The 72,089-nt window shown below is 41.6% G+C and overlaps 4 protein-coding genes and 1 long non-coding RNA gene across 5 annotated transcripts in view; 1 reads left to right on the top strand and 4 right to left on the bottom strand.

Moving 5' to 3' along the window:
• Positions 1 to 20,822: 20,822 nt before the first annotated feature.
• LOC145005344 (plant UBX domain-containing protein 4-like) lies at positions 20,823 to 23,712 on the bottom strand. Its single transcript, XM_078964419.1, has 4 exons — positions 23,477 to 23,712; positions 21,673 to 21,964; positions 21,506 to 21,601; positions 20,823 to 21,415 (listed from the first exon to the last, which is right to left on the bottom strand). The coding sequence occupies exons 1-4, from the start codon at positions 23,623 to 23,625 to the stop codon at positions 21,023 to 21,025; spliced, it is 930 nt and encodes a 309-aa protein (XP_078820545.1). The 5' UTR covers positions 23,626 to 23,712; the 3' UTR covers positions 20,823 to 21,022.
• A 33,391-nt stretch (positions 23,713 to 57,103) lies between these two features.
• Positions 57,104 to 64,023, bottom strand: LOC145005266 (uncharacterized). The gene is made up of 3 exons (XR_013662538.1): positions 63,913 to 64,023; positions 61,192 to 62,923; positions 57,104 to 57,743 (listed from the first exon to the last, which is right to left on the bottom strand). It is a non-coding gene; the product is annotated as an uncharacterized LOC145005266 (long non-coding RNA).
• Positions 63,653 to 64,910, top strand: LOC145005265 (uncharacterized protein At4g22160). Its single transcript, XM_078964335.1, has 2 exons — positions 63,653 to 64,286; positions 64,694 to 64,910. The coding sequence occupies exons 1-2, from the start codon at positions 63,889 to 63,891 to the stop codon at positions 64,740 to 64,742; spliced, it is 447 nt and encodes a 148-aa protein (XP_078820461.1). The 5' UTR covers positions 63,653 to 63,888; the 3' UTR covers positions 64,743 to 64,910.
• Positions 64,911 to 65,364: 454 nt separating this feature from the next.
• LOC145005264 (P-loop containing nucleoside triphosphate hydrolases superfamily protein) lies at positions 65,365 to 69,161 on the bottom strand. The gene is made up of 14 exons (XM_078964334.1): positions 68,900 to 69,161; positions 68,340 to 68,482; positions 68,058 to 68,213; positions 67,840 to 67,970; positions 67,627 to 67,747; positions 67,104 to 67,366; positions 66,881 to 67,005; positions 66,733 to 66,776; positions 66,524 to 66,655; positions 66,336 to 66,413; positions 66,165 to 66,247; positions 65,955 to 66,077; positions 65,816 to 65,876; positions 65,365 to 65,675 (listed from the first exon to the last, which is right to left on the bottom strand). The coding sequence occupies exons 1-14, from the start codon at positions 69,003 to 69,005 to the stop codon at positions 65,508 to 65,510; spliced, it is 1,734 nt and encodes a 577-aa protein (XP_078820460.1). The 5' UTR covers positions 69,006 to 69,161; the 3' UTR covers positions 65,365 to 65,507.
• A 2,540-nt stretch (positions 69,162 to 71,701) lies between these two features.
• Positions 71,702 to 72,089, bottom strand: part of LOC145006676 (uncharacterized) — a 927-nt gene continuing 539 nt past the window's right edge. The window contains exon 1 of the mRNA XM_078965749.1: positions 71,702 to 72,089. This exon is cut by the window's right edge and continues 539 nt beyond it. Within this exon, the coding sequence (XP_078821875.1) occupies positions 71,702 to 72,089 (388 nt within the window).

The raw sequence follows: 72,089 nt of genomic DNA, 5'->3' as shown, positions 1-72,089 counted from the left end.
GGTATAAGTAAATAACCATACTAAAAAATGTATTGTTTGTTCCCAGAAAATGCAATATTTCCTTGAAAATGAGTTGTAGTCTTAAAGACCCTAAGACCAAAAATGTATAAGAATTTCTATACTTCAAATAGTATTACATAGTTTTATTCTTATATAAAACCATTTGAACGTATGTTACCTCGTAAACTAAATGTATCGTTGATTTCCTATGTGAGTTATTACAACCATGCTAAAACCAAAGTTGGCCTGTTGTGACGTTCTTCAGGCATCAGAATGTTAGAAATTTGCCACCCTAGACCTACCGGTCTAGCTGTAGCTAGTAGCTTAGGTGCGGGTTGTCAGTCCCGTATATATATATATATATATATATATATATATATATATATATATATATATATATATATATATATAAGTATCACACTCTCTTTGTAACACCCATAAAATTCAAGCCAGTTTAAAACTTTTTAGAACATTTAAAACAATTAAGTTATTACAATTTGTTTTCAAAATAGTTTAAGCATCAGAGTATCCCCATAATCAATCATGAAAATATGAGGAGGTGCACGATCACGCCTTCGCCTTCCGCGATCATCAGAAACACCTGAAATAAAATCATCAACTGTAAGCCCAAAGTTTAGTGATTTTCCCCAAAATACCAACGCCATACAAATATAACCATATCATATAACAAATACAGAACAACATGCATAATGAGCGTTCAACCTGAATGGACCACCTCGCATTCAACCTGACTGGACCACCTCGCAGGGCCAACAACCCATCTGGACTGCTCCCGAGCCTTCAGCCTGACTGGACCGCCTCGTAGGGCCTACCGCCTATCCGGACCGCTCACCGGGTATGTTGGCCTACAACACATAGCAGGACCGCCTCAACCTAACCCGCAATCAAACAAACATGTGCACATAAATATCATACGCTAGCATATATCATATAACAGTCAAACCGATCTAACAAATCACTAATCATTGCAACATCCTAATAACCGGGATACAGACCTAACCGGTCACTAACATAACATCATCCTATAACCAGGACAATCATGTGCACATAGATATCATATAACACTAGCATGTATACATATAACAGTCAAACCGATCTAACAGATCACAAATCATAGCAACAATCCATAACCAGGATATCGACCTAACATGTCACTACCATAACATCATCCTATATACCAGGATGTCGACCCAACCGGATCACTAAAGCATAGCATATCACCATCCTAACTACTAGGATGTAAATCAGTAAGCATAACATGCAATAATCCGAATACAATCCATAAAGGGTCGACATTGGTGCCTTAGACACTATTGATATAGTGAGGATAACTTACCTGGCACTGCTGAAGTCCCGTGGATAAAACTCCAACTGCTGGTTGACAGCTTCCTGAACTGTCAACATCAAACAACACCCAATTAATAATTGGGTTCCAAGCCCAAGGTCCAACTCACACACCAAAAGCCCAAAATTCAAGTAATGGGCCAAAGCCCAACATGTAGCCCAATTTTCTAAATTAGGCCCAAACCTCTAAATGGTCTTTCCTTAAGGCCCAATATCACATAATCAAAAAGGCCCAATTATGGCCCATCTATGGCCTAATTTTCCAAATTGGGCCCAAGTCTCTCACATGGGCCTTATCCTAAAACCCATTAATTATTCTAGTTCATTTGCTTGATCTTGATGGCCCATTAATAATCTAATCATCAAGACCCAAAAGAAGGCCCAATAATAAAACCAAGTAAAAATTAGGGTTTCTCATAAAATGACGATTAAGGTTAAGTGTTTCTCACTTAACCCATTAAGGACTTAATCTATTAAGGACTTAATTCATTAAGGACTTCATTCATTAAGTCCATTATTGACTTAGGTTAATTTTCCAATGCTTATAATTTAATGTTTTACGTTTAATAACTAATTCACGTGTGGGTCCCGAATAATTCTCAAAAATTAGGGTTGTAATCCATTAGGGTTTTGTAAACCCTAATTAAGGTTTCCTACCCAATATTAGCCCATTAATCAATTGGTTGGGCTTAAGGTCACTTTGGGCTTCATTGGGCCCGCTAGGGTTTCATTGGGCCCATCATGTCCAATCATCCCAAACGAGGTCCAAAAGCAATCAAAGTACACCGCCACTCGACACGACCGTCGGTGGCGACAGCCACTACCTCACGGTGGTGGGTTTTTGAGTTTTTATTTTTATTTCGTCACTGATTACGGTTTACAACACCAAAACCAACACACACTAAGCTACACAGATAGCCACCCTTATGGTGGCTGGTGGTGGTAGATGGTGGCAGCGACCATGGCTGGCGGCCATGGTGGTCCCTTACACTTCCGGCCAATAATAACGATCTAAAAAAACAAATAGCAACAACAACCCTCGATGAAATACACCAAATGAACGTAGCCACCCACCTGGTGACGTTAGGCAACAACACAAGAAAACTGGCAGCAGCGGCAACCATGGTGGTAAATGGCGTTCAACGAAACACGGGCAATAGCATTAGTTAACAGCGGCCATGGGTAGCCCCTCCTCACACTCGAAATCCTACCGTCAATTTTCCTCTTCCGCCGCAACAGAAACAGCGACGACAAATTGCAGTGGAGACTGGGACATTTCCTCAACGTCTCCTCGTCAGTAGTTTGGAGCAGCAACATCGTTGGAAGCTCCAGTGCTTCTCGGCTTCTCTACTCATCGGAAATGATGTCAATGATAGCAGCAAGGCGGAACGATGGTTGTCGGACTCGGCGATGCCAACAACGGCTGAGGAGGCTTTAATGGTGGAGGCGGCTACCGAGAATGAAGAAGGAAATGGTGGCTGATGTTTAAAGGTTTAGGGTTAGGGTTACCGGTTGGTGAGGTTATATACCCGCCTCATGAAAAGGTTGGATCATAATGACACAAATGGTCCCTCATTCTCCTTTTTTCTTCTAAATTAAGTCCTTAATTTACAATCTAAATCCTCCATTTTGAAAATCATTACCTATCAAGTCCGAATACTTACATATGGCCCCTCCATGACTAATTATTTTCAATTTAGGCACATAATTTACCCTTTTTTCCTCAGCCATCCAAGATCCTTTTATTTTAAGTCCAAATGATACCAAACACCCCTTGACTAATGAAAATATTTACAAAATAAATCCTAAAATTTCACTTTAACCCTCGGAGATTTAATTTTTGTCATTTGGCTTCTCGAAACCGACACCCCACTAATTATTCGATTTTGGGCTATAATAATATATAATAATAATAAGATTACTTCTCGAGATCCCGGGTTTATTATTTTAATTATTCTATTTAAAACAAGATGTTACACTCTTAACGAGATTTTGGTTATAATTCAGGACTTTAGTGTACTCTAGTAGGTATGGTGAAGACTTCGTCTCACATAATTCTTTCAAAAAGTTTATGTTTTGGTGTAATCAAAACCGTTGTATGTGTAAATATCACTTTTCCATAGTATTAATATATTGTATAATAGTATTACCCAGTAGATAATGGTTTTATCCAAGGGATAATGGTTTTATCCAATGTGTAAACAAAAAGTTTTGATATTTTAAAAACTAGACTTTTGGTAAGAATGTTAGTTTTTGTTTACCCAATGTGTAATAATATTGTCCAATTGATAAATGTACTATCCATCATACAATAAATCTAATATTAAAAACTTGTGCATATAAGGGAACGATATTTGTGTACTTACTTTAAAAATAATTATATATTTATATATTTTCATAAATAGAACATAAACATTCATGATATAAAATTACCCAAAGGTTAAAGTTTCATCCAACATATATTAGATCTAGGACCTTTGTGTAAATTTATTGTCCAAAATGTATTTTGTTTGCATGGCATGTAACCTCCCCGAAAGTGTAAAATGAGCGAAGACTAGTAGAAAATAGAGTTTGAACTCACCTTTTGTGCTTTCCCTAGAAGATAGCAAGAAATGGTGGGAAGATGAGGTAAGAATCGAGTGACACCTTCTTGAAACTCCAAGATCTTGCCTATGGTTTTTGTTTCAAGATTATCAGTAAAAATAACCAAAAGATGATGATCGATGGTGGTAATTCTTGAAAATTAGGAGGAACACTTAACAAAAGAATTTCAAAAACACTTGTCAAAAAGCCTTGAATTAACTAGGTTGTTCTTGGAGAGTTTAGAGAGAATGAGAGAGTTTGAAGATGAAGTGAGGGAGGGGAATGTCCATTTGGACATAGAAAGAGAGAATGATGGAGGAAGAGTGGAGTCTTCCATGGGGAAGGGATAAGGTAAGGCCTTTTGAATATTAAATATAAGGTTAAGGCTTTTGGAATATTAAAATCAAAGTATGGTTTACTTTATATTATAATATATAAAGTATGGTCTCTTAGGATTATAATATATAAAGATGATATGATTATGTTGGGATAAGATAGATATGTTGGGAAAAAGGGGGCACCATTTGTGTTATGCTAGGTTTTATAAACATCTAGCCCTTTTTATAAAAGTTTGGTAGTTTTATAAAAGTGTAGTGAAAATGTTGTGTAAATTGAGTAATTTGTATGGTTTAATAACTAATAAAAAATATTGTTATTTAATATTGTTAACAATAATATTAAAAACCTTACGATTTAATTGTTTTTCCCAATTCGTTGTATAAAGTATTAGCGATAAACGCGATAACTTCCGTTTTCTTAATGTATGACATTTTTCTGGAAATTAACTGGAGTATCAAACTAAATACTAGGTCATACGATTTTTGAAACATGTTTTATGTATTTGTGAACATGTAAACCTCGTGTTATAAATATTAACCATTTCCCGACAATATTTTGTGTTTTATCGAATCACTACATTACTGTAGTTTATTGATTGCAATAAAAGCGTTTATTCGATAATTAATTCAAAATAGCTTACGTAGAATTATAATATTCAATAATACATTAGGGATGTTGCGAGAATCACATTTCGCCTTTTTGACCTAATATATGCACAATTGAGTTTTGTTGACCCTTATTGACTTTTGTTGACCAAAATTTGACGGATGTCACATCATCTCCCTGTTGAAAGGAATTCCGTCCATAAATTAGTCTTAGATAGCGGGTTCCTAGGGATTTGGGAAAAGTTGGGGATAATTCGGTTTCATTTGATCCACGCTTAGTGTTCCAGCGGACCTTTACTATTGGAATGCAACTTTGTTTCGTTTGTTTGACCTCCCTATCTATGATTTCGAACAGTTCTTCGATGAAATTTAAGCTTTCATTAACCTCGATCTCATCCAGTGGAATGACAATGGTTTCATCGGATAAGCATCTCTTAAGGTTTGATACGTGAAAGGTGGGATGTACATTGTTGAGCTCGTGTGGTAGTCGGAGTTTGTAGGATACAGGACCTATCCTTGTAAGGATTTCGAAAGGTCCTACATAGCATGGATTAAGTTTACCATATTTTCCAAAATGTATCATTCCATGATGATACTTTTAAGAATAGTTGTTTGCCAACCTGAAACTCCAAAGGCTTGCGCCTCCTATCTGCGTAGCTCTTTTGTCCATCTCGGGATGATTTCAGTCATTCTTGTATTTGAAAGGTCTACTCTGTTGTTTCCCGTATGATGTCTGGGCTGGTGAAGGTGCTATTGGTCGTTTTACCGTTAGCCAGTTGGGTGTCTCCAACTTCAGCCCAACATAATGGCGATTTGCACTTACGACTATATAATGCCTCAAATGTTGTAGCTTTAATGTTGGCGTGGTAGTTATTGTTATATGTGAAGCCAATCAGTGGTAGGTGAGCGTCCCACACTTTTCCAAAATCCATCACACAGGCATGAAGCATATCTTCCAATGATTGAATTGTTCGCTTTCTCTGACCATCTGTTTGTGGGTAATGGGTTGTACTCATATCAAGTTGGGTCCCCGAGGATATTTTCAGTGATTTCCAAAAACATGTAGTGAACCGACTGTCCCTATCTATGATTATGGACAATGCCACACCATGCATCCCTACGATGTCTTTGAGATACTTTCTTGTAAGTTTTTCCATCTTATTTGTCTCTTTGATTGGTAAAAGTACATGGATTTGGTTAGTCTACCTATGATCACCCAACTGGTATCATATCCACTAGTCTTGGGCAAATTTGTTATGATGTCTATGGTAATCCGCTCCCACTTCCACTCAAGTATTTCTGGTTGCTTGCAACAATCCCGAGGGTTCTGGTATTCCATTTTAATCTTAGCACCGGTTAGGCATTTTCCCACGTAAGTGCCAATCTCAGTTCTCATGTTTGGCCACCAATATAACCTTTCGGTCCTGGTACATATTGTCCGAGCTAGCATGAATGGAATATTTGGTCTTATGTGCCTCATTCATAATCAATTCCCTAAGGCCACTAAAATTTTGCATCCAGATTCAATTCATGATATACTGAATTCCATCATCTTTGAGTTCAAAGTTCTTATGCATTCCCCAAAGCACTTTATTCGAAGCGTTTTCCGTTTTTAGAGCCTCAAGCTGAGCATTCTTGATTTGTGAGGGTAGATGTGAATCTATGGTCATCAGTAACGATTTTACTCGATGTCCAGAGTATTCTTTCCGGCTTAAGGAATCTGCTACGATGTTTTCCATGCTCGGGTGGTAAAGAATATCACATTCATAATCATTTAACAATTCGACCCATCTTCGTTGCCTCATATTAAGCTCTTTCTTGTTGTGGATGTGTTGAAGGCTCTTGTGGTCGGTAAATACCGTACACTTAGTGCTGTACAGGTAGTGTCTCCAAATCTTCATGATGAATATTATGACTCCAAGCTTAAGGTCGTGGGTAGTGTAGTTAACTTTGTGTGTTTTGAGTTGCCTAGAAGCACAAGTGATGACCTTTCCTCTTTGCATGAGTATGGATCCCAACTCCTAATTTGAGGCATCGCAATACACGGCGAAATCCTTTGTGCCTTTTGGAAGGGATATGATTGGTGCGCTACACAACGCTTGCTTTAATGTCTGAAAGGCATCCTCTTGTTTGTCTCTCCAGTCGAAACTCACCCTTTTATGGGTTAATGTTGTAAGGGGTTTAGCTATCTTGGAGAAGTTCTTGATGAATCTCCGATAGTAACCTACAAGACCCAAGAAATGGCGTATCTCGGTCGGCGTCCTTGGTGCTTTCCAGTTCTCTACTCCCCTTATCTTGGATGGGTCCACATGTATTCCTTCTTTGCTGACTAAATGTCCTAGGAAGTCTACTTTCTGTAACCAGAACTCGCACTTTGAGAGCTTTGCGTAAAGTTTTTCTTTTGGTAGTAATTCTAGTATTGATAGCAAGTGTTGCCTATGATCCTCCTTACTTCATGAGTATATCAATATATCATCGAGGAATATGATCACATATTTTTCTTGGTATGGTCTGCATGTGCGATTCATGAGGTCCATGAATACTGCTGGAGCATTGGTCAATCCGAATGGCAATACTACAAACTCGTAGTGGCCATATCGTGTTTTGAATGCCGTTTCAGGACATCTTCATCCTGAACTCTAAGTTGGTGGTACTGCAATCTCATATCGATCATTGAGAAGTAGCTAGATCCATGTAATTAACCAAATAGATCATCGATCCTGGGAAGCGGGGTACCCGTTCTAGACGATAAGCTTGTTCAGTTCCCGATAGTCAATACACATTCTAAAGGATTCATCTTTCTTCTTTACAAAAAGAACCGATGCTCCCTATGGTGAGAAGCTTGGTCTAATGAATCCTTTATCTAATAATTCGTGTAACTAACTAGGGAATTCTTGCATTTCTATCGGGGCCAATTTATACAGAGACTTTGCCACTGGGGCTACTTCTAGGATTAACTCGATTCTAAACTCGACTTGTTGTACAGGTGGTAACCCAGGAGGTCTTCTCGAAACACATTAGGAAAGTCACAAACTTCTGGTATGTCCATCAATTCCTTCACCTCTTTCTTCTGTTCATTATGTGTGTTAGAAATGCATAATACTTCTTGTGCAAGTACTTCTACACCTTGATGCATGAGAGGATTCGGAGTCCCTTTCTTTGTTTGTCACCGTATACCATGAGGGTTATGTTGTTTGGTAGGTTGAGTCGGATGACTTTCTCGTAACACATGATTTCGGTGCGCTTAGTGGTTAGCCAATCCATGACGACTATTACAACGAAGCTCCAAATAGTTATATGCATGAGATTGATTTGTAAGGTGTGGTTGTTTAGTGTTAGGGTGCATTTTAGGTAAATGTATGTAGTGTTTTCGGTTCACCCGTTCGCCGTCTCTACTATATAAATATCCTTAAGTGTTTGTGGGTTCTGATTTAGTAGTTGTTTGAACTTATGACTAACAAAGCTTTTCTCGACACCGCTATCAAGAAGTACGTAAGCATAAGAGTTATTGACAGGGAACATACCAGTTACAGTGGTAGGCTCCTGCATTGCTTCTCCTGTTCCCATGGTCAACACCCTGCCTTGTCCTCCTCTGTTGGGATTCTTTGTTTTTAGGCCAATCCTTCTTGAAGTTTCCTGCCTCTCCACATCCATAACAAGAGTGGGTTGCTCTTGAGTTGGAAGTTTGGTTGGCCACTTGGGTTGGGGTCTTACAACATTTGGCAGTATGCCCCTTTTGTTTGCAGTTGAAGCAGTACATCTCCCTACTTTCACCAACGTGGTGATAAGTCCACTTTTCGCACTTCAGAATATTTCCGACATATTGCTTTGGTTGGTTGGTGGCTACAGGGGCGGTACTGGCGAGGACTGCCACCGTTCCATGTTTCTTCTGGGGGCCTTGTTGGGGTCTTTCTTTCTTTTCATTCCAGGATTTCCTCTTTTTGCTCCTTTCCTTAGGTTGGTCGGCTTTCTGAACAATGTTCCTCTAACAGATGCCACGTTCAGTAAGTTGATGAGCAATATGCTTCGCACCGTCGAAGGTGGTTAGTTGGGAAGAAATAACTATCACTTGAATCTGTGGGGCTGAGCACCAGATGTACCTCTCTATCTTCTTGTAATCATGAGTAACCATTCCTGGGCACAAGACAGCCAGGTCATTAGAGTGATTGGTGTAAGTTGCTATCTCAAAGTCTTTCATGATAAGATTCCAAAATTCTTGTTCCAGGCCATGCATTTCGCTCCTCGGCAGTATTCCTCCGTCATCATAACCTTTAACTCCTCCCAATTCAAGGAATTTGTAGTAGTGAGGCTCATAGTATTTCAATGACCTTTCCACCATGACAGAGCAGAATCCATGAAGGTGCTTGCAGAAAAATTTAACTTGCACTCGTTTTCACAGGAGCTTATCTCGAATACTAATTTAGTCTTTTCAATCCAATGTGTTAGTTCGATTACTCCTCTATCACCATAGATGTTCTTGGGTTTGCAGTTGGAAATGTCTTTGTAGGAGCCAATTTGGGGAATTCCCCTGCTGTCTTTATGGGAAATGTTATTTACGTGTTTGGACCCCTCGTGTCTATCGGCGTGGTAGTTGACTGTTGTGGTTGCTACCCTTTATGAAATCATTTCTTCGATTATGAATGCCTCCATGAATTTCGATGTTGGGTTTGGTGTTGTTGTTGGTCCCGTATAGATTCTTGAGCTTTATCGAAGTGACATGACCTCAACAGACTAACATATCTATAAGATGCCAAAATAGCGTACAAGGTGTCCAACCATCTCGCTCATCTCATGAGTAGCTTCTTTTGTCATTTGCTCTGCGGCCGCTACCCTAGTCTCAGATGCTAGGGCTTGTCGCTCCAAGGTGGCCATCTTTTCCTCTAAGGAGTTAATATGGGTCGTAGTATCCACCTGCTCACCTTATAGAGATATTTTTCCCTAAGGCAGTCTTGCTCTTCGTAGAAGCGTCGAACTCATACCGTCGTGATTTTGGCCTTGCCTCCAATCTCTATCACCTCATTGTTGAGGGTCTATATTTGGGTGCCTATGGGGGACACCCATGGTACCATAATGGGTAGTGCTTGGTGTGCGGGGGTGCTTGGACCCGAGGAATGGTGCGATGGATGCATGCCAAATATGAGTCGTAGACCATCCTCTCTCACCCATAAGTGTATCTATGCCACCCATCGTGGAGGTTTATCCTGAAAAGAGGGAGGTGGAAGGGGATCATATGTGCCCTTGATGGGGGTAAGGCTCATCAATGATCTCCCTGATGTCTATCTTCTCATCTGACTTCTCTTCAAAATTCTCTTTTGGATCCTCCTCAGGGTCTTCATCGTGAATCTGCTCTGATTCTTCCTCGATCCATCCATTAGCTGCCATAGGAAGATAAGAGGGGTCTCCATGGTGGAATCCCGCCATCTCCAAGAACGATAAGGCATATAAGTGTGTGCACAATGTGATTCTTAGTAACTAATTAGTGAAACTAAGTTTTTAGTCTCGATATTTGACGAGGTTGTGAAGTATTGACATGTAGATTACTTAAGTTTACCCGGTTGTCTAATATGCCCAGGCCCAGATACATGTTGGTCAAACCTTGGTCAAGTGTAGTTTATCAGGCTACACTCCCCCTTGATTTGACGTGTACTAGGTCTAGCCATAGTGTTCAACCTAAATTTTGATGTTCTTATTTTGTTTTATTGCTATACTACCTTTATTTGTATGAGTATACTTTTATATAATAATAATAATTATATTCTAACTATAATTGTAAGTTAGAGTTTTTAGTCAGAGGTATTAGTCCCCGTCTCTATATTTGTATTTCTTATATGGAAGAATATACTTAGTTGGCTATAGACAATTGCTTTAATAGCAATCTGTCACACCCCCAAACCGGATGGTAGAAACATCCGGGGGTGGAACGATGATCAGAGTATTACAACAATTGTATACATTAAAACACAAGTACATAAACAACCATCATATCATGTGATTATATCTGGTACATAATCCAAATGTTACTTAGTATCAAAATACATTACAAGGTTTTCATGTTATCAGAAAAAGTAGTTCTCGTAATGATACTTGGTGTCTAGTCTTCATAAGTAGTTCCACTAATCCGAGCTTAATTGTTTCATGAGATTACATGCCATTTTAAAAGTCAACATAAAGTTGGTGAGTTCATAAGAGTTCAGTTGTATAAAAATTCGATATTTTTTGTAGATGAAAATTGTATCATCGTTTTGTAAAAGGTTTTGTATTTGTACGCCTTTAGCGTAAAAAAAAAAAAAAAAAGAATGTATGTGTGTACTATGTATCCAAAAACATTTATAAAATAAAAGTTCCATAACTTCTAAACTTATAAAAATCTGACTTGTCATGAGATGTTTATTATCCAAGAATTGAGTGCCTAAGTAAATGACCATACTTATAAATGTAGTATACAAGTAAATAACCATACTTATAAATGTTCTATATAAGTAAATAACCATAATAATAAATATAGTGTTTAAGTAAATAACTATACTTATAAATGTACTGTATAAGTAAATAATCCTTACTTATAAATTTAGTGTATAAATAAATAACCATACTTAAAAATGTAGTGTTTGTCCCCAGAAAATCCAATATTTCCTTTAAAATGAGTTGTAGTCTTAAAGACCCTAAGACCAAAAATGTATAAGTATTTCTATTCTTAAAATAGTATTACGTAGTTTTATTTTTATATAAAACCATTTGAGCACATGTTACCACGTAAACTAAATGTATCGTTGATTTCCCATGTGAGTTATTATAACCATGTTAAAACCGAATTTGGCCTGCTGCGATGTTCTTTAGGTGTTGGAATGTTAGACATTTGTCACCCTAGACTTTTCGGTCTAGCTGTAGCTAGTAGCTTAGGTGTAGAATTGTCAGTCCCGTATAGATCTATACATAAGTATCACGTTCTATTACCGAAATTCTGGTTATAAATCAGGACTTTAGTGTGTACTCTGGTAGGTACAATGAAGACTTTGTCTCACATAATTGTTTCAACAAGTTCACGTTTTCGTCTAACGAAAACCCTTGTATGTGTAAATATCACTTTTCCATAGTACTAATATAGTGTATAATAGTATTACCCAATGAATAATGGTATTATCCAAGGGGTAATGGTTTTATTCAATGTGTAAATACAAAGTTTTTAATCTTTCAAAACTAGACTTATGGGAAGAATGTTAGTTTGTGTTTATCCAATGTGTAATAATATTATCCAATGGATATATGTATTATGCATCATACAATAGATCTAATACTAGAAACTTGTGTATATAAGGGAACGAGTCTTGTATGCTTTCTTTGAAAATAAGTATATATATATATATATATATATATATATATATATATATATGTGTGTGTGTATATATATATATGTATATATGTATATATTTTCATAAATAGAACATAAACATGCATGATATAGTATTACCCAAAGGTTAAAAGTTTCATCCAACATATATTAGAGCTAGGACCTTTGTGTAAAGTTATTGTCCAAAATGTATTTTGTTGGCACGGCATGTAACCTCCCCCGAAAGTGTAAAATGAGTGAAAACTAGTAGAAAATAGGGTATGAACTCACATTTTGTGCCTTTCCTAGAAGATGGCATGAAATGGTGGGAATATGAGGTAAGATTCGAGTGACACCTTCTTGAATCTCCAAGATCTTGCGTAGGGTTTTTGTTTCAAAATTATGAGTAAAATTAACCAAAATATGATTATGGATGGTGGTAAATCTTGAAAATTAGGAGGAACACTTACCAAAAGACTTGCAAAAACACTTGTCAAAAAGCCTTTAATTAACTAGGATGTTCTTGGAGAGCTTAGAGAGAATGAGAGAGTTTGAAGATAAAGTGAGGGAGGGGAATGTCCATTTGGACGTAAATAAAGAGGAGGGAGGAAGAGTGGAGTCTTTCATGGGGAAGGGAGAAGGTAAGGTCCTTGAATATTAAATCTAAGGTTAAGGCTTTTGGAATATTAAAATCAAAGTATGGTTTATTTATATTATAATATATAAAGTATGGTCTCTTATGATGATAATATATAAATGTGATATAATTACGTTGGGATAAGACAAATATGTTGGGAGAAAGGGGACACTATTTTTCTTATGCTAGTTTTTATAAAAACCTAGCCCTTTTTATAAAAGTTTTGCACTTTTATAAAAGTGTAGTGTCATTTTTGTGTAAATTAAGTAATTTGTATGGTTTTATAAGTATTAAAAATATTATTATTTAATATTATTAACAATAATATTAAAAACCTTATGATTTAATTGTTTTTCCCAATTCATTGTATAAAGTATTAACAGTAAACTTGATAACTTCTGTTTTCTTGATGTATGATATTTTTCCGGAAATTAACCGAAGTATTAAACTAAACACTAGGTCATATGATGTTTGAAATAGCTTTATGGATTTGTGAACACGTAAACCTCGTGTTATGAATATTATCCAATTCTCGGTAATATTTGTGTGTTGTATCGAATCATTACATTATTGTAGTTTATTGATCGCAATAAAAACGTTTATTCGATAATAGATTCAAAATAGCGTACGTAGCATTATAATATTCAATAATACATTAGGGATGTTACGAGAATCATATTTTGCCTTTTTGACCTAATATACACACAATTGACTTTTGTTGACCCTTGTTGACTTTTTTCGACCAAAATTTGACAGATGTCACAGATTTGTAATAACCCCCATGCCAAGTAGAGCAAATGGTTTTTTAAATTGGGGGTTATGAGTTGTCTTTCAGGAATAAAGAGTTGTGTCTCATCACCATCTTTCAGTGTAATGACTATTTTCTTACGTCTGCATCCGGTGCCGCCTTTCGTTCCCATGCCTTTCCTATGGTGCTGACGAATGTCTCAGTGAAATTACACCATGTTACAGATGTGTTTAAACAATCACTTAATGAATTATCGGAGGAGGATGCAGTCCGTGTATGTCTTTTATACCTCTTGGAGAAGGGTTTCAATAGACGTTTGGCTAAACAAACTGTTATAGAAGAGTATTTCGTTTTGCTATCCAACCTTGATGAATTCAACAGGTATATTGTCGTCTATTTTATAATTATTGATTATAATTACTTATCGTTACTAATATTTTTAAGAAATTTAATTGTTAACTAATTTTTTTATTTTATGTGGGAGATATCCATGGGGAGGATAATTTAGGATCAACTGTACAAACAACTTTTTACCGTATTCAATAAGGTTGAGAAGTTTATATATCCAGACGAATCGAAAAAGACAAACATAAAAAATTGACCTAAACCTACATGGATTTTTATACGCTTTTAGGGTAAGTATATAATAAAAAATTTATTATTTATTTTGTTTGCTAACATTCTAACTATTTTTTATTTATTTGTTTGCAAACATTCAGATCTGGATTCATGAGACTTTTCCAGTGAGCATTTTATTTGTTACCCGACAACAGAATGCGATCCCTCGGGTTGTTGCATGGTCAAAACTAAGGGCATTACAAAAGACTCACCGAGACCAGTTTTTACAAATACACAACCAATCGTTACTTTATTATTTAAATATTTATTTAATTTATAATTTATGTTTATTTATAAATTTATAATTTTGTTAGCAGGGTAATAGATTTGTACGGAAGTTGGAGCCGACTAAAGATCAAATTCATGCTGAATGGTGAATTGTTAGCTCGACGTGGATTGATCATCCTGATTTTCCCAACACTGAAGTTCACATGGCACCTTCCCTAACACTATCTCCTAAAAACTCCCCTACGCATGAGCATCGAGAAAAGAAGACACTGATAAATGATCCATCTCACTTGCCATGTCGACCACTGACCCATCAATTGACAATGACAAAATTATTAGTGACTTGCAGAACGAGGTCGGTCAATTGAAAAATGACGCCCGTTAATGTCGCGAGAGTTGCGGTCTCGGGAGGAGCGTTTTGCAGAGCATGAGGCTACTTTAACCATGGTTCTAAAACTTATCAATAAGATCCCCGGAGACGATCTTGGTACCTCGAAGGGGACGGAGATACATTTTTAATTATTTCATCGTTTACGGTCGTTATTTTTTTTTTGCATCGTTTAGAAGTATACATTATTGAACCTTATAGGGATACTACAATGACAATGAGTTATGGGAGCATGATTAAATCTTAAGCACCTCCGAAAATACGCTGAATGTCAGAACTGAACAACCGCTGAATGTTGGCCCTGTACAACCGTTGAACGTCGGCCCTGAGTAGTCGTCTCCATCTATTCAGTCGTTGGATGTAATAGAGATTCCGCGAGATGAATACGAAACACCATCACCAACACCGCTTAGGCGTTCTAAACTCCAAAAAGTTGTGTCCATATGGTATAAGTCGCCATGGATACAAATAAAGAGGAAATGTGTTACACAACAACAACAAGCACCATTGGACAATCTCTTAGATCCTACCGTACATATTGTTTACAAAGAATGGGATGGATCATTGTTGTTTGGTCACAATTATTTGACCGGTTTTTTTACGCTTGAGTTTTGGACACGATTATATGTGGATAGTCATGGACGATGGTTGTCATGTGATGTAAGTAATATAATTATTTTCTTATTATATAATACGCTTCTAATAATAATACTTACTTTAGTGAGAAAAAAAATTAATTGGCAGCACATCATGATGTGGATCTCATTGTTGCTAGAGCATAGGCGGATGATGCTCGGTGGACGATTGTGTTGTCCGCTTTCAACATTGATACATATGATTGGAGTGACATGGTTGGCGGATCCGTTTACCCAGCTTAGGTAGAGTGAGAGACGGTATAATTTTGTTTGGATTATTGTGTGTGTGTTACTTTAACGACTTGGACCCTAGGTCAATTGGATATTGATTAACATGTTTTATAAGAGACTCAGGTTCAAAACATGACAAAATTTTTTTCTTTTTGCACTTAGGTATTCCCTCAGTGATGAATTTATTAAGAAACTAGATGAACATCCGCGCGTTGCACAGAATAAAACTATATATATATATATATATATATATATATATATATATATATATACATATATATATATATATATATATATATATATATATATATATATATATATATATATTCACTGGTTGATAATAATAAGATATTATGTATAACTCTTATATTAAATTAATACATAAATTTGTAATTATTTTGAACCATATTGTAGAATATACATATTTCAGAATAATATCATTTAATACCATATATATCAAATATACATCGGGCCCTACCCGACATTCATCAGGCCCCTGCCCGGTATTCATCAGGTCCCACCCGATAGGGATCTCTTAGTAACATGTGATGGGCACCTCCCAACACATTCTTTAGGCCTCACCTGACATCGGGCCCCGCATAGTATACATACAAACACATATAACACGTGCAAGAGTCACACAGACAGCTAGCATGCAAATAACAATTATCCATGAGCCGAAATTGGTACCGTCGACCCGCTAAATATTGGGAGGAGACTCACCTCAATCAAAAGACATAAAATCTTGCCCCCAAACCTACTGCATAATGGCTCCTCACACTGAATACAACCAATACCAACCCTAGTTACATTCTTAGAGTCAAACCCCTAAATCATGAGTCCCAACAATGACCCAAGCCCAAGCTAGGCCTACTATTTGCCTAAACCTAATTAGAAGGTCCTAAGGCCCAATACGAGCTCAAGTCCAAAAGGTCAACAACCCTAGAGGCCAAAAAGGTAGCCCAATATAAAAAGGGCCGATCAAGCGTGTGCCATTCGTACTAGCTTGTACACCCCACATATGGGTCATCTATGTGGATGGTACAACTCGTCAAAGCATAAGAAATGGGGAATCCTCAGGAGTATGCCCCGCGTACAAGAAGAATATGCACCGCATACTCACCACCAAAGCACAATATACAAGACGTTGATGCACAAACCACACATTACGTTGAGCGTACTCCTATGTACGCCCAACGTACTCAGTAAAGGGCCAAAATCCCTAATAAGCTCTTAATGGTTAAGTCAAGAATATCTAAGCACATATTTGACCTTTAAGTGGTGTCTTAAGTCATAAAGTTCTCAATTTTATGACTTTGCATGGCTTTATGGAGTCCAACCATGATCTAAGCTTCCTAATCTTCATAAAAGGTCACTAATACTTGCATGAAAGAGTAAAACCCCACAAGATGACATTTTTATGACTTAATAACCTCAACAAAGACGAAATATGAGGCTCAAAGGTCTTGGAGTAGCATCAACTCACAAGACCCACAATCTTAGGACAAAACATCCTTATAATAATTCCCATAACTAGATCTACATTAAAGAACCATAAAGTTTGAAGTTTTATATCTCCAAACGATAGATCAAGATGCACAAAGTCTGGATCTACAAGCATCAAGCAATCCAAAACTCTTTGAATAAGCTCCTTCTTATATAAAGCACCAAAACACGTGAAATCACCCCAAGAACTCAAGAATCACACCAATGGAGGCTAGGGTTTTGTATATAGGGTTTAATGCGATGGAGGCTGAAGGTATAAGGGTTTGGAGTTGAGTTAAGGCCATTAAATAAGGTCTAAGACCCGAAATTTGGGTTTACACCTGACTGGAGTATGTTCTGCGTACTCCTGGTATGCCCAACGTACTCAAGGAGGCATCCGTGATCCATCTGCCTAGTACGTCCAACGTACTCCTATGACGCCCATCGTACTAGGCTTAACCCTAATACCACCAATCTTATGAAGGTCATAACTTCTTCATTCTAAGTATGATTTTAGCGATCTTTATATTGCTGGAAAGGTGACGAAAAACTCTACTTCAAAGTTCAAACCATCAAACCATCAAACATATTTACTTGGTTTCATCCCAAAGTAAACCTATATTTAACACTTCATACTTGACATTTCTTTTGCATCTAGAATTCCTCGAACCAGGCTTGTGACACATATTTCATAGCGAATAGCCTAAATTAATCCAAGTAACATTTCCACAAAAAAAAAAATCATTGAATCCAAGAAAAGGTGTGGAATGATCTTAATATAATAATAAATAAACAAAAAACTTAAGTTTCTAAATATAGCTATCGAGTAGTGGAGCCTCATGTGTGTAACATTATTGATGATTGTGTTTGTGATTCAAAATAAAGATACTTTGGCATGTAGTTGATTGCATGAAAATATTATTCTTTTTACATGTAATGAAATGACACCTTATTTGTTACCATTCTAATATTACAATTGTATCAAAATATAAATACATTTTCTAAAAGCTGAATCATGATAAAGACTAAACAGACTACAAAACAACAAGCATTTCAAGATAATTCCATGATTATTTCCTGTATTATGATATATTTAATCACGTCAGATTTTGTATTTAAAACGTGAGCAAATGTATAAATAATTAACTTTTCAGTTTAAAACGTGTGATAATGTGAATATGTGAAATTTCAAATGTTAACCTATAATAATGTTCTACTTATTATTTGATTTCATATAAAAGATTATGCTGTTTATTATTTAGTTGAACATATATGAAAAAAATTCCAATAAAAACTACAAAAGATTAGAGTGTGAAAAAAACTATTCACAATTAGGTGATCATCATTTTTATTTTTCTATTTTTAAATATTTTTATAAGCTGAAAGTTTTTTATTTTTTATAATTAAGAATCAATATCGATATACTTTTAGAAAAAAAAAAAAAAAAGTATTACAGTATTCAGGGCCGGTCCAAACGTATATGGGACCCGGGGCGAAAAGAAAAAAAGGGCCCCTTAAAGACAAATATAATAAAGATTCAAAAAAATATCATTTATTTTTCACTATAAACACGTTTAATTAGCAATAACAATCAAACCAAAAATTGTTTATGTTTTGAACTAGTTTGAGTTTAAACAACTTTAGATCCTAAAAATCATTTATGTAATATTTTTTTTATATATATACTACATAACCCATAAATTTTGGGCCCTTTGGAGACGTGAGCCCTGGACGGTCACCCGGATTGCTCACCATCAGGACCGGCCCTGCTTACGTCTTTTCAAAATCAACCTTGAAGACATCAACTTTTACATTTGTTTCTTGCAGCAATCAACAATTTCATTAACAATTAAAGATTGGTCAAGGATTTGGTGGCTTTTGATAAAAGTTTACCCTACCAGGTACTTCAGTTAATCTATTTGCCAAAAATTTGACAACAATCTTGTATTGAACTCCAATAAAACTTATAGGTCTAAAGTCTTTCATGAACAAAGACTAACCACAAAAGAATCAACTAAATAAAACTGAAAGACTTTAACTACTAAGCTATTTTGTGTGAGCTTTAAATGGAAATCTTGTTCAAATTTAAAGCTTTTATCCACCTACCCGATAATCTGTTTTACCATCTTTGATGTATATGTTAATAACTAACAAATACAAAAATATTTCCGTTTAAGCAGTGGCGGAGCCAGGACCAAAGTAAAGGGGTATCCCAATTTTATATTAAGGGTAATCCATTTTTTTTCGGGGTACTTGGCTTTCCCCGGTTCTGTTTTGGTTTTAAACCCAAACCTTAATCGAATTCTTAGCTAACCTCAAGTATTGTTATATAAACATGAAGTTGGAGTATATTTTGATACTTGAATCGATATGAGATTTAAAGTAAACATCAAATGAAGTATGAGGATAGCAGGTTTATATAATAGACAAAAATGGTTGAGTTTACATATTTTTGGCGATGTGGGATAGAATAGCTGAGAAAATTTTAAAAAAAAATAGGCAAAGGATATGTAAGAAGAAAGAATTGAATCTGAGAGCTTTATTTCAATAAACCAACACCTTAACCAGTAGCTCTCCTATTTGTTTTGTGATATAACTGAAGGAATGCGTATATATACACTATATCGAAAAATATTAAAAGATTCGTAAACAAAAATTACACTATTGAAAATTTTTTGAGGGGTATCCTAGGCTACCCCGGGATCCCCTTAGATCTGCCTATGCGTTTAGGTCTTTTTAGTTCTTGGTTATGCAAGCAAAAGTGACCCTAAAACTTACTTTTAAGATAATATATTCCAATAGCTTGTTTTGGCCGACAACAAATTTTACAATGGAAGTTGTCTTAAATCATCCCACTACGGATGGACTTACTTTGATAGAAGTTTGCCACAAGTGAGATGCTTATCTTTTTGTAGTCGATGTCTCGCTAAAACTACGCAATATAGGGCCAAAGTTAAAAGCAATTGGCAGACAATATATATCTCTAAGTCTTGTGAGATTTCATTTCATTTCATTGGATGCCATATCTATCTTTTAAACCCTAATCTTTGACTTATGATATCTATCATGAAAACCGGAATCCTAAAACCTCGGATATATCAAAAGATTTGCAAAGATATGACGTATCCAGATGTCATCAACTCATGTTGAAGTGATTTTTGCACATAAAGCTTGCACAATTCGCGTTTGATCGAGGCAAGTTTCCCTTGAACAATAAACTTGTTTGACGATAAGTTTTCGAAAGCTTTTAACTTTTAATTTTTTTATAAAAACTTAGAATTAATGAAAATACTTTTTTGGAGTAAGAGTTTAAAACTTTTTGTTTTATAACAAAAAACTTATAATCCGAATGTCACTTCAAGTAGTTTTTAACATCTTTTAGCTTTTATGTAGTTTTAGAAATTTCAAAAGGTTACAACTATTTTTGGCTTTTAACTTATAATCCGAATGTCACTTGATTTATGTTTTAATGCCATTCATAGGAACCAAAATATTTACATAACTATCCCCTATTATAGGAGTTTTGGTTAGTGAAATGCTATAAAACCTAGGGTGTTCTATTTTAAAAAACTAGAAAGATAACCTATACTAATCAAGTCCTCATCTTTAAAACTTTTCAAGAAAATCCAAAAGTACAAAGTCGAATCAGGGGTCATAAATAAACAACCAACATAAATTATCCACAAAGTTTTGAAGTTATAATCTCAAATTTATACATGCATTATGCTTTTCTTGACAAAGAGTGTTCTTAATAACTTCAGAAGTATCCGATTCCCAATACGAAAAGTCAAAAACCCCTTAATTTAAATGACCATATTACCCTCTTCCAGTCTTTAGATTTTCTGGATGACAACCGAGTTAGCAAGGCCAGCCTGGTCAATGGTCTGAGTCGGATCAGTGAGTTGCTTAGGTGGGAACCCAACTGTCTGAAGCTGATAAGTCCTTGAGCCATCTGGCCTAGATGCATTGATGAAGGCTCGAATATCTGCAACAGTATGATGGTGGTTGAAGTGGGCAATCATGCGGGTCCCATCAGCTAACCGGAGCTGGATTGAGGTTGATGGTAGGGTGGTGTCCAGAACTAGGCCACCAGATGGGGAGGAGGTGACTGGCGGCGCGTTGGCGGCAGTATTGGAATTGTTTGTTTCATCTGTGTTGTTGTTGTTACTGCCGCCTAGGGTTCTCCCTACTCCTTGAAATGCAACTTGGGTTGCCACCACTGGCTCCTACAACATTAAAAATAATAATAATAATAATTAAAATAAATAAATAATGGACTTTTTGAGAAAAAAGTAATCAATAATGAAGATACTCACAGGACGATTCTCATCCCTTCTAATCAAATTGACATGAACCGAGGATCTTCTATCTGCAGGCTCAAGCTCTCTTGGACACTCGGATTTCCTGATGCTCTGTACAGACAATTAACATCAGACAGTTGACAGATGACAGTTGACAGTGAAAATGGAAAATTGTTACGTACTTCAAGGAAAGGTGCATTTTCAGGGTCATCCAACCTTCTTAAAGGTCCATCGTTTACAGTAAAACCATTTCGCCAAAAGACAATGTTGTGTACAACGTTTTGGGGTTGCTCAGGGGCAGCTGGGGCAGCTGGGACAGGCTCACCGGTCAGTAACCGCCCGGTGCCCGAAAAACTTGTTGAACTTGAGGGGCGAAGATTTTCCATGGGCCCTTCAACGCCACCTAATTGTCTTGCTTGGTTGAATATTTCATCCACATCATTTCTCTTATTAGGATCTTGGACAAGCATACCACTGTAAAAACAACATTAATAATCAGTTAATCACAATCTTTAACATGTCAAATTTGTGAAATAGAAAAAAGAATTAGCTAAAAATGGATTGGAAGTCGCCCATAGCGTCTGTTTCTTTTTTTATTTTATTTTTTTTCCTCATTAAGTTTTGTATGGGTAAAGGGGCTGAATGGATAATGATGTATGTCTAGATAAAAACTTTGTATGTATAAAGTCTGTTTCTTTCTAGATGGAATAAAATGTCATAATGAAACTAAATGACCATTTACCCTTGCATTCCAACAAACAACTTTCATAATATTCAACGATTTTAATGTGAGAGGAGTTGGGAGGAAAAAAGAAGAATGGGCAAATAGGTATAGGGCTAGCGTCTGAATACATTAAGCCAGGTTTTTTTGGCTTAACCCATTATGTCATTCTGTCCTGATTAAGTAAAAAAGAAACAACCATGTATAGCTGTCCAGATTAAGTGCTTAACCTATTAAGCCCATTAAGTCAAAAAGAAACAACCCCCTATGACATCACAACATGTATTACCATTATATACTTATATGAGCATATCCCTAAATTATGCAAGTGTTTATCGGTTTATGTCAAAATTGATGCTTTTTTTCCTAATTATCATAATTCCAAGAAAGAAACTAACTTTTATGACAACAATCTCTTTAAACATATATTAATAACAACAAAAGTTTTAACATTTCACACATGATTCCAACAAACTATTCATGTTCTATTCAAACAAAGAAAGCTCCATCATAACTCAAGTGCACGTAGATCATTAAAGGATAATCAAAACCTAAGGCACTCCATAATTAAGTCATGGTTAGAGGGTGTTTGGATGTGTGTTCAAACTGATTATTGTGACTTGAAATCATAGTAATCAGTTTTTGGGTTTCATCAAAGCTATTATGATTATAATTTTTCTATTATTTAGGATGAAAACTATCAGATATTGAGATGCAGGTATTTATCCCTAACTTAATTGATTATGTAAGTCTAACAGACTTCGAGTACAAACAATCACTTTCAAAATGCAAATCCGAATACCCCTAAAGTGTACCCACATGTTTCATTCAAACAAGTACTCTTTTCATTTGTCAATCGGACTTCATTTTCAAAACATAATCATCCCATATATAGGATCTGCTTTAGTTTCAAAAAAAGGGGCACCACCATTCAAGTTTCAAGCTCTTCGGTTCAAGAATCCCCTTCCCCTTATATCGATTTGCATACTTAAATCTTAACAGATTTCTTTAAACTAGACTATAATTCATATAAAGAAAGTCTCCACAATTACAATTTGACCTATATTCGTTTATTCTAGAAAGACCCCAAAAAAGGTACAGTCTTTCTATAACTTCCACAATTTCTAGGTAAGAAAACATGAGATTAACAATAAATTATGTTTAAAAAAAACCAATTCCAACTTTCTGAAAGGATTATACAGTAACAACAAATGATGGAAAAGAAAAAACTAGGGTTTATGAGTGATAGAGAAATTGAGAAAAACCTCTTTTCGCCACCGGTATAGTACTCCTGAGGGCCATCGGAGTCGCTGTCAGAATCATTAGCGGTGGGGCGATTCAAATCGGAGAGGGTCCGAATACCACCAGGTCGACTGGTTGAGGGTTTAGCCGGCTTCTTATCGCGCGAGGTCATCGTTTCTTGATGGTTCCTCTGGATTCGGTGGTAGCTCGATCAGAGAGGGGTTTGGAAATTGGAATTTTATATTGAAAAGTAACGAACTTTATTGTAGGTGACAAAATAAAAATACTGCGGGGATAATTGAAAGTCGAAACTATTTCACGTTTTAAGTTTCTAAAGATGAGTTAAAATACGTTTGTTTCACAGCTGTCATGTGATATATTTTTTGTATTATAAAACTTAAGACAAATTGGTATTTGTGGTTTGTTAAAAACTGTAAGTAAGTTCCAAATTTTTTTTGACTTTACCTAATAAATTTCAAAATCAGGATATACTTTTGCTGATTTATTTTCGCTTCAAAAAAATAAATTTGAAATCACTTTTAATTCCTTTTATGTATTATGTATTTAGTTTAATATTTTTTTAATTTAAAAATAAAACAAAACAATAGAACAACCCACCCCACCACTAAGGTTGAACGGAGTGCCCACTTTTGTGACGTGTGGGGTGACATGGCACTCTAAACCTACGCGTAAGAATCTAATAAACACCATCCCGATTTTGCTTAATCGTGAACTCTCTTAGCCAGAGTCACGCCCCTCTACAATCTATTTCTTCCCCCTCTCTATCTATCTCTCTCTTCTTTCCCTTTCTCACTTCTTCCCTACAATTTCTTAATGCTTGTAAAATGGAATTGATAAATGGTTGATGTGGCCATCTCACCTGCGTAAAAACCTCCCACCCATTCCATATAGCATAGTGGTACACTCTCTCTCTCTCTCTTTTTATATATATATATATATATATATATATATATATATATATATATATATATATATAACCGTTAAAACTCATTTGCCACTCATCACCTTCTTCATCTATAAGTCAAATAAACAAATTGAAGCTTATAAACAAACACTTGGCATTCCCATACATGTATCCCAACTCAAACACACACACAGATACACATACACACACCTACAACTCAAAACTAACAAGCATGTCTCTGTAACTCGAACACAAACCATCACCAATACTTTACCTAGAATTTCATACTCTTCTTGCCTTAATGTGACTAACATTTTTTTCTCTTATCTCTTCTTGAAATCTAGTAGACTATTCTTAGGACCATTAGTTTCAAGTTCTAACATTTAGTCATTTAAATGTGACATTTTAAATGCATTCTACTTTGGGTGATATACATTTCTTAAGCTTTAAGAAATTGACATTCACAAGGGATCTTCAAGCAAATCGGTTTTGCTAAAGTTTAGTATTTCTTGACTATCTTTGTTGTTCATATTATTAAACTAGTGGTCATTGTAGGGTTTAGATCTTAACTTGCCTTAGAATAAATTTTGTATGTGTCTGTTGTAACACCGTAAATTTCAAAACAAAATTTTCAATTTTCTTATAAAACATAATTCCATTTCTATTCATCAAACAACCATATTAATTATCCAAATTAGGTCAATACAAAATCCCAAGATCACAATGTACAAACTCCGAGTGTGTGTGTACGGATCAAGCCGGCGCCTTCCCGCGGTCGTCACTAGTACCTGAAATAATAACATCAAACACTGTAAGCACAAGGCTTAGCGAGTTCCCCAAAATACCACATATAACACGTATTAGCCACTCGAGGCTATAACTATGTGGGTCCGTGCACCCAAACTCTGTGAACCCTCAGGTTCTAGCTCTGATAAACATGCACTACATAAATCACATAGAACTAATGCAGTACAACACATAACATACATAGCATACAAATACTCTATCATATAGCTCGGGTTACCTACTCAAGGTAATATAGTATAGTGAGAAGACTCGTCTCGCGTATCTCGGTATCTCACGAATCCTGGGAATCCCTCGTGCTCGATCCTCCGAGCTCTAATCCTCCTATAGCATTATATGTTTCTAATTAATACTTTATATCTCTAAGGTTGACTATCTATAAGAAGTCAACACAAGTCAACTCTGGTCAACGGTCAACGGTCAAGTCTGACCAGACTCGGCGAGTACCATAGCGACTCGGCGAGTCTAGTCGTTTTCACCAACCCTCTGAAATCTTCTTACTACACGTCGAGTATCCCCCCCCCCCTTACTCGACGAGTTCCACCTGCATGAATCGCAGGGCTACCCCGACTCAACTCGCCGAGTCTTCTAGGACAACTCGGCGAGTCCAAGGTTGACTCAGTCCACCCGTTACCCCTCTCCAACTCACCCTGACTCACTGAGTCTACCCATGACTCGATTGGACCACTCGCTGAACAGTCCCAAGGCAATCTTCAAGATACTCGCCGAGTCGGATGAACAGACTCGGTGAGTCCGTGCCATGCAATCACTCCAATCTCGCTTCTAAGGTCAGATCTGCTTCCAAAACTATAGATCTGGCCTCCCTCGACTGATTCATCACGTAAAGTTCCCATCTTGGTGCCCATAACACCCCTTATAGCTCCATAATGGAGTTTTTGACCTAAGGCATGAGGATTCCAATCCAAAGCCTCCATTGATCCCCAAAAAGCTTGGGTAAAGGGACACTCTGGACCCCTAAGGGTCCAGGTCTATGGTTCCAACCTCATAAGGGACCAAAAAGGACACCAAACCTAGCCATGAAAGGGTTCAACAACCCTAAATCTAAATAAACAGTAACAAACAAGAAGATAATTCGGATTTATTACCACAAAATGATGCTCTGGACTCCTAACCCACAGAAATGGCTCCTTCTTGCTCTCCCTTGGCTAGCTCTTCTCTTCCTTGCAAAAATGGCACCTTCAAGGTCAATAATGGCCTCCTACTTAGCTCCAAGTGCTCACACACGATTAGGGTTTCACTCAAGGGCTGGTGGGCACAAATGACGGCCATTAGGCCCTTTAAATAAGTCTCAAACCCGAGAAATCAGGGTTTCATTACACAGCGCAGACTCGCCGAGTCCATACCCTGGACTCACCGAGTCCAGGCGCGATCCTGCGTCCAAATCCGCATCCCTACTCGGCGAGTCTGAGCTCCAACTCGCCGAGTCCCCCTTACAAATCAACAAAATGCAATTAACAAGATACCTGATAAAAGTCCGGATGTTACAACTCTCCCCCACTAGAACTAGACTTCGCCCTTGAAGTATCGCTCTAAAAACAGCTCCGGGTGCTGCTCCTGCATCATACGCTCTGGCTCCCAGGTCATCTCTGATCCCCTCCGGTGTTGCCACTGAACCAACACCAGCGGTACCTCCTTATTTCTCAGAACCTTGATCTTCCGATCCCTGATGGCCACTGGTCTCTCGGCATAATTCAGGCTTGCATCTACCTGAATGTCCTCTAACGAAACCACTGTCGATTCATCGGCTATACACTTCCTCAACTGTGACACATGAAATGTGTCGTGAATCTGACCCAACTCTGCTGGCAATTCCAACCAATAGGCTACCCGGCCTACCCTCGCAATCACACGAAATGGACCTATAAATCGAGGCCCCAACTTGCCTCTCTTCCTGAACCGAATCACCCCTTTCCAAGGAGAAACCTTCAGGAGAACGAAGTCGCCGACCTGAAATTCAAGCTCGGACCGGCGCCTGTCCGCATAGCTCTTTTGTCGGCTCTGGGCGGTCAATAACCTCTGTCTAACCCGTTGTATCTGCTCTGTCGTCTGAATCACAATCTCTGTACTGTCCATCACTCTCTGCCCAACCTCACCCCAACAAATGGGAGTCCGACACCTCCTACCATACAACAGCTCAAAGGGCGGTATACCGATGCTCGAATGATGGCTGTTATTGTAGGAAAACTCTGCCAAGGGTAAATACGTATCCCAACTACCCCCAAAATCCAATACACATGCTCGAAGCATGTCCTCAATGTAACAGCCCGGAATTTCGGGTATTGCTTTAAAGCTATTTTTGGGGGCATTTTTGGAAGGGACTCGGCGAGTTGGAGCCAGACTCGCCGAGTAGGACGACAGACTGGGTCGCGGGTTCGCGACTGGACTCGACGAGTGCATTATGGACTCGGCAAGTCTACGCTGTTCAGCAGAAACCCTAGCCGTTTGGTTTTGGATCGTATATAACGCTCTATATGCCGTCATTGTCCGTCTTTTAGCCGATTGAGAAGAACCCTAAGCGTCTGTGGACATCTAGAGCAAGATTAGAGGCTATTGGAACCTTGAAGAATTTGTTAGGCAAGAAGAGGAAGGGTTTTGGCCAAAGGAAGATCAAGGGGATCGAGTTCTGAGGTTTGGGGACACAGAGAGTACGTTTTTCAGGTAATACTTCGGATCATTCCTGTTATTTTGATGTGTACACGGATTTAGGGTTTATGAAACCCATTTGGTGAGTAGATGGATTATTATGTTGTTACCCAAACGTTTATACCCCAGTAATAGGATGTTTAGAGGTCCAGAAAGTCCCATGATTGTGTATTTCGGGACCATACGTATTTCAGGAAGCAGTTGGTCGACTGCATGGCATGGACTCGCTGAGTCTAATGAACAGACTCGGCGAGTAGCTTGAAGATTCACTGGGACTCGCCGAGTTGTTCTTCAAACTCGGCGAGTGGAGTCGGGGTGGCCCCGCGATTCTTCCACGAGGATCTTGTCGAGTCAAGGGGGATACTCGACGAGTAGAAAGGGAACATCAGGGAAAGTTGGAGAGGACGTCTCGACTCGTCGAGTCACCTTTGCACTCGACGAGTCCGGTCCAGTTGACCGTTGACCGGAGTTGACCTGCATATAATTTCTTAGGGTCAGTTGTCTTGAATGATAAGAGTATTAATAAGGGTATATGGTATTATAGGGAGTCTGCAGATCGGCGGATCGAGTGCAAGTGATTTCAAGAGTTGATAGTTTTCATTACCACGAGGTGAGTCTTCTCACTATACTATACCCGGAAGGGTTTGACTGTGTGACCGGAAGGTCGAACATGATGTATGTTATATATGCTATAAATAGAAAGGTAGTTGCTATGCATGATATGTATGTTTATACGGGCCGGAAGGCGATATGTTATGTGACAGAAAGGTCAGGTATGATATATGATATATGTGCTATGTGCGTTAGATTAAATGTATTATGTGTTGTAAATGTTATGGGCCGGAAGGCAATATGTTATGGGCCGGAAGGCAATATGTTACGGGCCGGAAGGCAATACGTTATGGCCGGAAGGCGATTATGTTACAGGCCGGAAGGCGATGTGTTGTGGACCGGAAGGTCGGGGCCTGGAAAGGCGTATATGAGTAAGTCGTCTACTGGGGAACTCACTAAGCATTTATGCTTACAAGTTGTTATGTATGTGTTTCAAGTACTAGCGAGGACCGTGGGAAGGCGCCGGCATGATGCATACACACTGCTGCTATTTGAGATCTTGGGGATTTTATATATGTATTTGATATGAATCATGGAATAAATACTATTGGTTGAATGAAATCACTTTATTTTAAATGAAATTTTTATTTGAAAATTTGCGTTGTTACAATTGGTATCAGAGCCTTGGTTTGAGGGATTCGGGTGTACCTTCGGGTGTAACTGAACTCAAACCGAGGATTTGAGGGAAAATCTTTTAAAAATAATAAAGACATAAAATTTTGTAAATGGTAAAGTGGTAAACAAGAACGGAGCAGTGTGTACGATCAGCCAGCGCCCGAACGGTAAAGATCCCCAGAATACCTTACAATGTTATGTTATGCACTGAATTATGAATTGTTATGCATGCTAGAAGACTAGGTATTCATGATAGGACTAGGATGGCCTGTTTTGTGATGCCTTAGTCTAGGGTGTTTGTTTATATGAGATATTCGACAGCGTGCAGGTAGATAGTGCATACTAGAGGTAGAGTACTCACTATTCGGGGTTTGGGGAGGAAGACTTGGGACGAATACTGACACGGTGTGGTCGGTAGTATTGGGCCCGTACTATCGAAGACATCGGGTCGGTGGAAGACCCAAGTAAGAATCCCTGGATATCGGAGACTGAGTAGGGTTGCGTTATCGAGTACAATTGTACTTGATGGAGTCTCTGATAATTTTATGTTGTATTTCAGAGACATCATGGTTACCACACGTCATGGGGCGAGTTCGAGCAGTGTGAGCGACGAGGATATTCGTCAGATGATTCAGGAGGAGGTAGCTGCAGCGATCCGGGCTGAGATCTCGGAGATGTTTGGGTCTATTAAGACCACACTGATGGAGACGTTTGCGGAGCGGTACGCCGCACTGACTGAGGCTGCATCCGCTGCCGCTACCGCAGCTGTGGCCGCTGCCAGGCCGCAAGGGGGCGATTCGTTGCTGTTCCGGGAATTCAGCAACACGAAACCCCCTGAGTTCGATGGGACGCAGGATCCGATTACTGCGATGAGGTGGATCGCCGACATTGAGGGGTGCTTCTACACTTGCTCATGCCCGGAGCACCTGAGGGTACGGTTCGCCCTGAACCAGCTCCGTCTGGGAGCGAAGGATTGGTGGAAGTTCGTGACGGCGAACTTCACTCTGGCGGAGATTACGGCGGTGACATGGGAGAGGTTTACTGAGATGTTCAGGGACGAGTACGTTCCCCCAGTGGAGAGGGAACGATTGATTCAGGAGTTCTTGACCCTTAAGCAGGGTACTGATTCCGTTGCGGTGGTCACACAGAAGTTTCACGAGAGGGCGATGTTCTGCCCAGAGCTGGTGTCTACAGAACAGTCACGGATGAACCGGTATTTAGGCGTTTTGAGGAGGGATATCCGGGAGTTTGTGTCAAACTCCACCTATCGTACTTTCACTGAGCTTCAGGCGAACGCCAGGAAGCGCGAGATCGAGTTGGAGACTCAGGCCAGGGAGGAGGCCGAGTCTCGGCAGGTGGACCGACGACTGGCTCAGTCTCAGCCGGCAGCCAAGCGGATCAAGTCCGCTGATTCGAGGATGGGAGGTCAGAAGGGTCGCACTTGCGGGAAGTGCGGCAAAAGTCATGAGGGGGTGTGTCGAGCTGGTGGTTGCTACAAGTGTGGCAAGGAAGGACACATTGCCAGGGATTGTCCTAAGGGGTTCATGGTTTGCTTTCACTGCAACCAGACAGGCCATCGGAAGGCCGAGTGCCCGCAGCTTCGTCAGGGATCTACACCTACTACCATAACTACTGAAACCCGATCGGCGAAGGTCGAGGCCCCGAGGGCTCGCGGGAGAGCCTTTCAGCTGACTGCGGAGGAGGTCCGCGCTGCGCCCGATGTTGTAGCAGGTATGCTGTAATTCGCGTATTTACCTTAAAGTCAAAATGTTATGCTTATGTTAATGTATGTGTAGGTACTTTTCTTGTGAACTCTATGCCTGCTCTAGTGTTATTTGATTCGGGTGCGAGTAGATCCTTTGTATCTTTAGCTTTTAGTCAGCATATCAGCATTAGTCGTGAGCCGTTAAGTCGGCCTCTGAGCGTTTCTATAGCGGCCGAGAGGGTGGTTTGTGCCACGGAGGTTCTTCGGGGATGCGTACTAGAGATTTTCGGGGTAGCGTTTCCGATTGACTTAATTCCTATTGCGATGGGGGATGTCTGTGTCATCGTGGGCATGGACTGGTTGAGCCGATTCAGCGTTGTCATCGACTGTGAGCGCCAGCTGGTGACTATACGAGACCCTAGTGGGGGAGTTCTTACGGTATACGGCGAGGGTACCCGTTCGGGATCAGCTTTTTGTTCGGCCGCTAGGGCGAGGCAATGCCTACAACAGGGATGTAGAGGTTTTGTGGCGTATGTGATGGATACGCGGGAGGCTTCCGAGAGACCGAGGACAGTGGAGGAGGTTCCAGTGGTGCGCGAGTTTCCAGATGTTTTTCCTGAGGAGTTGCCGGGAGTACCTCCTGCGAGGCAAGTAGAGTTTGGTATCAATCTGATTCCGGGGGCTGCGCCTATTGCGAAGGTGCCTTATCGTCTTGCACCTCCAGAGATGCAAGAGTTGTCCTCGCAACTCCAGGAGTTGCTGGGGAAGGGATTTATTCGTCCGAGTAGCTCGCCGTGGGGAGCACCGATTCTGTTCGTCAAGAAGAAGGATGGTTCACACCAGATGTGCATTGATTACCGGGAGTTGAAGAAGGTGACGGTCAAGAACCGCTATCCGTTACCTAGGATCGATGATCTATTCGATCAGTTGCAAGGGGCATCTTGGTTTTCCAAGATCGATTTGAGATCAGGGTACCATCAGGTAAGAGTGCGGGATGAGGACGTCCAGAAGACAGCATTCAGGACGCGGTATGGGCATTACGAGTTCGTGGTGATGCCTTTCGGGCTCACCAATGCCCCGACAGTATTCATGGACCTCATAAACAGGGTATGCAGACCGATCCTGGATCGGTCTGTGATTGTATTTATCGACGACATCCTAGTGTATTCGCGAACTAGAGAGCAGCATGAGGGACATTTGAGGGAGGTCCTTGAGGTATTGAGGTCGGAGAAGCTATATGCAAAATTCTCCAAATGTGACTTTTGGTTGCTGGAGGTCCAATTTCTTGGACATGTTGTTAATCAGGCAGGGATATTGGTCGATCCGGCCAAGGTGGAAGCAGTGATGAGTTGGGAGGCACCGAAATCACCTTCCGAGATCAGGAGTTTCCTTGGGTTGGCGGGGTACTATCGGAGGTTTATTAGGGACTTCTCCAAGATCGCGGTACCGCTCACCAGATTGACCCGGAAGGGTGTTTCATTCTCATGGGGACCCGAGCAACAGACTTCCTTCGAGACACTACGTCAGAGACTGTGCAAAGCCCCGGTATTAGCCCTCCCAGAGGGGATGGAGGATTTTGTCGTATATTGCGACGCGTCGATTTCGGGACTGGGTGCAGTGTTGATGCAGAGAGGCCATGTGATAGCTTATGCATCGAGGCAATTAAAGCCTCACGAGGCGAGATATCCCACGCATGACTTAGTGTTGGGGACAGTAGTGTTCGCTCTCAAGATTTGGCGTCACTACCTGTACGGGGTTCGTTGTACTATATACACGGACCATAAGAGTTTGAAGTATTTGATGGATCAACCCAACCTAAATATGCGCCAGAGGAGATGGTTGGACGTGGTTAAGGATTATGACTGTGAGATCCTATACCACCCAGGCAAGGCTAACGTGGTAGCCGATGCATTGAGTCGTAGGGCGGAGAGCACTCCATTGCGAGACGTATGTCTGAGACTGACAGTGATGTCTCCAGTCTTAGATGCTATTCGTGGGGCACAGGCCGAGGTTGTGGGATCCGAGATGCAGAAGAAAGAGCGGGTCGTTGGGTTAATTTCAGAGTTCGTTAAGGATGGACGAGGACTTTTGACGTTTCAGGGTCGGATTTGGGTACCATTCGTGGGCGGTACGCGTGCTACTTTGATGGAGGAGGCTCATAGATCGAAATTCTCGATCCATCCCGGTGCTACGAAGATGTATTTGGACTTGAGGAAGGAATATTGGTGGCCTTGTATGAAGAGAGACGTCGCATGGTTCGTTGAGAGGTGTTTGACCTGCCGTAGGGTTAAGGCCGAGCACCAGAGACCGCATGGCAAGTTGCAGCCCTTGGAGATTCCTGAGTGGAAGTGGGAACAGATTACTATGGATTTCATCACCAAATTGCCGAGAACTGCCAGGGGAGTCGATGCAATTTGGGTGATTGTGGATAGATTGACGAAGAGTGCACACTTCCTTGCCATTAGCGAGAGTTCATCAGCGGAGAAGTTGGCGGAGTTATACGTGAGAGAGGTAGTATCTCGGCATGGAGTGCCAATCTCGATTGTTTCAGACCGTGATGTATGCTTCACTTCCAGGTTCTGGAAGAAATTCCATGAGGAGCTGGGTACTAAACTGCATTTTAGTACCGCATACCATCCCCAGACAGACGGTCAGAGCGAGCGGACGATTCAGACATTGGAAGACATGCTTAGAGCGTGTGTGTTAGACTTCGGGGGTAGTTGGGATGCGCATTTGCCTTTGGCTGAGTTTTCCTACAACAACAGCCATCATTCGAGCATTGGTATGCCACCTTTTGAGTTGTTGTATGGTAGGAGGTGTCGGACTCCCATTTGCTGGGGAGAGGTGGGACAGAGAGTGATGGGCAGTACAGAGATCGTACTCCAGATGACCGAGCAGATTCAGCAGGTTAGGCAGAGGTTATTGACCGCCCAGAGCCGACAGAAGAGTTATGCGGACAGACGCCGGTCCGAGCTGGAATTCCAGGTTGGAGACTTCGTTCTCCTGAAGGTTTCTCCTTGGAAGGGAGTGATTCGGTTCAGAAAGAGAGGCAAGTTGGGGCCCCGGTTCATAGGTCCATTTCGTGTAATTGCAAGGGTAGGTCGGGTAGCTTATCGGTTGGAGTTGCCAGCAGAGTTGGGACAGATTCACAATACCTTTCACGTATCACAGTTGAGGAAGTGTATAGCCGATGAATCGGCAGTGGTTCCGTTAGAGGATATTCAGGTGGATGCGAGCCTGAATTACGCCGAGAGACCGGTAGTTATCAAGGATCGGAAGATCAAGGTTCTGCGGAGCAAGGAAGTACCTCTGGTGTTGGTTCAGTGGCAACATCGGAAAGGATCGGAGATGACTTGGGAGCCGGAGCGTGAGATGCGGGAGCAACATCCGGAGTTATTCGCAGAGTGAGACTTCGAGGGCGAAGTCTAGTTCTAGTGGGGGAGAGTTGTAACAGCCCGGAATTTCAGGTATTGCTTTAAAGCTATTTTTGGGGGCATTTTTGGAAGGGACTCGGCGAGTTGGAGCCAGACTCGCCGAGTAGGACCACAGACTGGGTCGCGGGTTCGCGACTGGACTCGACGAGTCCATTATGGACTCGGCGAGTCTACGCTGTTCAGCAGAAACCCTAGCCGTTTGGTTTTGGATCGTATATAACGCCCCATATGCCGTCATTGTCCGTCTTTTAGCCGATTGAGAAGAACCCTAAGCGTCTGTGGACATCTAGAGCAAGATTAGAGGCTATTGGAACCTTGAAGAATTTGTTAGGCAAGAAGAGGAAGGGTTTTGGCCAAAGGAAGATCAAGGGGATCGAGTTCTGAGGTTTGGGGACACAGAGAGTACGTTTTTCAGGTAATACTTCGAATCATTCCTGTTATTTTGATGTGTACACAGATTTAGGGTTTATGAAACCCATTTGGTGAGTAGATGGATTATTATGTTGTTACCCAAACGTTTATACCCCAGTAATAGGATGTTTAGAGGTCCAGAAAGTCCCATGATTGTGTATTTCGGGACCATACGTATTTCAGGAAGCAGTTGGTCGACTGCATGGCATGGACTCGCCGAGTCTAATGAACAGACTCGGCGAGTGGAGTCGGGGTGGCCCCGCGATTCTTCCACGAGGATCTTGTCGAGTCAAGGGGGATACTCGACGAGTAGAAAGGGAACATCAGGGAAAGTTGGAGAGGACGTCTCGACTCGTCGAGTCACCTTTGCACTCGACGAGTCCGGTCCAGTTGACCGTTGACCGGAGTTGACCTGCATATAATTTCTTAGGGTCAATTGTCTTGAATGATAAGAGTATTAATAAGGGTATATGGTATTATAAGGAGTCTGCAGATCGGCAGATCGAGTGCGAGTGATTTCAAGAGTTGCTAGTTTTCATTACCACGAGGTGAGTCTTCTCACTATACTATACCCGGAAGGGTTTGACTGTGTGACCGGAAGGTCGAACATGATGTATGTTATATATGCTATAAATAGAAAGGTAGTTGCTATGCATGATATGTATGTTTATATGGGGCGGAAGGCGATATGTTATGTGACAGAAAGGTCAGGTATGATATATGATATATGTGCTATGTGCGTTAGATTAAATGTATTATGTGTTGTAAATGTTATGGGCCGGAAGGCAATATGTTATGGGCCAGAAGGCAATATGTTATGGGCCGGAAGGCAATATGTTACGGGCCGGAAGGCAATATGTTATGGCCGGAAGGCGATTATGTTACGGGTCGGAAGGCGATGTGTTGTGGACCGGAAGGTCGGGGCCTGGAAAGGCGTATATGAGTAAGTCGTATACTGGGGAACTCACTAAGCATTTATGCTTACAAGTTGTTATGTATGTGTTTCAGGTACTAGCGAGGACCGTGGGAAGGCGCCGGCATGATGCATACACACTGCTGCTATTTAAGATCTTGGGGATTTTATATATGTATTTGATATGAATCATGGAATAAATACTATTGGTTGAATGAAATCACTTTATTTTAAATGAAAATTTTATTTGAAAATTTGCGTTGTTACACTCAAGCGTCTGAATTGTCCGCTCACTCTGGCCGTCTGTCTGGGGGTGATATGCGGTACTAAAATGCAGCTTAGTACCCAACTCCTCATGAAACTTCTTCCAGAATCGGGAAGTGAAGCGCACATCACGGTCCGAAACAATCGAGATCGGCACCCCATGCCGAGATACTACTTCTCTCACATAAACCTCCGCCAACTTTTCCGCCGAAGAACTCTCACTGATGGCGAGAAAGTGAGCGCTCTTCGTCAACCTATCCACAATCACCCAAATTGCATCAACTCCTCTGGCAGTCCTCGACAATTTGGTGATGAAATCCATAGCGATCTGTTCCCACTTCCACTCGGGAATCTCCAATGGCTGCAACTTACCATGCGGTCTTTGGTGCTCGGCCTTCACCCTTCGACAGGTCAAACACCTCTCGACAAACCACGCGACGTCCCTCTTCATACAAGGCCACCAATATTCTTTCCTTAGATCTAAGTACATCTTTGTAGCCCCGGGATGGATCGAAAATTTCGATCTATGAGCTTCCTCCATCAACGTAGTACGCGTACCGCCCACAAACGGTACCCAAATCCGGCCCTGATAGGTCATAAGCCCTCGACTATCCGACACAAAATCAGAAACCAAACCAACGACCCGTTCTCTCTTCTGCATCTCCGGATGCACAGCCTCGGCCTGTGCCCCACGAATGGCGTCCAGAACTGGAGCTATCACGGTCAATCTCAAACATACATTTCGCAGTGGAGTACTCTCCGCCCTGCGACTCAATGCGTCAGCTACCACATTAGCCTTGCCCGGGTGGTACAAAATCTAGCAATCATAATCCTTGACTACATCTAACCACCTCCTTTGCCACATATTTAGGTTAGGCTGATCCATCAAGTACTTCAAGCTCTTATGGTCCGTGTATATCGTACAACGAACCCCATACAAGTAGTGCCGCCAAATCTTGAGAGCGAACACCACCGCCCCCAACTCCAAATCATGTGTGGGGTACCTCGTCTCATGAGGCTTCAACTGCCTCGATGCATATGCTATCACATGTCCCTTCTGCATCAGCACCGCTCCCAGCCCTAAAATTGATGCATCACAGAATACCACAAAATCTTCCATCCCTTCTGGAAGAGCTAAAACCGGAGCTTCACACAACCTTTGGCGAAGCGTCTCAAAGGAGGTCTGCTGCTCGGGACCCCATAAAAATGTAACACCCTTCCGGGTCAATCTGGTGAGTGGCACTGCAATCTTGGAGAAATCCTAGATAAACCTCCGATAGTACCCTGCCAACCCAAGGAAGCTCCTGATCTCAGAAGGTGATTTTGGCACCTCCCACCTCATCACCGCGTCAACCTTGGCCGGATCGACCAATATCCCTTTCTGATTAACGAGGTGCCCCAGAAACTGGACCTCACGCAACCAGAAATCGCACTTGGAAAACTTTGCATAAAGTTTCTCCGATCTCAAAACTCCAAGAACCTCCCTCAAATGCTCCTCGTGCTGCTCTCTAGATCTCGACTACACCAGAATATCATCGATGAACACAATCACCGACCGATCCAACATCGGCCTACATACCCGGTTCATGAGGTCCATGAACACAGCCGGGGCATTGGTGAGCCCAAAAGGCATCACCACGAACTCATAATGCCCATAACGCGTCCTGAATGCTGTCTTTTGGACGTCCTCGTCCCGCACTCTCACCTGATGATAGCCCAACCTCAAATCGATCTTGGAGAACCAAGATGCTCCCTGCAACTGATCGAATAAATCGTCGATCCTCGGCAACGGGTAACGGTTCTTGACCGTCAGCTTATTTAATTCTCGGTAATCAATACACATTCGATGCGAGCCATCCTTCTTCTTCACAAACAGAATGGGTGCTCCCCACGGTGAGCTACTCGGCCGAATAAAACCCTTCCCCAGCAGCTCCTGAAGCTGCGAGGATAACTCTTGCATCTCTGGAGGTGCAAGGCGATAAGGCACCTTAGCGATAGGCACGGCTCCCGGAACCAAATCGATACCGAACTCCACTTGCCTCACGGGAGGCACACCTGGTAACTCTTCGGGAAAAACATCTGGAAACTCACGCACCATCGGAACTTCATCCACTGAACTTGGTTTCTCGGAGATCACTCGCGTATCCATCACATACGCCACAAAACCTTTACAGCCATGCTGTAAACACTGCCTTGCCCTAGCGGCCGAACAAAAGGCTGATCCAGAACGTGTACCATCGCCGTATACCGAAAGAACTCCCCCACCAGGATCTCGTATGGTCACCAGCTGACGCTCGCAGTCGATAACCGCGCCGAATCGGCTCAACCAGTCCATGCCCACTATGATACAGACATCACCCATCGCAATAGGAACCAGATCGATCGGAAACTCAACCCCAAAAATCTCTAACACACATCCCCGGAGGACCTCCGTGGCACAAATCACTCTGTCGGCGGCTATGGAAACCCGCAGAGGCCGACTCAATGCCTCACGACTAACACTGATATGCTGACTAAAGGCCAAAGATACAAAAGACCGACTCGCACCAGAGTCAAATAACACTAAAGCAGGCACAGAGTTCACAAGGAAGGTACCTATGCATAGCATGATATAAGCATAATATCTCAACACCAAAAATAGATATATAAAAGGAAACGTACCAGCCACAACGTCGGGTGCAGCGCGGACCTCTTCCGCAGTCAGCTGAAAGGCTCTCCCTCGAGCTCTCGGTGCCTTGGCCTTCACGGGCCGACTCTCTGTAGCTCTGATGGCGGCGGGAGCAGATCCCTGAGATGCTCCACGCAGCAGCGGACACTCCGCCTTCCGGTGTCCGGTCTGGTTGCAGTGAAAACACACTGCAAACCCCTTGGGGCAGTCCTTGGCCATATGCCCCTCCTTGCCACATTTGTAGCAAGATCCTGCTCGACAGACTCCATCGTGACCCTTGCCGCACTTCCCGCAAGTGCGGCCCTTCTGGCTCCCGTGTTTGGGATCAGCGGGCTTGGCCCGCTTGGCTGCCGGCTGAAGCTGTGCCGGCCGCCGATCCCTCCCCATAGACTCCGCCTCCTCCCTGGCCTGAGTCTCAAGCTCAATCTCCCTCTTCCGGGCATTTGCCTGAAGCTCAACAAATGTCCGATACGAGGAGTTCGCAGCGAACTCCCGAATATCCCGTCTCAAAATGCTCAGGTAGCGGCTCATACGTGCCTGCTCAGTGGACACGTGCTCAGGGCAGAACATCACCCTCTCATGGAACATCCTCGTGATCGCTGTAACTGACTCAGTACCCTGCTTGAGGGTCAGAAACTCATGTGCCAGACGCTCCCTCTCCACCTGGGGAACGTACTCATCTCGGAACATGGTAGTGAACCTCTCCCAGGTCACTGCCGAGAGCTCAGCAGGCGTGAAATGCGCCGTCACAAACTTCCACCAGTCCTTCGCTCCCAAGCGAAGCTGGTTCAGCGCGAACCGAACCTTCAAATGCTCAGGGGACGAGCAAGTGAAGAAGCACCCCTCCATATCAGATATCCACCTCATAGCTGCCACCGGATCCTGTGTACCATCAAACTCTGGTGGTTTGGTGTTGCTGAACTCCCGAAATAGTGACGCATCACCTCCCTGGGGTCTCGTCGCAACGATTGCTGCGGTAGCCGCTGCAACAGCAGCCTCAGAAAGAGCGGCGTAACGCTCGTCAAATGTCTTAATCAGCGCGGTCTTGATAGACCCGAACATCTCTGGTATCTCAGCTCTGATGACCGCAGCCACCTCCTCATGAATGATCTGTCGGATCTCCTCATCACTAGCTCCGGCATCCTCCGGCATATGACGTGTCCTCACCATGATCAACCTCTGAAATACAACATGCGATAAATTAGAATTCACTCGAACATTCTCACACTCAACAATCCACTCCTCCTTGATTCTTGGTATCCCAAGATTCTTATTTGGACTGTGTACTGCCCCGGTGCTTTCAGTAGTACGGGCCCAATACTACTGTCCCTACCGTCTCAGTACACACCCCAAACCTTCCTCTTCGGATTCCAATTCCCAAGTACTCTATCATGCGTGAACCACTCTCTAATAGATCTCTCATAAACTCCTTACTGCTATCTACTCACTCTCAGCATCTCATAGCAGCTCACCCCTCCCTAGGCTAAGGCATCACAAATCAGGCCACTCTAGTCCTATTAGTAATACCTAGCCTACTCTAGCATGCAGATACATCATCTCAATATTAATATCACGTAATACAAAGGTATTTTGGGAATTCACCGTTCGGGCGCTGACTGATCGTACACACGTTTCTTCTTGGAATTTGTTTCCTTTTTAAGAAAATCTTTTACTCTTAGAAAAGTTAGGTTTTCTTTTGAAAATACCTTTCCAATTCCTCAGTTTGAGTTCAAATACCCCCGAAGGTGTACCCGAATCCCTCAAACCAAGGCTCTGATACCAATTTGTAACACCGTAAATTTCAAAACAAAATTTTCAATTTTCTTATAAAACATAATTCCATTTCTATTCATCAAACAACCATATTAATTATCCAAATTTGGTCAATACAAAATCCCAAGATCACAATGTACAAACTCCGAGTGTGTGTGTACGGATCAAGCCGGCGCCTTCCCGCGGTCGTCACTACCTGAAATAATAACATCAAACACTGTAAGCACAAGGCTTAGTGAGTTCCCCAAAATACCACATATAACACGTATTAGCCACTCGAGGCTATAACTTTGTGGGTCCGTGCACCCAAACTCTGTGAACCCTCAGGTTCTAGCTCTGATAAACATGCACTACATAAATCACATAGAACTAATGCAGTACAACACATAACATACATAGCATACAAATACTCTATCATATAGCTCGGGTTACCTACTCAAGGTAATATAGTATAGTGAGAAGACTCGCCTCGCGTATCTCGGTATCTCACGAATCCTGGGAATCCCTCGTGATCGATCCTCCGAGCTCTAATCCTCCTATAGCATTATATGTTTCTAATTAATACTTTATATCTCTAAGGTTGACTATCTATAAGAATTCAACACAAGTCAACTCTGGTCAACGGTCAACGGTCAAGTCTGACCGGACTCGGCGAGTACCATAGCGACTCGGCGAGTCTAGTCGTTTTCACCAACCCTCTGAAATCTTCTTACTACACGTCAAGTATCCCCCCCCCCCCTTACTCGACGAGTTCCACCTGCATGAATCGCGGGGCTACCCCGACTCAACTCGCCGAGTCTTCTAGGACAACTCGGTGAGTCCAAGGTTGACTCAGTCCACCCGTCACCCCTCTCCAACTCACCCTGACTCACTGAGTCTACCCATGACTCGATTGGACCACTCGCTGAATAGTCCCAAGGCAATCTTCAAGATACTCGCCGAGTCGGATGAACAGACTCGGCGAGTCCGTGCCATGCAATCACTCCAATCTCGCTTCTAAGGTCAGATCTGCTTCCAAAACTATAGATCTGGCCTCCCTCGACTGATTCATCACGTAAAGTTCCCATCTTGGTGCCCATAACACCCCCTATAGCTCCATAATGGAGTTTTTGACCTAAGGCATGAGGATTCCAATCCAAAGCCTCCATTGATCCCCAAAAAGCTTGGGTAAAGGGACACTTTGGACCCTTAAGGGTCCAGATCTATGGTTCCAACCTCATAAGGTGTAACGACCCAATTTTTACGACCGAAAATTTCATTTTAAAAATATTACTTTAGAAAACATTAATAAATAAAAACATTGTTGATCACACCATAACACATCGCAACCATGTTTTAAAAGGTCAAACCATACATCCCATCAAAATATCAGAGTACAATCCCAGTGACTCTCGTAAATGCGGAAGACCGAGTGTGTGCATGACGTGCCGCTACCGCGCCGGCTCCTTCCCCTTCGGTGCAGAGGTACCTGAAAACAAAACTGTAAACGTAAGCACAAAGCTTAGTGAGTTCCCCCAACGTACCACATACCATACAAACACATAACATACGTACTGCCAGGCTATTCTGGGGTGCCTGACTACCCGGTACGGCCATTCTGGGGTGCCGACCTACCCATACGGCCATTCTGGGGTGCCGTCTTACTCGTGTCAAGCCGTCTTACTCGTGTCAAGCCATTCTGGGGTGCTGACTACCCGTGTCAAGCCCTCCGATAGTAGCCTGCCAATCCCAGGAAGCTCCGAATCTCAGATGGAGATTTCGGGACCTCCCATCTCATCACGGCCTCGACCTTGTCCGGATCAACCAGAATCCCGTTCTGGTTGACTAGGTGCCCAAGGAATTGCACCTCGTGCAACCAAAACTCACACTTGGAGAACTTGGCATACAAGCTCTCCCTCCTCAGGGTCTCCAATACCTCCCTCAGATGCTCCTCGTGTTCCTCCCGAGTCTTGGAATAGACCAAGATATCATCGATAAAGACTATCACAGACCGATCCAGCATCGGTCTACACACGCGGTTCATGAGGTCCATGAACGCGGCAGGAGCATTGGTGAGCCCAAACGGCATCACCACGAACTCGTAATGACCATAGCGCGTCCGAAACGCAGTCTTCTGCATATCCTCCTCCCTGACCCTCATCTGATGATAACCCGAACGCAAGTCAATCTTGGAGAACCAAGATGCTCCCTGAAGCTGGTCAAATATGTCATCAATCCTCGGAAGCGGGTATCGGTTCTTCACCGTTACCTTGTTCAGCTCCCGATAATCTATACACATCCGATGCGACCCGTCCTTCTTCCTTACAAACAGAATCGGGGCTCCCCAGGGTGAACTGCTCGGACGAATAAATCCCTTGTCCAACAGCTCCTGCAGCTGCGTAGACAACTCCTGCATCTCGGGAGGAGCCAACCGATACGGTGCTTTGGCTATCGGAGTCGCACCGGGAATAAGGTCAATCCTGAACTCCACCTGTCGCTCCGGAGGTATCCCAGGTAGTTCCTCCGGGAAAACATCTGCAAAATCTCGAACCACCGGGACCTCGCTCATGGTCGCCTTACCCGCCTCCCGGGTATCCATCACATACGCGACATATACCGCGCATCCCTGCTGAAGATAGCGCCTAGCCCTCGCTGCAGAACATACAGTGGGTCCACACTGCGGCCGCTCGCCATGAATCACTAACTCTCCCCCGCTTGGGGTCCTGACTCGCACTAGCTGCTGCGCGCAATCTATCACTGCCCCATTAGGGCTCAACCAATCCATACCAATAATCACCTTGCTTCCCCGCAATGGGATGGGAACCAAGTCTACCAGGTAACGCTCCTCAAACAGTCGCAGAACACAATCTCGAAACACCATCGATGCTCGCACCGATCGATCGTCAGCAATCTCTACCTCTAACGGGTAATCTAACTCGCCCGAAGCCTCATGAAACCTCTTGCTAAGAGCAAGAGAAACGAACGATCGGGATGCACCCGAGTCGAACAATACCTGAATCGGGATACCGTTCACATGGAACGATCCTAATACACATGTATACACACGGAGCACATATCAATATCATAACAACAAAAGATAGAAGGAAAGAATCGTACCCGTCACCACATCGGGCGCGGCGCGTGCCTCCTCTGTAGTCAGCTGGAATGCCCGGCTCCTCACCACCGGAGCCTCTGCCTTGCCCTGACGGCCATCCGTGATCCGCAGGGTCGCTGGAGCTGGCGCCTTCACTGGCACTGAAACTGTCAACATGGGGCAATTGGCCTTCTTGTGGCCCCTCTGGTTGCAATGGAAACACAGCAACTCCGATGTCTGAATAACTGTCGTAGGAGCAGTGCAATCCCTGCTGATATGCCCAAACTTGCCGCACTTGTAGCAGCCTGACGATCCAATCCTGCACGCCCCCTCGTGCGGCCTGCCGCACCTCCTGCAGCGGCTCGGTCCCGACTGGCCTTTCGGCCTCCCATCTGATCCCTTGGGCTTCTTCCCCGAAGCCCCTGCTGCCTGACCATCCTCAATTTTCCTTTTCCGGATGTGCTCCAAATCTATCTCTCTCTCCCTAGCCCTGGCAATCATGGAGTCCAGGGTGGGGCAAGCCGAAAAGCTAACATGCTCCCGGATGTCAGCTCGTAGCATATCATGGTAACGAGTCCTCCTCATATCCTCGTCACGGGCATACTGGGGCACCAATAAAGCCCTCTCCCGAAACTTGGCGGTGATCTCCGCCACGGTCTCCGTCGTCTGCCTCATGTCTAGAAACTCCCTAGCCAGCTGCTGAAGCTTGACCGCCGGTGCAAACTCTGCTCTGAACCTAGTCACAAAGTCCGACCAGGTCATTGCCTCGATAACCGAGGCTCCCAACGAGTCACCCACTGACTCCCACCAATCCCGGGCTCGGTCCCGTAAACACCCTGTTGCGTACCTCACCTTCGACCCCTCGGGGCAGAAGCTAGTCAACTGGGCAGACTCGATATCTGCAATCCACCGCCTGGCGACAATGGGGTCCTTCACCCCATGGAAATCTGGCGCGCCACTGCCCCTGAAGTCCTTAAAGGATAGTGTGCGAGATCCTGACTGGCTAGAGGCCAAATCGTTCCTGAATGCCCGTAGGCGATCCTCCATCAACTCCATGATCCCTTCCTTGATCGACCCAAAGAGGATGGGGGTCGATTCAAGGATGCCCCTGGTGATCTCCGACGTGATGAACTCACGTAGCCTCTCATCAATCGGCTCGGTGCCTGATCCCGAACCTGACCCCTCTCCTGACCCGCATCTGTCGGTCTCGGTCGAAGTACCACCATTCTGCAAATCATCATAATAATCATTAGTGATACTGCTACTATCTGAGGGATCTCAACTACTTACAGGTTCCTTGGTCTCGTCTTGGCCTTCCTCGGCTCGGGTACGGATCCTCTGCTTTCAGTAGTACGGGCCCATACTACCTTCCACATCTATCCGTGCCTTCTCCGAGGAATTCCTCGACTCCACCAGATCCCCTTTACTACTGCTACTCTCTGTTATTCTCATCCTAGGCTTGCCCTAGGGAAAACTCAAGTTCAACACGACTGATCCTCAGCTACTGTAGGTCTCCTCATAGTGCCAGTTAGCCACCACCTAAACACCATCACATGGGACGAGGATTAGATAATCCTTCAAGTAAAAGATCCGTCCCTACAACGGTTGGACTCAAACAAGAGCTGCGCAATAGGGCCAGTTCCAATACTTTGGGATTATTCAACCCTGATTACATGTGGTGTGACGTGTTTACCTAGTGGCTAACTCCCATTACTCAGAACCCCACCAAGCACGAAGCAAGCAGCATTCGGATAAGGGGAAACAGACTCAAGCCAAAACTATCCTTATAACAAGAAACGACACTTAACATAGGATGCTAAGCTCATACTATCAGGCATAACCTAAACAGGCTATCCTACTGCTGTCTACTCAATTCTAGCATGCAATATTCATAAAGTTGTAACACATAAGCAGGCACATAAGGCATCACTCCTAGATCCTTAGCCCTATTCTAGCATGCAGTTCTACGTAAGCTGATAAACATAACATAAACTTGTATGGGTACTATGGGGAATACTTACTTGAGCTCGGCCGGTCGCGCACGTCACACACTTCGCTCTTTCTTATGACTCTTTTCCAAGTTTTAGAGAACATTTTCTTTCGAAAAATCTTTCAATCCCTCGATTTGAGTTCAGACACCCCCGAAGGCGTGTCCGAATCCCTCAAACCAGGGCTCTGATACCAACTTGTAACGACCCAATTTTTACGTCCGAAAATTTCATTTTAAAAATATTACTTTAGAAAACATTAATAAATAAAAACATTGTTGATCACACCATAACACATCGCAACCATGTTTTAAAAGGTCAAACCATACATCCCATCAAAATATCAGAGTACAATCCCAGTGACTCTCGTAAATGCGGAAGACCGAGTGTGTGCATGACGTGCCGCTACCGCGCCGGCTCCTTCCCCTTCGGTGCAGAGGTACCTGAAAACAAAACTGTAAACGTAAGCACAAAGCTTAGTGAGTTCCCCCAACGTACCACATACCATGCAAACACATAACATAAATACTGCCAGGCTATTCTGGGGTGCCTGACTACCCGGTACGGCCATTCTGGGGTGCCGACCTACCCATATGGCCATTCTGGGGTGCCGTCCTACCCGTGTCAAGCCATTCTGGGGTGCTGACTACCCATGTCAAGCCATTCTGGGGTGCTGACTACCCATCGGTCCTAACAACCGATCCTTGGGGACTGGTCCCCTCCCGCTACCTCTATCGCATAACATAACAGGCCAACATACAAGCATACCATCACATACGGTCAGATGTTTCTGGGGTGTCTGACTACCCTGCAGTCCTAACAACCGAACTCTACTACTAATGCATATAACGTATCATGAGAGCATATAACATAACAGGTAATAGCAAACCTAGATGATATCACAAAGACAATCATCTATCATACGTCCCCTACTGGTGGGCCGGCATTGTGGCCTTAGGCCCACCACTACTGGAAGGTAACTCACCTCAAAGTAGCTGCTGAACTGATCGGGAACTAACTGACTGCTGCTGCTCCGGGAGTCCTCCGGCTGCAATTCCCACAACATACTCAATCAAACACTGCTAACTGTCCTTTAGGTAAAATGACCATTTTACCCCCGGTCTAGCTCTAAGTCAATGTTAGAGTCAACTTTCAGTTGACCCGACTCGCCGAGTTGGCTCTCCAACTCGTCGAGTCCCTATCAGACGATTGTCCGGAGTCCCTGTTTCTACTCGTCGAGTTAGGCTATGACTCGACGAGTTCATCTTCTAGACTGACGTTCAACCTCTTCATCCTACTCGCCGAGTTGTATGAACAACTCGTCGAGTTCATCTTCATCCGAAGAACACTTTATGCTAAGACTCGTCGAGTTGTGTGAACAACTCGCCGAGTCTGTTCTTGATCTATGAAGATTGCCTTGGACTCGCCGAGTCAGGGCATTGACTCGCCGAGTCCTAACATGGGTGAGTTCAGCTCCCAACTCACCGAGTCACCCCCTGTGACTCACGGCTCAACTCGATACATCATGAAGGGACCAATTCGGTGACTCGCGGCCAGACTCGCCGAGTCACCTATACGACTCGCCGAGTCGTCGCCATGCATCCACCAAATACACCGATTTACTCGATTTCAGTTCATGCCATTCATAGATCTGGACTTCTAGGACACCAATCACACGTAAAGTTTCCAACTTTACGTGTGGATACTCACTAATATGGATTTTAGGGTTCAAAATGCCTCAAAAGGGTAGATCTAGGATGAACAAGCCACATGGGGCCATAAAGCTAACAGATCTGAGCTCCTGGAGCTCAATCTTGCCTAGATCTAAAGGCCCATCCACTTATTACGAAACATTAAGCACAAACAAGCTTGAGGAATTGCTCAAGAGTGTCTTAAATGAAATCTTAAGCATAGAAACAGGGGGAAAACGAGATATACCTCAATAAAACAGCTGAAAAAACACAATGATGCTTGGATGGCTCTCCTTCCTCTTGATCTCCTTCCCCTTCTTGCCTCAAAACCTTCAAGAATGCACACAAGAGCCTCAAATTCACAAGAACAAGCTTAGGACGAGTTAGGACGAGGGTTGGGAGCTCTGGGGGTGAATGGGGGCTGGCAAGGGGCAGATATGGGGTTTAAATAGGGTGCAAACCCCTGAAACTTAGGGTTTCATCCAACACCGGTGACTCGCCGAGTCCAGGATATGGACTCGCCGAGTCGCCAACTTAAACGTGTCCTGCGTCTCGTCCCTACTCGGCGAGTCGGACCTAGTGACTCGCCGAGTCCAAGGCTAAAATAGGGCAATACTCAAATAAATTTCACATACCGAAAACCAGGTGCTACAAATCTCCCCCACTTATTTTAGACTTCGTCCTCGAAGTCCGCTGCCCGATCCTGAAACAGCTCGGGGTAAGACTCCATCATCTCGTCCATCGGTTCCCAAGTCCATTCCGAACCCTTGCGGTGCTGCCATTGCACCTTTACTAGTTCTACCCTCTTGTTTCTCAACGTCTTTGTCTTTCTGTCAAGTATTGCGACTGGGCGCTCAATGTAATTCAAGATGTCGTCAACCTGAATATCCTCCAATGGTACTACTGCTGAATCGTCCACCAGGCACTTCCGCAGCTGCGAAACATGAAAGGTGCTGTGGATCTGACTGAGCTCGGCTGGCAGGTCCAGCCTATACGCCACCTTGCCCACCCGGGCTGCAACCCTGAACGGCCCGATGAACCTTGGGCCCAACTTGCCCCGCTTCCTGAATCGAATGACACCTTTCCAAGGCGACACTTTCAGGAGGACCATATCCCCGACTTGGAACTCCAAGTCGGATCAACGTCTATCGGCGTAGCTTTTCTGCCGACTCTGTGCAGTCTGAAGTCTGCTCCGAACCCGCTGGATCCTCTCGGTCGTCTCTAGCACCACCTCGGTGCTTCCCATGACTCTCTGGCCAACCTCCCCCCAACATATCGGGGTTCTGCACTTCCGCCCATACAACATCTCAAACGGTGGTCGGTCAATGCTCGCGTGATAGCTGTTATTGTAGGAGAACTCAGCCAAGGGAAGATAGGTATCCCAGCTACCACCGAAATCCAACACACACGCCCGCAACATGTCCTCCAAAGTCTGGATGGTCCGCTCACTCTGACCATCTGTCTGCGGGTGAAAGGCGGTGCTAAAATGCAGACGAGTGCCCAACTCATCATGGAATTTCTTCCAAAATCTGGAAGTAAAACGCACATCCCTGTCCGAGATCACCGATACTGGCACCCCATGCCGTGCCACAATCTCCCTGATATAGATGTCGGCCAATTTTTCGGCCGATATGCTCTCCTGAATTGGAATAAAGTGAGCACTCTTGGTCAATCTATCCACAATGACCCAAATCGAATCCACTCCACGTGCGGTCCTGGGAAGCTTTGTGATAAAATCCATCGTGATATCTTCCCATTTCCACAGTGGAATGTCCAACGGCTGCATCTTGCCATGCGTTCTCTGATGTTCGGCCTTGACCTTCCTGCAGGTCAAACACCGCTCGACGTACCATGCCACATCCCGCTTCATGCAAGGCCACCAGTAATCCGGACGAAGATCCCTATACATCTTCATCGCCCCGAGATGAATAGAAAATCGGGACTTGTGCGCCTCCTCCATAAAAATCTGACGCACGTCACCGTGATACGGCACCCACACCCTACGGTGCAGTGTCAAAAGTCCTCGGCCATCATAATCAAAGGAGGAAACCTGACCCACCACACGCTTGCTTTTCTGATGCTCCTCCTTGATAGCCTCCTGTTGAGCCTCCCGAATCTGCTCCAACAGGGGGGTCACCACGGTCATCCTCAAACAAGCGTCCCTGATCGGCACCGTCTTGCGGCTAAGCGCATCGGCCACCACATTGGCCTTCCCCGGGTGGTAAAGGATCTCGCAATCATAATCCTTCACCACGTCCAACCACCGACGCTGCCTCATGTTCAGATTCGGCTGGTCCATGAGGTACCTCAAACTCTTGTGGTCCGTGTAGATGGTACACCGAACCCCGTAGAGGTAATGTCGCCAAATCTTGAGGGCAAAGACCACCGCCCCCAACTCCAAATCGTGCGTCGGGTAATTTGCCTCGTGAGGCTTGAGCTGCCGTGAAGCGTAGACAATGACATGCCCTCTCTGCATCAGAACTGCGCCCAACCCTGAAATGGACGCATCGCAGTAAACCACAAAATCCTCAACGCCCTCAGGCAGGGCTAGGATCGGCGCCTCACACAATTTCTGTCTCAGCATCTCAAACGCAGCCTGCTGCTCGGGTCCCCACCGAAAGACCACGGCTTTCTTCGTCAGTCGCGTCAGGGGTACGGCTATCTTGGAGAAATCTTGGATAAACCTCCGATAGTAGCCTGCCAATCCCAGGAAGCTCCGAATCTCAGATGGAGACTTCGGGACCTCCCATCTCATCACGGCCTCGACCTTGGCCGGATCAACCAGAATCCCGTTCTGGTTGACTAGGTGCCCAAGGAATTGCACCTCGCGCAACCAAAACTCACACTTGGAGAACTTGGCATACAAGCTCTCCCTCCTCAGGGTCTCCAATACCTCCCTCAGATGCTCCTCGTGTTCCTCCCGAGTCTTGGAATAGACCAAGATATCATCGATAAAGACTATCACAGACCGATCCAGCATCGGTCTACACACGCGGTTCATGAGGTCCATGAACGCGGCAGGAGCATTGGTGAGCCCAAACGGCATCACCACGAACTCGTAATGACCATAGCGCGTCTGAAACGCAGTCTTCTGCATATCCTCCTCCCTGACCCTCATCTGATGATAACCCGAACGCAAGTCAATCTTGGAGAACCAAGATGCTCCCTGAAGCTGGTCAAATAGGTCATCAATCCTCGGAAGCGGGTATCGGTTCTTCACCGTTACCTTGTTCAGCTCCCGATAATCTATACACATCCGATGCGACCCGTCCTTCTTCCTTACAAAAAGAATCGGGGCTCCCCAGGGTGAACTGCTCGGACGAATAAATCCCTTGTCCAGCAACTCCTGCAGCTGCGTAGACAACTCCTGCATCTCGGGAGGAGCCAACCGATACGGTGCTTTGGCTATCGGAGCCGCACCGGGAATAAGGTCAATCCTGAACTCCACCTGTCGCTCCGGAGGTATCCCAGGTAGTTCCTCCGGGAAAACATCTGCAAAATCTCGAACCACCGGGACCTCGCTCACGGTCGCCTTACCCGCCTCCCGGGTATCCATCACATACGCGACATATCCCGCGCATCCCTGCTGAAGATAGCGCCTAGCCCTCGCTGCAGAACATACAGTGGGTCCACACTGCGGCCGCTCGCCATGAATCACTAACTCTCCCCCGCTTGGGGTCCTGACTCGCACTAGCTGCTGCGCGCAATCTATCACTGCCCCATTAGGGCTCAACCAATCCATACCAATAATCACCTTGCTTCCCCGCAATGGGATGGGAACCAAGTCTACCAGGTAACGCTCCTCAAACAGTCGCAGAACACAATCTCGAAACACCATCGATGCTCGCACCGATCGATCGTCAGCAATCTCTACCTCTAACGGGTAATCTAACTCGCCCGAAGCCTCATGAAACCTCTTGCTAAGAGCAAGAGAAACGAACGATCGGGATGCACCCGAGTCGAACAATACCTGAATCGGGATACCGTTCACATGGAACGATCCTAATACACATGTATACACACGGAGCACATATCAATATCATAACAACAAAAGATAGAAGGAAAGAATCGTACCCGTCACCACATCGGGCGCGGCGCGTGCCTCCTCTGTAGTCAGCTGGAATGCCCGGCTCCTCACCACCGGAGCCTCTGCCTTGCCCTGACGGCCATCCGTGATCCGCAGGGTCGCTGGAGCTGGCGCCTTCACTGGCACTGAAACTGTCAACATGGGGCAATTGGCCTTCTTGTGGCCCCTCTGGTTGCAATGGAAACACAGCAACTCCGATGTCTGAATAACTGTCGCAGGAGCAGTGCAATCCCTGCTGATATGCCCAAACTTGCCGCACTTGTAGCAGCCTAACGATCCCATCCTGCACGCCCCCTCGTGCGGCCTGCCGCACCTCCTGCAGCGGCTCGGTCCCGACTGGCCTTTCGGCCTCCCATCTGATCCCTTGGGCTTCTTCCCCGAAGCCCCTGCTGCCTGACCGTCCTCAAGTTTCCGTTTCCGGATGTGCTCCAAATCTATCTCTCTCTCCCTAGCCCTGGAAATCATGGAGTCCAGGGTGGGGCAAGCCGAAAAGCTAACATGTTCCCGGATGTCAGCTCGTAGCATATCATGGTAACGAGTCCTCCTCATATCCTCGTCACGGGCATACTGGGGCACCAATAAAGCTCTCTCCCGAAACTTGGCGGTGATCTCCGCCACGGTCTCCGTCGTCTGCCTCATGTCTAGAAACTCCCTGGCCAGCTGCTGAAGCTCGACCACCGGTGCAAACTCTGCTATGAACCTAGTCACAAAGTCCGACCAGGTCATTGCCTCGATAGCCGAGGCTCCCAACGAGTCACCCACTGACTCCCACCAATCCCGGGCTCGGTCCCGTAAACACCCTGCTGCGTACCTCACCTTCGACCCCTCCGGGCAGAAGCTAGTCAACTGGGCAGACTCGATATCTGCAATCCACCGCCTGGCGACAATGGGGTCCTTCACCCCATGGAAATCCGGCGCGCCACTGCCCCTGAAGTCCTTAAAGGACAGTGTGCGAGATCCTGACTGGCTAGAGGCCAAATCGTTCCTGAATGCCCGTAGGCGATCCTCCATCAACTCCATGATCCCTTCCTTGATCGACCCAAAGAGGATGGGGGTCGATTCAAGGATGCTCCTGGTGATCTCCGACGTGATGAACTCACGTAGCCTCTCATCAATAGGCTCGGTGCCTGATCCCGAACCTGAACCCTCTCCTGACCCGCCATCTGTCGGTCTCGGTCGAAGTACCACCATTCTGCAAATCATCATAATAATCATTAGTGATACTGCTACTATCTGAGGGATCTCAACTACTTACAGGTTCCTTGGTCTCGTCTTGGCCTTCCTCGGCTCGGGTACGGATCCTCTGCTTTCAGTAGTACGGGCCCATACTACCTTCCACATCTATCCGTGCCTTCTCCGAGGAATTCCTCGACTCCACCAGATCCCCTTTACTACTGCTACTCTCTGTTATTCTCATCCTAGGCTTGCCCTAGGGAAAACTCAAGTTCAACACGACTGATCCTCAGCTACTGTAGGTCTCCTCATAGTGCCAGTTAGCCACCACCTAAACACCATCACATGGGACAAGGATTAGATAATCCTTCAAGTAAAAGATCCGTCCCTACAACGGTTGGACTCAAACAAGAGCTGCGCAATAGGGCCAGTTCCAATACTTTGGGATTATTCAACCCTGATTACATGTGGTGTGACGTGTTTACCTAGTGGCTAACTCCCATTACTCAGAACCCCACCAAGCACGAAGCAAGCAACATTCGGATAAGGGGAAACAGACTCAAGCCAAAACTATCCTTATAACAAGAAACGACACTTAACATAGGATGCTAAGCTCATACTATCAGGCATAACCTAAACAGGCTATCCTACTGCTGTCTACTCAATTCTAGCATGCAATATTCATAAAGCTGTAACACATAAGCAGGCACATAAGGCATCACCCCTAGATCCTTAGCCCTATTCTAGCATGCAGTTCTACGTAAGCTGATAAACATAACATAAACTTGTATGGGTACTATGGGGAATACTTACTTGAGCTCGGCCGGTCGCGCACGTCACACACTTCGCTCTTTCTTATGACTCTTTTCCAAGTTTTAGAGAACATTTTCTTTCGAAAAATCTTTCAATCCTCGATTTGAGTTCAGACACCCCCGAAGGCGTGTCCGAATCCCTCAAACCAGGGCTCTGATACCAACTTGTAACGACCCAATTTTTACGTCCGAAAATTTCATTTTAAAAATATTACTTTAGAAAACATTAATAAATAAAAACATTGTTGATCACACCATAACACATCACAACCATGTTTTAAAAGGTCAAACCATACATCCCATCAAAATATCAGAGTACAATCCCAGTGACTCTCGTAAATGCGGAAGACCGAGTGTGTGCATGACGTGCCGCTACCGCGCCGGCTCCTTCCCCTTCGGTGCAGAGGTACCTAAAAACAAAACTGTAAACGTAAGCACAAAGCTTAGTGAGTTCCCCCAACGTACCACATACCATGCAAACACATAACATAAATACTGCCAGGCTATTCTGGGGTGTCTGACTACCCGATACGGCCATTCTGGGGTGCCGACTACCCATGTCAAGCCATTCTGGGGTGCTGACTACCCATCGGTCCTAACAACCGATCCTCGGGGACTGGTCCCCTCCCGCTACCTCCATCGCATAACATAACAGGCCAACATACAAGCATACCATCACATACGGTCAGATGTTTCTGGGGTGTCTGACTACCCTGCAATCCTAACAACCGAACTCTACTACTAATGCATATAACGTATCATGAGAGCATATAACATAACAGGTAATAGCAAACCTAGATGATATCACAAAGACAATCATCTATCATACGTCCCCTACTGGTGGGCCGGCATTGTGGCCTTAGGCCCACCACTACTGGAAGGTAACTCACCTCAAAGTAGCTGCTGAACTGATCGGGAACTAACTGACTGCTGCTGCTCCGGGAGTCCTCCGGCTGCAATTCCCACAACATACTCAATCAAACACTGCTAACTGTCCTTTAGGTAAAATGACCATTTTACCCCCGGTCTAGCTCTAAGTCAATGTTAGAGTCAACTTTCAGTTGACCCGACTCGCCGAGTTGGCTCTCCAACTCGTCGAGTCCCTATCAGACGATTGTCCGGAGTCCCTGTTTCTACTCGTCGAGTTAGGCTATGACTCGACGAGTTCATCTTCTAGACTGACGTTCAACCTCTTCATCCTACTCGCTGAGTTGTATGAACAACTCGTCGAGTTCATCTTCATCCGAAGAACACTTTATGCTAAGACTCGTCGAGTTGTGTGAACAACTCGCCGAGTCTGTTCTTGATCTATGAAGATTGCCTTGGACTCGCCGAGTCAGGGCATTGACTCGCCGAGTCCTAACATGGGTGAGTTCAGCTCCCAACTCACCGAGTCACCCCCTGTGACTCACGGCTCAACTCGATACATCATGAAGGGACCAATTCGGTGACTTGCGGCCAGACTCGCCGAGTCACCTATACGACTCGCCGAGTCGTCGCCATGCATCCACCAAATACACCGATTTACTCGATTTCAGTTCATGCCATTCATAGATCTGGACTTCTAGGACACCAATCACACGTAAAGTTTCCAACTTTACGTGTGGATACTCACTAATATGGATTTTAGGGTTCAAAATGCCTCAAAAGGGTAGATCTAGGATGAACAAGCCACATGGGGCCATAAAGCTAACAGATCTGAGCTCCTGGAGCTCAATCTTGCCTAGATCTAAAGGCCCATCCACTTATTACGAAACATTAAGCACAAACAAGCTTGAGGAATTGCTCAAGAGTGTCTTAAATGAAATCTTAAGCATAGAAACAGGGGGAAAACAAGATATACCTCAATAAAACAGCTGAAAAAACACAATGATGCTTGGATGGCTCTCCTTCCTCTTGATCTCCTTCCCCTTCTTGCCTCAAAACCTTCAAGAATGCACACAAGAGCCTCAAATTCACAAGAACAAGCTTAGGACGAGTTAGGACGAGGGTTGGGAGCTCTGGGGGTGAATGGGGGCTGGCAAGGGGCAGATATGGGGTTTAAATAGGGTGCAAACCCCTGAAACTTAGGGTTTCATCCAACAGCGGTGACTCACCGAGTCCAGGATATGGACTCGCCGAGTCGCCAACTTAAACGTGTCCTGCGTCTCGTCCCTACTCGGCGAGTCGGACCTAGTGACTCGCCGAGTCCAAGGCTAAAATAGGGCAATACTCAAATAAATTTCACATACCGGAAACCAGGTGCTACATAAGGGACCAAAAAGGACACCAATCCTAGCCATGAAAGGGTTCAACAACCCTAAATCTAAATAAATAGTAACAAACAAGAAGATAATTCGGATTTATTACCACAAAATGATGCTCTGGACTCCTAACCCACAGAAATGGCTCCTTCTTGCTCTCCCTTGGCTAGCTCTTCTCTTCCTTTCAAAAATGGCACCTTCAAGGTCAATAATGGCCTCCTACTTAGCTCCAAGTGCTCACACACGATTAGGGTTTCACTCAAGGGCTGGTGGGCACAAATGACGGCCATTAGGCCCTTTAAATAAGTCTCAAACCCGAGAAATCAGGGTTTCATTACACATCGCAGACTCGCCGAGTCCATACCCTGGACTCGCCGAGTCCAGGCGCGATCCGGCGTCCAAATCCGCGTCCCTACTCGGCGAGTCTGAGCTCCAACTCGCCGAGTCCCCCTCACAAATCAACAAAATGCAATTAACAAGATACCTAATAAAAGTGCCGAGTGGCCCAAAGCGGACAATATTGTGATACGTGCCAGAGGGGGGTGTTACATCTGTTGTCTTGAATTTGTTTTTTGTTAAGATTATTAAAACATATCATGTACGACAAATGGCAAGGGTCAAGGGGTGGTGCCCTCTTACAGGGTCCTAGGAGTAGACCCCCTAGTAGGGTCCAAGGGGTAGAACCCCTCATAGTGGCCTCTGTCAATTATTATAGTGGAAAATCCAAATTCGAATGGGTGATTATGGTAAAATTGATAAATCTCCTCAGCTTTGGAAACTATTAATATGTCATTAATCCTGTGATTTACTTAACTAATTTAGAAGACAGAAACCTTAATCATCAAGTATAAGTACAACTCTTCTATTGGGTCGTCAATACACCTTCTCTAGCTCTCCTTCTTCTCTAAACATCTTAGAAGTCTCTGAAATTTTGGCTTATATTTATGTGCTTAAATTCGTAAATGTCTCTTTGGATTATCCTAAACAGTATTTCTTATATCCCGGTCATAGGGTAGAAATATTTGTTTGAAAAGCAAACCTATACAATCCATTAGGAATCTGGTTCTTTGTTAGGAGTGTCAAACCCAACAAATAATAGGGATACGATATACTCCAAAAGAACAGTACTATATTGCACAAAAAGGTAGTACAAGGCAAGTAGGGTCGTTTCACAGAGACACAGGACAATCAGACTATATCTCTTTGGGTAAGGTACTTTGATCATCAAAAGTAAAAAAGGGGGGGGTTTGTATGTAACAATTCAAATAAGTAATATAATGGACAAACAAACGATTAGCTGATTAAAGTAAATTCAAAATTTTTTAGGACTTCAACTCTATGTGTGATGACTTAGCTATGTGATTCAAAAATGACACGATATTTGTTCAATTCAACCCAAATTGGTACTTGAAAATGTTAACAAGCTCTAACATTTCTCATTCACCACATTACGTAACCAAAATAAGCTCTTTGATTAACCCTAACCTCACCAATCTAATCTAAACAAGCTCTTAGAATTAGGTTGAAAGGTTGCATTAAGCTTTATGTGAATGTTTCCAAAAACATTCAATACTCCTTACAAGCTAGGGAGCGTAAGAATGTGTGAATATGATTTAGACTAGATTTATTCAAAAAAATTCAATTTAGTACTTGTTACTTGCTCTATTCATAAAACAATTATGGATTTTGCAAAACAGATAACTTGAATAACCTAACCCGAATTCAAATGGCCAATAAGAATTGCAGTTAGAATCAAACATTCAATTAAGGAAAAATCAAATTCACTAGACAGATATTAGGAAAAAATATCAAATCACATGATTGAAGTCACAACTGAAAGTCAAGACATAAAGTTGGAGAATTTAGGGTTCTAGCTACACATGGCTAGAACAGGATCACAAGTCAAAAGATGGAAATAGTATGCAATTACAACATAAAAATAAGAGAAATAACGTTTCCAAATGAAAAATGATCAAATCCTTGCAAAAACCTTCGAAATTCTCTCCCCAATTGTGCTTTGATATGATGTGTGTATGTAAAAATGACATAATTCCCATAATATGAAAAATAGGAAAAACTGTCAAAAGTTGGTTTTAAGGTCGAACACGCCCCGTGTCAAAATAGAAAATAAATTAAATCAACATGGGTCGTGTTGAGTGGAAAATGGCATTCAATCCTCAATTCTCCTTGTAAAGTACAATGCTCAAAATTGCTCAACTGGGCCAACACGGCCCATGTCAAAATAAGCTAAACTGACACGGGTCGTGTTCAGCAAGGTCAACATCTTCTTTTCTGGTCAAACACGACCCGTGTACTCCTTTGATTTCGAATCCAAACTTGATTTTTCCAACTTTTACGTTCTTCGCCCCATCCTCCTGAAAGCTTCACTAATGCTTCTCGACACCTCCCAAACCGCGTTCTAACATCTGGTTTACCTAAAAAAAATATGAAAGTGTGTACATAAGGTTGTTCTAGAGACTAGCATGAATTAGATGAAATGCAAGAAAAATGAATAACGACTATGCTAAAAAGATGCATAAAAGGGACTAAAAGGTGCACAAAATGCATCTAACAAATCTCCCCAAGCTTACACATTTCTTGCCCTCAAGAAAGAACAAGAAACGGACGAAACATGATGACTTCTAGATAGCAAAAAGAAAACATAGAGCAAAAGGGAACAGAAAGATCCTAAAAGCTAAGAATGAATGCATGCAATGAAAACTATTTAAAAATAAAAAAAAATTAAAATTAAAAAAAAAAAAAAAAAAAAAAAAAAAACAACAACAACAACAACAACAACAACAAAAAAACATGTACAGAAGATACTTAAGAAACAAAATGAACCAAAGAAAAAAATTAAGAACACAAGTAATTTATCTATTTTTATAAATATATATAAGAGTAAATTATACGAATGGTCCCTATGGTTTAGGGTAATTTGCACGTTTGATCCCTAACTTATTTTTTTAACTCTGAAGATCCCTATTGTTTGTTTTTGTTACACGCTTGGTCCCTATCTTACCTAAAAAGACTATTTTGCCCCTGATTTTTTAATTTATTTAAATAAACACACTCTCAACCCTACTCTCCTCACCTTACCCTACCTATCCCATCATTTTTCCATATTCAAGTAATAGTCTTTTTAGGTAAGACTATGACCAAGCGCGTAACAAAAACAAATAGAAGGGACCAAACGCGTAACAAAAACAAACAGTAGGGACCTTCCAAGTTAAAAAAGTAAATTAGGGACCAAACATGCAAATTACCACAAACCATAGGGACCATTCGTGTAATTTACTCTATATATAAATACGATCAAACTTTACATCGATGGGGCTCCAATCACTAATACCTAGGCGACCATCCTACAACCTTCCACATATCACAGACTCCCAAAGTGAGGAATGCCACAGAACGATGTAGTCCAATAATCTAACCATAGTTTTATTTAAACTTCACACCTTAATTACCTTTTGCGAGCGAAAATAACACAGTTTGGGATCTCATGTCCTTAAGACTAGATGGTCAAGAATCAGAATCGACGCATCCTTAAGAACCCGTCACGGCGAATAGCTTTCGCTGAAACAGTGAGCCCACCCGAAAGCGCCCAACTCCTATGCTTTCACTTTTTCGAGAGCCACAAGTATCATATCACACAATTCTTCATTCGCCAGATTTGACTTTGAGATGACTTCTGATTTGACTGAACTTGGATTTGTATCTTCGATTTGAGCTTTGAGTTCTTCAATCTTTTTTTTTTTTAAATCTCTTAAAATTTCTTCGATAGGGTGCTTGAAATTTTGATGTGGGTACTTGATGTGACAGTTGTACCCTTTCTTCCTTCTTGATTGTGTGGATCTAATACTTAAGCTCTCTGTTACCACGAGGGTAACACGTGTCAACAAATAGGTCCGCGTTCTGTGGGTCCAGAGTAATCGATAAAGATTCTTTTGAAACATTTAGAAGCAAATCATCCTAAAGCTGTTATTATCGTCCACAAAAACATTTCAGTATGCCAACTTTTTTTATTATCTAAATTCGGTCTCGAATTACGGTGTTTGGGTCCCCTAGTTATGACAGCTAATTCTATACTTCCAGTGCAATCCGGTCGCTTCGGATTTTTTCATTTTGATTTTTCGCTTTTCCGCTTCATGAAGCTATCGAATGTAAAGAGTGTCATCATTTCATATATAATAATTATTTTTTAAGTATGAAAATGAACATGAAAATACATGAAGATAAATCCATGAGGATGAACCTAATATACAACACTACCCTTCCCCAAGTTTAAAGATAAGCATCGTCCCCGATGCGTGGAGAGGGTGGAACAACCTATTGCGGAGGATAGTACCCGGAGTTTCAAGTCTAAGCCCAATAGTTCTCCTTATACTTACATTGGTGCTCTTGATCCCAATCATATTGAGTGGTGAAAGAGGAAAAACTTTGTGTTAGGCTCGTGAGATCTTGATGGTAGGAGTCAAGGCGGGTGTGAATCGATTGGAACTGATCCATGTATTGTTGGTGGTATGGCGGATGTCGAGCATCATGGGATGAACTAGCGATACCCATAGGAGGAGGATTTTGTGGTGCCTCATCGCCACCCTCATCATCATCATCATCATCACTTTCTTAACCTTCCTCATCTTCCTTACCGGAAGAGGAGACAAGGAAAAGGTATGGGTGATTTTCCAGTCGGTGAAGTTGGTAGGACGCTTGAGGGAAAGGATGTTTCGGTTATTGGGTGTAATGAGGAGTCTTGGGTCGTGGTTTTGGTCCACGGTTCAATTATGATTTGCGTTCTCCATCTGAAACATTTTCATGGACTCGAGTACCGTCGTAGTGAGGTAGGTCTCATCGGGCAGAGGTTGGTGATTTCTGGGATATGGGGCCCAGACTGGAGCACTTTTGGCAAACAAACTGACAATGTCACCATAATAGATTTTTTCGGATCGCGATGTGCTGAGGCTGGTGAGCTTGTTGCAAAGGAATGAGTCATAGTGAGGAATGAGGTTATCATCCGGGGTGGGCCATAGCATAAGGTATCTTTAGTTTAAAAGCGCAAATGGTGCTTCGCTCTTCTCTAGGTACGACGAGCAAAGCAATAATCCGATGAGCCGCTTTCATCACATGATGGATGAGAGATGAGGCTTTAGCAGAACTTGAGACATATGGATGTTCATGCGTAAGGTCAGCCCACCACGTAAGATCACTGTATCCTGGAATCGGGTCATTGGGGCCAAAAGTGTTTTCTGTTGGGGCCCCAACAATGGCATTGATTTGGTTTAGGTACAGGGCATAATCATGGTTCATGAGCCGAAAATTTAGGACACCGTGGTCCAAATAGAGTGAGGAGAAGAACTCAGTTGTTTGGACTTTAAAGCTGAGCTTGTGGACCTGCAACAACCCCTGCCATCCAATGTTCCGGAACAAAATATGGACTTTCTTATAGATGTGCAACTCACGGTGAGATGGCACATGTGCAAATATTTAAATAGTATGAGTGTGCTAGAGAAAGGCCTCAAGTTTTGCAACTTGAATTAGGCCAAGACAGACCACACCACCATGTGTCGGATCGGGTGGAGGCAGAGGCAGTGATGATGGAGACCTACGATGACGGGCCGACGACTTAGTGTGCCTAGGTCGTTTCGATTGCTTGCCTTCCATGTGCAAAATTTGGGGCAAAAAGTCAACTGGTCAAAAAGTCAAAAAGTCAACTTTTGACGGGTTCAGTCAACACGAGTTTGGCCACCAAAAATTCATGGGAAACTTAGTTTTTAATGATTTCCATGTGATTGTCCAGTCTAAAAAGGCTACAAATGTATTCAATTTGACTCAAAAAACACAAATTCCACAATTTAACAATTTAGAAAGAATGTATCAAACCATTGGTGGAAATGCGTTTTTGTTGGTGAGAAATTCCTCTTCAACCTCCCCAAGCTTGCCTACATGAACATTCAAGCACAAAAACACCAAAATCCTTAGTAATTTCCGGACCTAGGGTTTGTGAAAACCCCCAAATCTACCATGAAAGTGCATGAAAATTGTGTGTGGGATGTAGGAGATGAAGTATAGAAAAAGAAAATCAAACCTTTTTGAAGATTTAAGCCAAAATCGGTAAAGAATCAAGGGATTTTCAAGAAAAGTCAGACTTTGGGGTTTCTTGGGATAGCGAGGCTGTTTTGTGAAGTATTTGCGAGTAAATGAAGTAAAAACCCGATTTTAAGACTTAAAATTCATCTATTCTGCAGCATGAACACGATCCGTGCCCATTTACACTAAAATAGCACGCCTCGTACTGGGTTAAAAAAAAACTTGTCGAGAATAACTGAACATAACCTGTGTTGAAATGAATTGAAATGACATGGGCCATGCACGGCTCTGATTTGAAAAAATTACACAATACTTGAACACGACCCGTGTTGAGTGCCAGACAAAAATGGACACGGGCCATGTATGCCTCTGTTTTGCCATTTCCTAATTTTTGAACCCAAAAATCCCCACTCATTCAAAAGAAATGGTTTTGCATCCCGAGGTTCGTTTGGTGATTTGAAAACATGATATAATACATTTGGAACATTAAAAACCAAAAATTTCAAAGAAACGAAAATGTTTTGAAGAAAAAGACAAAAATACCCTCGGGTTGCCTCCCGGTTAGCCACCCTTATTTTAAGTCATTGGTTCGACTTGGCCCCTGAGTATGCTTCAGTCTTGGTACGTGGGGTTCTCAACCACTTCTATCTCATTATTTTTCACCTCGAATCCCTCGTAAAACGGTTTCAATCTATGACCATTGACTTTGAATATTTTTCTGGTTGGTTGGTGTTAACATTACCATGAACGGCCACGTTAAATGTAACAGAGACATACTGCCTTGGTTGAGACCCGGTCTTGGCCTCAGAGAGCCAAAGCCGGAGCGACAACTCATTTCTCATCACAAGGGAAGAACATCCCATGTGATCTCCTCATTCAGCCATAACCAATGAGAAAGCAACAAATAGACCGAGTGACGCATTTAGTTAGCATAAATAGCTCTCCCAGTAATAAGAGGCCACGTATCACGCTCACGAGAGACGGTCCCCACGATCCATTAGCAATAGGTATAAAATGATCTATTCCGTCTCAAGGGAGGGATCCATCTTTCTCACGAAGATTACCTGTAAGATTTTTCTCTCACCCTAAACTAACTTGATCATCAGAGCGACGTCACGGGAGAACACTCGGTCGTCCTCTAACGGTTCTTCTGTGATTGTGTTCTTAGGAAAGCTCCCACAGCCGTTACATCATCAAGCATCCAACCCCCTTGAAGAGTATGTCACAACAATTGGCTTGTGATTTCCACTGGCACTGCACCATGGTCAAATACATTTGTGACCACAAGAGGACCAACCCATCTTGATCTTAACTTCCATGATATCAACTTGAACCTCGAGTGGTAAAGAAACACTTTTTGACCTTTTGTAAAAGTCTTTCGGAAGATTATTTTGTCATGATACGCTTTTGTCTTCGCTTTGTAAATCATTTCATTCTCATATGCATCATTTCTAATCCCCTCCAACTCTTGAATGTCCAGCTTCCTTTTGTTGCCCGCTTCATCTTCAATCAGTGTGCTAGTGTGCTACAGTAAATTTTACAAATATAACCTTTTTTGCTATTAAGGGGGTGTTTGGGATTACGTTTGAAAAGTGTTTATTTGCTCATTGGTTTTTTGAAAAGCTAATAAGTCAAAAAAATATGTTTGGCAAACTCAAAAACGTTTTTCGGAATAGCTTTTCCATAAGTTTCAAAAAGTACTTTTCAATAAGCATCTAAAATATGGTTTTTTGAAACTGTTTGTGACTTTTCAACCAAAATAACTCCAAAAACATTTTATTGCAAAATATTTTTTAACTTATTGACTTAATGGTTTTTCCATTATAAAAGTTTATCCAAACATTTTTTTAAACTCATTTTACTACCACTACAAGCAAATAAACACTTCTATCTAAAAACCTTTTAAAGTTAAAAAACATTCCCAAACACTCCCTAGGTCCCACATCTTATCATTATCACTATACATAGTTGGATCTTAATTTTATTAAATGCAATTAAATGTTAAAACACATGTTACGTTAATCAAAAAATAACTTAAACTCGTTTGAAATCTGTTAAGCATAATATAAAGCTCCAATTTACAATAATAAATAAAGTTCACGAAATCCTTGCGAACGAGTATGGTAGTTGAGAAGATTACGTTAGAAATATAAAAAAAAAAAAAAATGCTAATTAACTTTTGTGTTTTGTCAAGGAGGGATCCTCACACGTTTTCCAAATCAAACCACTTTCTCTTTGAATTTGAGATAACACTAATTTCATGTAGTTCAATCAGATTAATGAACTTAGATCCAATCGATTAAAATTAAATGAACACATTGTTCAAGAAATTATTCCTCTTTAGTTAAAGATGGAATTTATTCAAACTGGAAAAAGTAAAGTATGTAATCGAATTTTGTAGTTAGTGGAATCCGATCAATCATTCCACTTTTTTTTGCATCATTTTTATCCAAAAATTGATCAATCATTCCAAATTTAGAATTCACGATTATGGCAGATAAATCAAATTCGAACCTGAGCTCCAGCAACGACGACGTAGATTGTTACCGTCGAGTAAACCGGGCAGCCGTCGACGTTGAATTCTCCTCCGACGATGAAGGATGGAGCTCCGAAAGCTCCGGATCGTCGCGGTGGAGCGTGGCGGCGAGTTTACGCGATCTTGCTGAGAGTATGATGAGGCGGGAAGTGGCGGAATTGGAGATGATGAAGGTAAGGGAGGCGGCGAGGATTGAGGCGGAGAATCGGAGATTGGAGAGGGAAACGGAGTTGACAGAGATGTTGTTGAAGACTCAGTTGCAGATTACGTCGTTTTTATGTTCACAAACAAGTGATCGGAAAAGGAAGCGGGGTGAAGAAGACGACGGTGACTCGCCGGGCTCCGTTCAAAGGTGAAACCCTTTAATATCTCCATTAACAAACTTCACCGTGTATTTAGATTAAATTAGTTGTTTATTAGTATTATTATTATTATACCAAATATATGCAATCAATACCAAATTTGATTTCTTACCAAAATATAGGTAAAATAATTGAAAAAATCATTTTAAATCTTTTAGTTTTGTCATGTCATCATTTTATTTAAAAAAAAAAAAAAAAAAAAAAAGACTTTTTTAATTGTTCAAGGTCACCATTCTACTATTTTTATTTACTAAAAATGTATTATTTCAATAATCAACTTTTTTCAAAAGTTGTTTAGAACAATTTACTAATTTGTTATTATTTGCATCTAATGTTATCTAATTTGTCATTGTTAAGCACATACATAAAATCATTAAGAAATTTTTGTTATATGCAGGGAAGGAGCAATGCTGCTAAGCTTACTTCAATTCAATTTAGGCATGTGAAAGTGAAACCCAAGTGTTGTTGCATCTCATCACATGCATGTACATGTAAATGCGACATTTTAATTTCATTTTATATTTTGTGACCCATAAAAAAAATAAGGCTTTATTTCTTAATTAATAAACCAAACTAAAAATTCTAACTGTATGCCCTAAATTCTTTTGTTTTAACATCGTCTATTCATCTGCCTAAAATCGTCCGAGGTTAACTATAACGAGTTTTTATGAGAAAATTTTTCCATTGTAACCATTTTAAAATCTGTTATAGCATGTCAAAGCAAGTCAAAGAGGTCAACGGAGAAAAAAATCAAATTGTTCACTTATGAAACTAAAATATAATGGTTAAACCAGCTTTCATGTTATTCTATTCTTAAAATATGAACAATTTCACAGCATAACAAAATAATTTAGTTTTTTCTAATATTATTTTTTTGGTGGTGACCATACAAATAAATAAATAAAAATGATCTCTCATTGTGAAATTGCTTCTTGTTGTGGAAGTAAAAGTAAGGTTGGTTTGTGGCAAACCATAGGGTTATAGTAGTGAGTTGTCTTTTTCTCAATGAAAGACATTAATTACACAATAAAACAATAGTAGAAATAGTTTCAATATAAAGTCTAATGGCTATTTGCCTATTTGGTATTTAACTTCAAAATCTGTATTATATATTTACATATAATAAGTTAATAAGCATCAACTTAAGATTAAAAACTTTGCAATTTCACCTTGAAAAACATATATAAAAAAAAAAAAAAAAAAAAAAAACCTCAAAGGAAATCATACTGAGGCTTCTTTTTGGGTGAAAAGTTATTGTCTTCTTTATGGCTTGAAGCTGCAAGTAAAACTTTATGTCGTTCTGAAGCACTCTCAATGTACTCTTGGAGTGGTGGAAGAGAAGCACCATCTTCATTTTTCTGTGCTTGTCCCCGTATAACCTATATAACAACAAATACCAATGTACTTTCATTTCTTCATATTTCTTTCTTCAAAATACAATGGTGTAATATAATGAAATGAAAGTATGTTGCTATAAATTATATATAATACACAGATACATGAAATTATGTTGCTATACCTTTGATGCCCATCGCCTCTCTGCCTGCTGACACACGTCTCGAATATCGCGTCCAGACATTCTGAATTGTAAATAATAATATAATTAATCGAAAGTGCAATGATATAATAATTAATTAATAATATTAATATTAATATACTCTTCAGTGGCTGCAGCTAATTCAGATAACTCGGTTTTTGCTAAATGTTTTGCGTATTGAGCTGCTATTTCCTGGCGAGTTTGCTGATCAGGTAGACCAAATGTAATCATTGAGTCAAACCGACTGAGAAAAAGAGTTGACCACATGTTAGAATGAGTTTTTAGTTAAAAAATTATTAAATTCATTTATATACAAGAAAATATAATAAACCTTAATAAAGCAGGATCAAGATCTTGCTTTCTATTGGTTGCAGCTATCACCACCACTTTTTTGTCCTGCTCAAATCCATCAATCTGCAAAACAAAAAGTAATCACAATCAGTATTCAGTACACAGTACACAGGATACAGTAAACAGTACAGCTTGTTATGTCATGTCTTACTTGGCGTAAAATGACTGACAAGATTCTACGAGTAGCTTCATGGGTTTCGCTATCACGAGCAGTAGCAAAGGAATCAACCTGTTAATAATCAAGTACAATATAAACAAAAATGAAAAAAAAAAAAAAAAAAAATGGTGGCGATAGAAATTGAGATTTTGTTTATTTATTTATTTTATTTGCAGAAATACCTCATCAAGGAATATAATTGCACCATTTGGAATATCATTGGCGAGTGAAAATACTTTCCCTAACAATCTCTCGCTTTCACCAAAATATTTTGACATGATCACCTCCAATGGCACATATAACAACGGGGCGCCCTTTTTAACAGAAAAAAAGGGATCATTTTTTTATTTTAGTCAAAATATTAAAAAAAAAAAAAAATGAAATAAATTACCGCTTCATTGGCTATAACACGAGCACAAGATGTCTTCCCAGTACCTGATATTAAACCAATAATATAAAAAGGGAACAAATTTTGTAATACTTTTTTAAATATTGCAAGAAAATTTTTATAATTTAGGAGTAAAAAAAAAAAAAAAGACCTGGTGGGCCTTCAAAGAGTACTGCACGGGGTCTATTTGACTCGAATTTGCAGCGGGTCCCACGAGCAATTTCATCATAAACCTCGGGACTCTGAAGAGCTAGTAGTATTGTATCTTCTATATCTCTACACATAAATAAATCAATATTTAAAAATCTCGGAAGTCAACAGATATATTTATTATTTACCAAAAAATCAACATAATAACATATTCATATTCATACCTTTTCTGTTGACTATATCCAGCAATGTTTTCCCATGATATTTCTTCAGATTTTGAGTGTTCTAATTTAGGCTCCTTAAGTCCATAAATCTTGACACCCATTCCCTCTAAACTGGTAACTGATTTATCCAAGGAAGGGTTACGTGCATTATCTCCTCTTCTATCCATACTCCTATTTTGTCCTGTTCCCGCCAATTTCAACACAGACACTAGAGCATCAAGCTCCTCAGCTGTAAAGCTCCCTTGCTTTATAAACTCCATTTCCTATTTGTTACATATATATATAGACATTGTTAGGAAATATCTAGAGAGAGAAAGTTTTGATAACGTAATCATGGTTTGGGGTGTCTGTTTGGTATGATGGAATGGAATCACAAAGGAATGGAAATGGAATAGATCAGTCCATTCCATTCCATTCCCTTTCCGATTATTACATACCAAACACTACCTTAATTAATAAGAAGTAAAACCCTAGCATAGAAATTTAAAGATATATAAACTTCAAAGAATTTGGGGATAAAAACCGGTTTATCAGAGCTAATGAGTGATCGGAACATCAGAATGCAAAGATCCTCATCATTTGGATTCGCATCAGAACTCCTCTTATCCACTGGGCGATTGAGTGTTAGCTGCCAAGCAACACCACTGTAATACAACACAAAAAAAAAAAAAAAAAAAAAAAAATTATAATTTGTGGGTATATATAATTTAGTAGAAAGTACTTTGTTATTTCTTACCTATCCCAAGCACGTAAATTCATGTCTGAACCTGTAGCTCGTTCTTCAACTTTGACACCAAGATTTGCAACAATGTTTGAAATCAAAAGTGCAATTTCACAGGTAGGAGGAATTTGGAACTTGATTGTAACCTGCGATATGATTTAATTGGAAATGTAATAATCAAGTTAACATCAATGTTGATTGAGTGGATTGGAGAAAGAAAGCAACCGAATGACCTTTTTGCCCTTCACAGCAACAGTAAACCGAGGGTAAGAACCGTATTGCATTCCTTTGGTTTTAAGCAACTCTTCTAATCGAGTTCTTTCTTTTTTGGCAATTGCTTCCATATCAACATGTGTTGGTGGTGGTGATTCAGGTGTTTTAGCCTCACCCTGTACATAACCAAATCTTGATAAATGGATTGAAAGGGCCCTAAATGATGAACTTTAACATACATAAAACATATAGCCACACTTGCTCTACTAGGATATGATCAAACATGAGAATCTGACACAAACCTCAGGTGCATCTGCATAGGCTACATCTACTAGGCCAAGCCCAAATATTCCAGCTAGCATTGCAGGAAGATAATTTAATCCAGAAGCATCTGTTGACCTCCAAGAACTATCATGATAAGAGTGGCTATTCTGCTTGAAAGTACCTGCAGGTAGCAATTATGAGATAGTGAGAAGCCTGGTATCATCTCCCAGATGTTCAGTGGATGTTACGATATCAAACTTGCAATAAGATTCAGTTAGTTATAGAAGTGGTAGAAGAGTTGATTCTGATTACTCCAGCAAGAATTAACAACAAAACTATTAATTCCAGCAGTAATGATCCCAATTGTGAAGCACAGGGAGTACTGAGTTATATCAGTAGGATCAACCGTTGTCGACAACCTCCATACAAAAGTGAACTGATAGCACAGCCCGCCGTATGAAATGAACTAATTTTGAGAACCGCCATACAAAATTGAACTGATATTGAATACCGCCATAGAAAATTGACAACAAGAAAGCAAATTGAACTATAAACAGATCATTTTTATAAACAAAAACAAGAAAATTGAGAGACGTACGGTAGGAGAGGTGGCGATGAGCTGGATTTGAAGGGGTTAGGGTTTTACGAAATGAGATTGTACGGCACGTCTGAATTGTCCGGGCAAGACGACGAACTGACGCCATGAAAACTTGGCAATCTCCCTCGATTACTTGAGTGATCACAGGTCTTGAGGGCGTAAATCATACGAAGCTCAAGAGCAACCATCATGCAAGCAACTGCCATTTCTAGTCTCTAGAGGGTCTCCAGCTTTTGTGGGCTTTGTCATCCCATTGATGGGCCACAATATTAGATTGGACTCAATCAGGTCTTTATGAACGGGAGATCAACTACGTCACTAACTCACTAAGATAATCTCCAACATCTGCCAACGAAAAGCTATAGAATGTGCTAACAAAGGAAAAAAGAAGTCATATTGAGCAATCATTGTTTTTGTTTATGTGAAATTACATTAAATCAAACGATATATATTAGTCTTAATTATTATGACTCATTTAGTTTTTTTTTCTTGGTATGAGTATATTATCGTGTATTGACCTCTTACTCTTCTTAGATCATCTCCAACTTATTTCTATTTTTTCCTTCAAAAATGAAGTAAAAAATAAAATAAATAGTGTTTTATCTTCAATCCAACTTCATTTTTTCCCTTATTTTTAAATCCAAAAAGTATATTCCAAGTATACTCTATTATTCTAACTTACATATATTTGCAAACACACTCATCTACTAATTTATATTTTTTTCATTACATTAATATTAAAAAAAACAATATTATATTTATAATACACTTATAAATAAATATTATACACGAATTTATAAAAGTATTACACATACACACTTTTAAATATATATTATACATACATTTATATAAATATTAGACATACACATTTTTAAATAAATATTATACATGCATAGATAACATATTTATGCGTTGGAATAAATTTTCCACAAATGATCAACTAACGCATTTCGTAGACTGAGGTGTGCTTCTTTATCTTTAATACGTTTATATCGAGCAAGAAATTGTTGGAATTGACTGTCTTCGTCTGTCGTCAATTCAACCACTATCATATTTGTAATATATATTTTAATTATAAGTTTTTGTAAAATATGTTATCATTTTTTAAAATTTGAATATGTATTTAATTTTTTATATGAATTTGATGAAAAAAAACAAATTTTATATTTATAATTAATTAATATAATTTAATATATAATAAAATATTATAATTATTAAATATTATATTTAAATTATAATTAGTAAGTAAAAACGAACTAGAAATGTATAAATATATAAACAGAAGGACTAAAACCTACAACGCAAAGTCCATCCCTATTTTGGGGGAAATGAATAGTATATCACCATATTTGGTGTAATACTATTCATATCCCCAAAATGGGGAAATAAATGGGAGAGGGTTGGAGAAGAATGAGGGAGAAAATGAAAGAAAAAATGAAGAATAAGAGTGGGAAGGAGATGCTTTTAAGTTATGTTTGGCAAAAATATGTCAATTAATTGAAATTTAGTGATTTGATAAACCATAAAAGTAATGTATGGTAGTTTATAAAGTAACTTATAAGCTACCTTATTGATAAGGTAGCTTGGTCCTATAAGATGGTTTATCAATAATCTATTTAAAGCTAGGTTATCAATAAAATTATATTTGAAGCTACTAGCTTATAAACTTGCTACTAACTTATAAGCTAGTTACAAGCTTATAAGGTAGTTGCTAGTTTATAAGTTATCTGATAGTTGAAAAGCTAGCTATCAGATGAACATGTATTTTCTAGCTTATAAAGTTGATAGCTTATAAGCTAGCTGATAGTTTATAAGCTAGCGGATAAAAAATAATGTTTAATAAAAGCTAGTTTTGATTAAAAAAAAGATGAAAGATATAAAATTATATAAAAAAACATTTCAAAAAATATATTTTTTATAATTAATTAAAGATATATTCGAAAAAAATATCATAAAAAATTAGTCTAAGTAACTTTTCAAAAAACCGACTTATAAACTATTTTTTGACTTATCAAACATTACAATTAAAAAAACTTTGTGACACTAAATATAACTTAAATTAACTTATAAGTTATTTTAAGGAGTACGATAAAATATTTTTATAGTTTTGTCAAACACTAAATTATAATAAGCTAGATTGTTTGTCAAATATGATATAAAATAACTTAGTGATAACTTATAAATTGGTTTGTCAAATATGTTCTTAAAAGAAATTGTCTGCATATTTTAGTCACCCAGTCTAATTATGTAAATTAGGTGAAATCAAGAAGCAAGACAATCATGCATTAACAAGAAAGTGAAATTGGATTTATTGCACTTTTTTAAAAGAAGTTGACCGAATTTGTAAAAAAAAAATTAGTCGCCACCTATATGAATGACCAAATATTGTAGGTTTTTAAGGTGATTCTTGGATGGTAGCATGGTAAATATGGTTTCAATTTTTACCCGGTAGGCAAACTTTATTATTATTATTTTTTTTCTATAACAAGAATCAAGTATTTTTTGCTGTAAATAGAACAAGTATTGGACTGGTCGATTAAAGATTGGCTATCACTTTTAATAGTTTTGTAAGTTTTACGAATTCCAATAATAGTTAATATTTTTATTTAGTTAAAGTTGAAACTTTTTAACATATTATCCAAAAAGTGGAAAGAGACAGATTTTTACAGGTTAGAAAAAACTACTTTCAACTTTTAATTAATACTGTATTTTACACATATTGATACTAGGAAAAGAAAAAAGCAATAACAAAATATCAAAAAGTAAATAAAATATAAAAAATAAAAAGTCAAAATTCAAATCTCAAAACACTTTTTTTGTAAATAGACTCCTCAAATTAAACAAACTGCTAGCTCCACCTTCACCGCCGGCACTTCCCGACGTTACGTCGGCGTTCCGTCCACTGTCGTTATCTATTATCACATCGCTCCGACAACCCATTCGTTGCCGGTAACCAATACATGTCGGAACATTAAGGTTCAATACCTTACGATTTTCTCCGGCGCCGGTGGTAACACCACCGGATGCTGACTTTTTGATCGGACGGGAGACTTTTTCAGCAGTAGAACGAACAAGGGTGTCGTGGAGGCTCCGGCTCTGTCCCAACCGTTTGACTTGACAAACTGGGCTATTCCGGCCCAAGTGAACCCCACCCCTGCCGGGACTGCTCGGCCACTTCCGATACTTATCG

Source organism: Lactuca saligna, chromosome 7, assembly GCF_052625555.1.
Source record: "Lactuca saligna cultivar CGN05327 chromosome 7, ASM5262555v1, whole genome shotgun sequence".
Lineage (NCBI taxonomy): Eukaryota > Viridiplantae > Streptophyta > Magnoliopsida > Asterales > Asteraceae > Lactuca > Lactuca saligna.
The sequence above is the reverse complement of the archived record's forward strand: the minus strand, read 5'-3'. Positions and strand labels throughout refer to the sequence as shown.

Coding starts and splice junctions, on each gene's coding strand:
- LOC145005344 (XM_078964419.1), bottom strand. CDS start 23,625: ATGACCTCGCGCGATAAGAAGCCGGCTAAACCCTCAACCAGTCGACCT. Junction 21,965..23,476: donor TATACCGGTGGCGAAAAGAG/GTTTTTCTCAAT, acceptor TTGTTTTTACAG/TGGTATGCTTGTCCAAGATC. Junction 21,416..21,505: donor GAAGGGATGAGAATCGTCCT/GTGAGTATCTTC, acceptor TTAATGTTGTAG/GAGCCAGTGGTGGCAACCCA.
- LOC145005264 (XM_078964334.1), bottom strand. CDS start 69,005: ATGGCGTCAGTTCGTCGTCTTGCCCGGACAATTCAGACGTGCCGTACA. Junction 66,656..66,732: donor GTGTTATAGCCAATGAAGCG/GTAATTTATTTC, acceptor TCTGTTAAAAAG/GGCGCCCCGTTGTTATATGT. Junction 66,248..66,335: donor TGTCAGTCATTTTACGCCAA/GTAAGACATGAC, acceptor TTTGTTTTGCAG/ATTGATGGATTTGAGCAGGA.
- LOC145005265 (XM_078964335.1), top strand. CDS start 63,889: ATGGCAGATAAATCAAATTCGAACCTGAGCTCCAGCAACGACGACGTA. Junction 64,287..64,693: donor TCGCCGGGCTCCGTTCAAAG/GTGAAACCCTTT, acceptor TGTTATATGCAG/GGAAGGAGCAATGCTGCTAA.